The sequence below is a fragment of the Adelges cooleyi genome, unplaced genomic scaffold, assembly GCF_023614345.1.
Source record: "Adelges cooleyi isolate 19-005CV unplaced genomic scaffold, UGA_ACOO_1.1 ACOO_flye_CR_arks_rails_tigmint_CR_PRNA_2, whole genome shotgun sequence".
Taxonomy (NCBI): domain Eukaryota; kingdom Metazoa; phylum Arthropoda; class Insecta; order Hemiptera; family Adelgidae; genus Adelges; species Adelges cooleyi.
The window spans coordinates 10,777,529-10,849,617 of record NW_026095860.1 but is presented as its reverse complement, the minus strand read 5'-3'; the positions used below and the strand labels follow the sequence as shown (position 1 = coordinate 10,849,617).

Below are 72,089 nucleotides of genomic sequence, written 5' to 3'. Positions count from 1 at the left end.
CGATTGACGATGGCAACGACGGTGGCGGTCGGGTTAATCAGTGTAAAGCCAAAGAGAGGGAGAGAGAGAGTATGTATGAAAAAATAAATATCTCCTCGGTTATAGTAAATCATAATCGTCTTGGACGACACGGACGCTGTTGTGCGGTGACAATAGTTTTTTGATTATTTATAAAAGAAACTGGGCACACAAACATACATCTGTTAAGGTGCACTGTGTATACATATAAGATTTTGTCACCTAGGCACCCGTAAATTAGCGTTGTTTGCTCATTGACCCTCAAGCGGCGTGTGCTGTAGCCAACAGGTAGTAGGCGTAGAGATTAAAATATATTAACCACATTATCATAATATAATAATAATAATAATATTAGTAGTACGCTGTTGTTGTTACTTGTTGTTGCTGCTGGAAAGGTGGACACCAGCAGGTCACATCGCCTGTTTGAATAAAGCTGATAACGCCTCCCTGAATGTACAAGATATACGTGTATCTGTCGTTTACTGTCGTCGCAACCGCATCAACGTTTTATTAGTATAGGCATCTTTCTTTTTTCTTGACTGTTGATTTTTCCATTACCTTTTTAATATTCCACAACGGTCGCGTTAGCCGCCGACACTTCCACAGGTAAAACAACCGCGTCCGCACCAAGAAGCAATAGTATATAGCCACGTGCTGTATGTTTTTTATTATATCTTTTATATGCAGTATTATTATATATATATATTTTTATTATTAGATGATGGGTACGTGTATAAGGTGTCAATGTACGTTGTATCCATGCAAATCTATCTGCAGATAGCAGGTTGTGTTTACTACTTGACATATAGCTTAGAGGCTTAACTGGATATAGGTAGTATTGTTTTATAAGGAGAGAACCTTTGTAAAATACATTTTAAAACAAGATATTTGAATTTATAAAACAAATAAATGCAATTATAGTACATATAATATATGTACCAGAATCAATTGCATGTGAAATATATTTGAATTATTAAAACTTATATATTTTGGTTAAAATATTGTGGTCAGTATCTTGAAAATGATAAGATAGGCATTATATTTCACAATCACCAAAGGTTTAGAATTCAAAAAACTATTTATGGATATTTATATTTAAAAAAAAGTAGCTCTTTTAAACAATTTTACTTTTAAGTACCATTTTTCTTAGCTACGTTACTTTTCACACAAACAAATATTATTATCAATATATTATAATAATAACACCGTTGCTAAAAAATGGTAGAGGGCGGCCTTAATGTAATATTTTTAAATGTCTTGACGATGAAATTTCCAAGCTGTTGTCGTCGCCTTTTTGATTCATTTTTTTTCAAAAAAAACGTCCGGAGATTCGAGACGGAAACGATTAGCGAAGGCGCTGACGTACACATACGCGTGCTGGGGACGTTTTGTATGTGATGTACATGCACGTCCTATCCATTCTGGATCCGAAAAAATAAATTAAATACAATATTAAAAACCGACGTTACCTAATACGGTAAACTGCAAAAAACGTTATTATTAGTTCTAGAAACTCTTCGGTATAACGATCACAGTACCTATATTGTTGTTGTACAAATGGCCAACTTATCCTAAACTACCCGGTCCACATTATCTGGTATATTAAAACACTTATATCATTATATTGTGCAGATATCAACAACCCCGCCGGGACATGTGCCGTTCACATGTGCATCGAACCAACCCGGAGGAACACTTAGTGATTTTATAGCAGTGGCGGTTTAGGTAGTTAAAACCTGTAGAATACTTGCTTGCTCTCTCTCTCTCTCTCTCTCTGTCTCTCGTCGTCGAAGAATAAGAAGAAGAAAAGCGGTTATTTTTAAAATCAAAATATGCGCCCTTTAACTGTTTTTAATGTCGCGTTGTAAAAATCTTCCTGTCGTGTACCGCCGCCGTTTTAATATTAAAATAGTACGAAATGCGTGATCTGGTCATCGTAATTCACAAGCTATCCGATTACGAGAATCGGACATAATAATATTCCTTTTTTTGGAATATTCACCATGGTGACGATTGTATACAAATGGCAAGAAGATGGTAAACTAATTATTAGTATTTAGTCGGGTGCGTTAAATGATTAATTTTTAATAGTACAAAGTACTGTCAACACGGAGTCTGTTTGTGGATCAATAATATCAGTAGGACAATTTTCACAATGGCTGGTGACCCGTTATTGTCCACTCTTGTTTATTCTTACCATATTCATTGCACGCTATTTTTTAATATTGTAATAATAACACATACCTAATATAAATACCATAATATATTATAACTCTTGGCGGTAGTCTACAATTTTAACAAGTGTTGTTAAGAAGGGGACGGAGAGACAGTTCCGAATTAAGATTGCGACATATCTATATAAAATATTATATTAAATAATATTACAAAATATTGAAAATGTTACAAATTTTAAATGAAAATGAAGCTAGTTGGCTCTTCAAGTCTTATCAATTATCCACCAAAATTATTTGGACGTAGATTCTGCCACACAACTTAGTTTGCCAAGCGAATAAAACCAATTTATTTGCTCGACAAACTCGGTCGTCTCTGTTCTTTGAGAAAATAACGAAAAAAGGATTTCTGGTTTTGACCATTAGCGTGCTGGGTCAAGGAATGGTATTAATATAATAGTGGCCGATGTTCTGGTATGCGTTCTGTATGATCATATTAGGTACCCTAACATCTGGCCTAAGAAAACTTGTACATTCGACACGTGTGAGAGTGTTTGAGTAAATTTCCAAACGCATTCGGTACCCAAAAGAATCATCGGATAGATTTTCAATAATTATTTTTTTCCTTTGACTAAAAAACTGCGCGGCGAACGTCTTCTGAGCCGTCTCGGCTAGCGGTTAAAATATGTATTTTGTATCTCCAATACAACATAGTATAATAATGGACCATAAAAAGTTTATTGCGTGACAACATAGCGGAAATAAGGTGACGAACAAATGTCACAGTTAAATATTGTTATGGGTTAAGGCGTAACTAAATCGGTAATAAAAATAAAAATATTTTGCATTACATATTGTATCTACAGTATACAGCCAATAATGAATAATTATAGATTTAACAGTAAAACGTATTCGGACACCGCCGTAATAATTATTAATCAATCAAATATAATAAATAATAATATACTATAATAGTACAACGTTTATTATTCCAAGGAATGTTGTTTAAATCATGTTGTTATTGATAATTATAACAAATTATACAATTATTCTAAAAACAAAAGTAATATTATTATCGTTATGTTCGCTTTAGGTTTTCATGATAATCGATAACTTTTGAAAACAAGCAATTAACCTTTCAATTACACTACGATTTTTTAATTCGTCTGCAGTCTGGCCATCGCAATAAGCTGTTGGTTTAATGTATAATTTATAAAATATACAAACTATTGTTAATGACTATACATGACCAATGTTTTTACTTTTCAAAATTTTAAAATATGGTAATATTATAATAGACATACCTACTACACAGACACGCATCTCAGATGTCTCATGTCACATCTCTACCAATAATTAAGTCCCTACGCAGTTAAACAATTTTCGCAATTTATTTGCTTTGGCGTGCATACACTTTGCACTCTGCGGCTATTTTGAATAAGTAATCATAGCAAATATTATGAAATAAAAAAAATATAAATTTCTATTACCTTAATCAGTACGCACAGGTCAACTAGGTTTTAAATTATGCCAATTCACGTGATGAAGGCACATGGGCCTTGTGGCGCAACGGATAACGCGTCTGACTACGGATCAGAAGATTCCAGGTTCGAATCCTGGCAAGGTCGACGAAGCTTTTTGCGCTATTTTTCAATCGTTTATAATTTTCCACCCTTATTGGCCGGCGTCATTTTTCAAAATTTAAATTGTCATACAGTTGCGTATTACCAATGAAGTTCTTACGATACAATGAACCTCTTCATTTTTATTATTTTTTTTTATCTAACCCCTATTTATTCACTACCGCCTTATACATATAATATGGTTTCATATTATAACGGGTTTTATTATTTTTTCGGGCACGTCAATACCGAGGAATAAGTTAGTAAACAAACCAAATTTTCTATGTACGTTGTACCTCGCCGGAGATTAGATAAGAAGCGGACTCGACGGTTTTCGTGCACGTTTTGGTAGTTTACAAATATATAATATTTTTTTGTAAATACTAAATTAGATAAATATCGTCTTCAAACAACAACACTTAAACGACGGTAGGTACTATAGTACTCCCGCTCCAGTGGTCTAATCAAACCGAGTGTACCTATCTACCTACCTAGTAACATTATAGTTTAGGCACAGCTGTGTATTATTTAAGCGATGATAGCATGTCTGGTTGGAGACGTCAATGGTTTTTTTTCTGTTTGAAAACGGATATAGATAAACCTCCCCGGACCACTGAAAATTCAAAAAATATACTTTAGCCCGTTGACCACGGCAAAACGATGAAGCCTATGACAGCCTATGTTTACCTATGACCGAACACCTATTTTACATTAATGGAAAATTAAAAGAGTAAGACATGGGCCTGGGCATTTTGTGTTTACAAGAGCACAAGGAGCGGCTGCTGTAGCCAGAGACGGTTCTTATCAACGCAACCCCTTTTTAACACACCTGTTTGCCAGCCCACCACCCTGTACATTAGTTCTGTGTACATGCGAGCAGTGAACGTTAGTTGCACTTTGACTGAAACGTTTTAAAATATAATAATATATTTTCCACTCGTGGACTTCACTTGTTAAAATACAAAAGTAGTAAACCTCGCATTACACAAGTTAAACTCAAAGATATATTAGTAATTGCTCCGCTTTAATAATAAAATATACTATTACCATTTAATTACCCTTATCGTGTCGTTAAAAATAATTTATCGAATTTCTGTTTTAACTCTTCGTGTATTCGAGTTTAAGATATATCTAATTATTTTGATTTTCCAAATTAAGTCATATAAGTTGGGTTATATAGTGAGCAGAAATTATAGAAAATTACTATCTTAGAAAAGACTAAATATGAATCGATAAAAATCACAGTATGATCATTAGATTACAATGTTCACAATGAAAGTCATCGCTATACGTTTATCTACTATATATAATAATATGTCCTCATTTCGTATATCTATCAGATAGTTGCAGCTAAAACGTACCCAATATCTGTAAAGACCGGCACGGAACGAGGGGTTGAGGTTAACGCTTATATTATAGTGTTGTTCACATAATGGTGTATTATATAATATTATATTGAGTTACAAAAGACGAATGGATTTTTAACTGTTATCTAGTAAATTAATTTTAAATCGTTTGATAGACCCTTTTTTAATTCCCAATCCTGGCACAAATAAACATTTATTGACGTTGATTATAAACACATATGTGCATGCGTAAATCCTATACTTGGACTCATAATCCTTGTGGTGTACAAAATATAAATACCATGTGGAATAGCTGATTAAACGGAGGCTAATGGTTTTCTCGACATTTTTGATAATACAATTAATATAATTTGTTTTAAAAAAATTCCAAACGATACGGATGAACCGTAAGCTATTAAGCAAATTATATAATATTTACACATTTTATTGCCACGCTCGAACCAATAATTAAGTCTATCTAAATTACAATACAAACGACGTTAAGGGCGTTTAGAAAAAAATGTAATATTTTTTAAATACATGTATGTAGTATACAGATTAATTTGTTTTAAAAAAGAAGACAATTTTTGTCGATTCTTTCTTTATTAGAGACAAACGACGGTCGAATTGTCTAATAGAAAAAAAAAATAATAATGTGAAACCCAACCGAATGCGTTGAAATCTTTACGGGTTTAAGACCACTTTAAGGGCTTGTCAACACCGCTCTTCTTATATTAAGTCGAACGCGCGACTTCTTTGTTTTCCCTATATGTGAAGATATACATATTGTTACACAGCTTAATTATAAGTCGATTATTAGCATCATGTGAACAGCGACGGTCGTAATTATTTCTACAGGGTAATAATTTTTAATTTCGGAACTCGTACGGCTGTCGTCGGCACTGCAACTCGTAAAATCTCAAGACGGATTCCCATATTATTAAATAGTCGAAATTTATTGTCTGACACAAGACAACGTTGTTGTGTACATGCCGTTGTAAACAGTCGCGAGGGGAAGGCAAAAAAAAACAGCAACAACAAGACAATATTATTATAATTAGATACTATACTTGGAGTAGGTACTATACGTGATGTCCGTCTGTGGAAATGGATTTTCGGATAAGGTGTCGCCGGATATGGCTGCACAGGGCAGCCTTGGTTCTGTGGTCGCGAAAAAAAACGCCATTAAGATTTGGAAATATCACACGGCCCGGGACACGTCCGTGAACCGTTAACGAGCAACGGCCAATATGTAATCCGAGACGACGATTTTTGGGGACTTACTATAGCTGCTGTTGATCTCGATTATTTATCTATGGGACGACCCGAATGACTTACACACATGGGAAATCGTTTACCGTGCTTGTACGTTGCACAACTTTATTGTGCTGCTGACCGTCTAAGTAGTACACGTGTGGTACACTGCATGTACATAATATACGAGTAGCTTATATATTCATTCATTCGGTTTCACCGCCGCTACTTTTTATTCTTTATGTGCACCGTGTCGCCACCTATAAAGGGCCTCAACCCTTTTCTTATTGCCGCCAATGTCCGGTCTAATGAACAGCAGTGATATTGGTAGTTTTCTTGAAGTTCTGACGACCGCTTCAGTTGATAATAAAAAGGACACAAGTGATTTGTACACAATTTTACAGGAAAGCGAAATAGAAATATTCATTTTCAACGTGTTCTTATGGACGATGTCGTTGGTCTTTTTTCGAAAATCTGTGTCACCCGTTAGCGCGTATGGTTGTAATATAAAAATAAAATTCAACGCGTTGGGGCTGCTGTGACGACCGACTGCAGGATATTATAATAGTGGGCATGCCACACAATTTATGACGGTTACACATTAGACGGTAGCCGAATGAAACTACCAACGCTAATGAAGTATTATGAGATTTTTTATAATTACACGAGACGAGGTATATCGTCAGGGTTCCAGGGTCTAATTAAACTGCAGATTTATACCTAATAATATTCCTTTGGTATACAGCACGTACGATAATAATTATACTCGGGCGCCATGAATTTTTATTTATTTTTACTTTTTTTTTTTGCAACGACGACAGTATAATGACCGCCCGAGAAGCAGCTATTATGGACATTTTCATTTTTAATGACCTCCTCCAATTCAAATGGGTCGTCCCCGGGGAAAATGATTTCAAAACAAACGGGTCGGTAAAAATCGTATATTTACTAAATTAAAATTGAATGTAGTACGTTATTGCGTACACGCCGTTTTGATCTCAATATTAAAATAGGTATAATATTGTATTAAATCACGTTTTACACATAAAAAAACATAAACATGCGGTTTGATCCAAGAAGCGTACACAAAGCAGAAGTGCTAAATTCATACAATTTTCGTGGTACAGTTGTGAAGTTATACTCCACATATATATATATTTTGTCTTCAAAACCCTTTAAAATAGTTGTATGCGACGTCTATAGTCTATATCTCTATAATATTATGGTCTATATAGATGTATACCTACAATTGGGATTCGAGCCGTATTTTTTTCCCATCAGGGTTGATACGGTCCTCACTTTGTACACATTGAACTCTGTGCACTGTTGGAAAACAGATGGTATAGAACCCAACGTCTACCCCAATGTGTTTTTCAAATCTTATATTCTACGGTAGTCGGTACGCATTATGCAAACCATATATTATATTATTTTATCTTGTTTTAACTAATACTGTTTAATATAAAAAAAAAAAACGTAATCAAAGTCTTAAAAACTTACATGGCGTAGACTTCAAAAACAATCAATCGCAGCTGCAAGTGGCATCCATCGGGTAAAATCCAACAAGCTGTTTTCGTAATTATTATTAAAAAAAAATAATCGCACTGCTAGATTTGCCCAAGTCAATAAAAAAAAAATGTTTTCAATTGTTCAATGTGGAAAAAAAAATCACAAAAAAACGCACTCGACTCCGCGTACTTAAATAATACTGTATTCGAACGGTCGACGTTCAAACTGAGTCTGTTCACATTCACTACTGCTGTAGTACTATTCTTGTTCATGGCTATATTGCTCCTTGCGTTCCATTTGAAATCCTTGGTTTCCATTGGTCGACGAGCCAGGGTAAACGGTCGCCCTACCACTAATGTTCTACTGCGTTTAATGTACACACTTTGCAGTAAATAAACAATTAATAAAAACGCTTTTTTGCTGTTATTATTACTGCTATGTATTGTTGTAACTTGTAGGTATATACACAAATTAAATAAAAAATTATCAAAAGTTGGTCGAGTTGTACTTAATTTTATTTGAAAAACGATAATTATATATATATATATATAATATCTTTATGTAATATATCGTTTTTCAAATAAAATTAAGTACAACTCGACCAACTTTTGATAATTTTTTATTTAATTTGTGTATATATTATATATATATATATATATGTATAATTATCGTTTTTCAAATCAAATTAAGTACAACTCTATATATATATATATATATATATATATATGTAATATTTGTATTATGATAACGGGTAGTCCTGAAATATACAATGCATTTGTGTATTATGTCAGTTGATTAGCAATTACTTATTTACTAAAACGTGGATTCAATCGACTGTGATCTTTGCTGACGGTCGACGATTTGCGGCGTACCTACATATAAATATAAGTTTATTGGAAACTTAACGACATTTCTACATGAAAGGAAGTCTGAAAGAAATTGTAAATACATGTTTAATTTGAGCAGCATTAGTAGGCGTGCGTGCCGAATTTAAAAATTAAATATAGGAGTCGAGAAAGAGAGCACAGCGCATAAGTTCAACTGGTCATATAAATAGATTGCCAGGCTGCTGTTCTCGCAACGCTATATTACTTTTAAATTCAACACAAAACATGAAAAAAATCACATAAAAAAGTATTTATTAACGCTGTAATTAATTAAAACAGGTATTATGTACCCAACAAATATTAACTATTATATTATCGTCATAAAGGAAAAATATACTAGTAAAAAAAAAAAATATAATATATTTTATCAATAAACTATTAAAATAATTTATTTCTATTAAAATTAAAATATTACACAGACTATGTGTAAAAACCCCAATCGTATTATAAATATATTAACTTTCGTTTAAGAAGTGATTCAATCGGTGAGTTTTATTTTGCAAACAATCTCACTAGCAAATCATAACACATGCACACTATACACATGTCACGGGAACAATTGATAACATAACAAAATATCTGTTGCTCCTTTTTCTAAAAAGTTATTACACTAGCAGAATTTTATTTATATTCAATTTTAAAAAAAATGTATTATTGTTTTTTTTTTAATATCTTCGATTACTATAATGTTTTGTAGTAAATATTTAATAGATGTTGAACAACAATATCATTTTTTTTTTAATTAGTATATTTATTATTATTTTTTTTTTTTTAATTAGTATATTAAATTATAAATTTTATAATTTATTAATGCAACAACATTTTAGTCTAGGTTCAATTAAAATGAAAATGGGCAGAGAGTAGGTAATAGTTATTTTAATTTTAATACAGTTTTATCTATTTCTTTTGTCATTTATCTTGTTGTTGCAAATTAATTTTTCTCTAACACGATGTCCAGAGAATTTTAATGTAATAATCTAACAAAACATTTTTTTTTAATATAACAATTATTTGTATAGCACCTATTGTTTACACACTTAGCAATTTTGCTAACTAATTATTTAATTAATATGTACTATTTTAATTTTTACTTTCAAAATACGAAAGCATAATAAGAATTTTCATCTTAAGTTAACAAAGCTCACCCATTGGCCATTTCCCCTCCACCAAAACGCGTTAACTCATATTCATATATCTCGGTTGCATATTTTTACGACTTACGGGAAATCATTATAGCACGTAGTTGTACTTTTTGAAAATTATTGACTTTTGGACATCTTTAGGATATGGAAATAAAAAATCACAATAAATAAGGTAAAATAAAATTTTAAAAATCAACTTAAAGCATAATTTCATAGAAAATATATAGTTTAATAAAACCAAAAAAATAATGAAATAAAAATAATAACAAAAACAATAAAAAATTAACGAATCGTTTTGGTAAGCAATAACAAGGAAGCCAGTAGTCGTTACAAAAAAAGTAACGAAAGTTGAGTGTCAACAAATAAAAATTGGCGGTAAGTTTAACTAATTACGAGTCGTTAACAAAAAGTCGTAACGAATATAGTTCGTCGGTCGTCGAATTAACGTTTCACATTAGCATTAATATTAGATATAGTGGCGTAGGTACCGTGGGTGCAGGGGGCAAATATTTAATTTAGGGCGTTATACACGTTAACATGTAGTATTAATTAGCCTATGGGGCGCAAAAATATGTCTTGTCCTTGGGAGTCTCTAGTTACACCATTGATTAAATAATCAGTGCATACCTTGGCTATTTCTTTTATTTAATAATAATAGGTACAACTAGGGGGGTGCTAGGGGGACTTTAGACCGCCAGACTCAAAATTAGCATCCCCAAAAATTCAAACCCCAATCCTTCATTTGAACGCATACAATTTTAATAAGTACATACACTGTTGAAATTGTTTATTTTAAAATGTTTTTGTTTTCAGTTATATTATTTTATATCTAATGGTTTTAAGATAAGAATTATGTTTAGTCAGGTATACCGTTTACATAATTTTAGCACCCTCTAAAATTTAGGTCTAGTTACGGCTATGGCCAAGATAGGTATTGATTTATTTCATAGTCCATTCTTGTGTCACTGTTCTGTTATATGATATATTATAAAATTGTTCGAAAACTGCATGGTTCTAATAATTATTAATTATGATCATTAGTCTGTGAATTCCAGGTTTCAGAAAATGCATTGTTTTGTATAGAAACTTAGTAAATATATAATGACATATTGACAACGCAAAGTGATGGAAATAAATAAAAATTAAAAATGAATGAATGTGTTCGACAGTTACATTATTTACATACAAATGTATTAAACAACATGTTCTACTTAATCGAATATAACTATTATATTTCCTTAATCCAACCGGATTTGTTGACTATTCTTTATGAAAAAAAAACCGCGTCAGTAATGAGGTGTGTCTTACACATTATTAGCTCATACTTTCCAAGTCGGTGTCGATTTTTTAGTAAAAACTGTCTATAGCACGTGTTAGGGATAGAGTATCATCATGTGTACAACATAATATTATACTAGACGACTACCGTTTTAGACTTACGAGACATGTTGTGTCACAATTCCGCCGGAATTTAAAATCAACGTGCGGTCCGGAAACGGTTGTGTGTACTAAACACAAATAATTAGCACGTGCCCACGTTTAAGCTGCAGATCCTCCTATGTTTTACCGGCCGGATGACACCGCACTGTGTATAATCCCAAAGCGTGAGCCTTATGTGTACACACACTGCTCACTGGGTATGTATGTCTATGAAATGTATGTAATAACACGGGGGACTGAGATACCGAATCAGTAGTGTAGGATTTGTTCGTTCCATCTGAACGGTATTATTCATATTAAGGTGCGCGAAGGGATGAAAAAATATGGCTTTAATTATTCGACGGTGTCCTAGTTTGTCGTATAATCTCTTTCTACCAGTGATCCAAGACACACGGGGGGTACCATCACAGCACATTACAACGACGATCCACGTGTAGCCCAAATGGGCTGACAACTGAAACAATACACGCCGGTAGACCCACAGTATACATACATATGTGTTATGATGTGTGTATATGAAATTGTATACAATTTTATGGATCCAACCGAGCCACGGTTGTATTCGTTCTTGTTCTAATGACGTTCGTTACTCTGCGGACATCTGATGACCTGCACGTGTGTATCGGTGTATATTGTATGCTATAGGTTTCTTGAAATTATTTTAAAGAAAATATTTTCTACCCATTTAGAATATACATAATTGGGGAAAATGGATACCAGAAAAATATAGCTCAGAAAAACTACATTGTTGGTAATATAATACCTTATAATAAATATATAATATGTTACTAAGGGTTTAAGTCGGTAAACTGAATTAACTACTAACGAAAAGAAAAAAATACAGTGGAGCCGAAGAAGTACTTACATATTATAGTTCAATTAAAACGCATTATGTGTTAATGATATTTTTACGATTCTTTATTGTATGACGTGTACATCATACACTTTTGTTGTCTGGTTAGTATTAGATTCGACGGGTTATTGTACAAATTAAGTATAGATGAGCGGTTTTGAGCTATATCGAGCAATAGATATCTATCAAGTAATAGCATTCTGGTTTCTAGTTCTACACATTGGGTTCAAATCTTGGAGACCTAAAATTCATATTCTTGCTGTTATAGAACATTTCAAGTTTATGGAGTACATATAGGGATGTGCTAAATGGGGAGCAAATGAGACAAGTCCCCTAGAGTGGTTAGGTAAGTAAAATTTTAGAAGAGGGGCGACTATGATTTTGAATTTGGGATATTGAATATACTTTTTTTAACTCGCAGAGAAGCTAGGGGAAGTTGTTCTCGCCTGCAAAAAGCGGTTGGTTCAAAAATCATAATAAATAATGATCTATTTTTTTAGGTAACTAAACAAATTAGGTAAGTACCTAAGAAATCCAATATTTATTGGTAGTTCATGTTTTTTATTAATACTGTAAAATAAAATAATTGGGGAAATAAATATTAAAAAAATTACAGTGTTGCGACCTTGCCAGGATTCGAACCTGGAATCTTCTGATCCGTAGTCAGACGCGTTATCCGTTGCGCCACAAGGCCACTTGATTGAACTACGCATTTTCAAGTGATTAAAACGGCATTACCTCATCCGCACCCCTAAAACATAGTACTCGACATGAGTAGATTCCATTACTCATTAGATACATCAATACACTGTACATATCACATGATGCATACCTAAAGTTTAAACCTTATCTAGATAATATTGAATATTTATTAAAATATAACCAAAGTTAAAACTGAAATTAACTGTTGCCCAAACAGGCGGCAAACACTACAGATATACCTATTTTAAAAGCTAAAAATGTTTTAAAAAAATAAGACTTTTTTCCATCAGGAACGTGTAGACTGTAGTCGGTCAAGAATATATTTCCATTTAAATAAGACATATACATTTCTTAAATCATATCTACTGATAATTATAATTTATACTTTAATTTTGAAAATAACTGATAGTATAAAATACATAAACACGATTACTGAACACCGATAATGGATTTAGGCTAAGTATAAATTATATTCCTGTTGAAACAAAACACTGTCAAATAATTTGATAATACCTACTCGGTTCTTAAAATATTATAGCCGAACGAATTATGTAAACTATATAAGGGTATTCATTAAATTGATTAATGTATTATTTTAGTCGTTTACCTTGTGTTATTGGTTTTAATTAACGGCCGACTGCCGAGCTTGAAATTAAATTTCATAAATCTACCAAATGTCTTTAATTTTTACATTTTGTTTTTATTTTTGATGAGAAGCTGAGAATGTATCCATTTTACAGTATGTGTTGAGCATATTATATTGTTAGATACTTAATTTATTTTAACCTTCAAAAGGCCTACAACAGCATGCAGTTGGCACCATTGTTACCTAAGCAAGAGCCGCCTATAGAATATGATGTCTATTATAAGACGTTATAACTGTAGCATAATTTTTTAAGACTATCTCAAATAATAATAAAACAAAAAAAATACTGTATGAAATATCTTTAATTACCATAACAAAATAGTATTGAAAAATGTGAGTATATAAGAGCATAAAGCGATTTTCATAGAATCTATAAATACATATTACACTATTTAAGTAGTTAGATTATTGTATTCAGTATTGTATTGTAAGCTGGCATTCGGAGTAATAAGTTATTTCCTTCTGACCTTTGCAGAACAATACATTTTTTTATGAGAAAATAGCGAAAACAACGTACTGTAGTCTATAGTCCTGTCTAGAGCTGGCAGCACGGCTAAGCTGTATCTATAATTAAACTAACTAACCACTAAGAACAGTTTTTTAATATTCTGTTTTTGTACATGGTTATTGAAAAAAAAAATCATAGTTGTTGAGTCGTTGCGCTGGTGTTATAGCTGCTTACCTTGGCACCTGTTACATATTTTGTTCACGTAGTCTCTATAATATAGAAAATATTGGACTAGGAAAACCAGTGAATACAGTAAGTGGGAAGAAAGTAAATGTTATAGCAACAAGTTAGGCATTAAGTTAATACATGAATACAGCTAATAAAATGCACAATTCAATGTATTATATTAAAAAATAAATCGCCTCCAAAAAATAACTAATAATAAAATTGGATGATTTAATGGACAACGACGTTGAAAGTCTGTTATTACACCCAGAAGTCCTTTTTCAAATTACTTTAAGCTTGTTAAGTTTAGATAAATATTGTGTAAAAAATGTGCGGACAAATTTAATTGTCGTTGTTACTTGTTAATAAAAAAAAATATATAATAAATAAAGTTTTCCGCCGGTTGTAACGTTAAAAAACATAATACTACATAATAATATAATAATAATAAAAATAATAATACATAATTTGATGAAATGAAACTCCCCTAAAAAAATATCGAACTAGTTATTTGTAAACACACATTACAAAAAAATGTAATATATATATTTTATATACATTTGCTGATTTTATAATAACTACAATATTCGGTGTATACTAAATAAATTAGGAAATTCGTTATGACAAGAAGACAAAATATCAAAAATGTTAACGATGCCGGTAGGATATTCTATACACCGCCGGATGCTCGAATTCCACTTCCTTTATATAGTCTGTTATAATAATAATAATAATTATTATTATTATTATCATCATTTCACCATGTGTCATTTAGTAGAAAGAGTTATGCCTAGGACACATGGTTTCTTTTATATTATTACTACTGCAGTAGTGGCAACGTGGCGATTTAAAATATTATATATGTCAGATCTGGACCGCGTTGATGATACTTTGATCGCCAAAAATAACACCTAAAGCCGATAAATTCGTCAACTAAACAAAAGACACTGTCGTCAAAAACCCGGATGTAATGTCCTGTGTTTGTCAGATACGGTTGTGACTCGTGCAGTATCCTGTGCCCAATTTCACTGTAAGTTGTATACCGTGGCTGAGGATTTCTCTCTCTACTTTGACTTAAAAGGTACTATATTTACTTCTTATTATCTTTACTTGACTTTTTTCAAGGTGTGGCGAGACCGAGAGGGCGATAGGGAAAAAACGGCGGCAGACGGCAACCGCCCAAATCTTATCCGTACTTGGTTCTTAACATTTTATTCCTTGTCGCGTCGGGACACTATAAATGTTTTCATTATTTCCTTAGTTTCATAATACTAAATAATACCTTACAAGGTAATGTGAATATTTTATTTGAACGACATCGAGTAATGAACTCGCACTGATCATTGCAGCAGTGGCCGTCCACGTATTTGACTAAGTATAAATGGGAATATTGTATTACAAGTGTATATTATATAAGTTCTTCGGGGGCGACATTTATCGTTTTATTGTAAAAAAAAAAATCACTTTTTCGGTGGGTTTTATTTTTTAATTTAATACACGGCCCGATGGAACCGAAAACGACAATAGCTGTGTTGTATTGTAACGCGACCGTTAGCCGCCTACAACCGGCAAGTATAACAGGGAGAAATAAAAAATAATAATAATCTCGTATATCGTAAACATTTTGATTATTTTACGACAAAAGAAAAAAAGGGTTTATACGGAAAACGTGATATGTAAGTTTTTTCGGTAGTGTGTAAACAATAGACGTTTTAAAGTAATACAATCGACGTTGACCGAGGAACACACGAATAGGCCTTGACAGTTATTACAGCCAGTAAAAATCGTTTCTGTCTAATTACAATATCATTGTACTACAGGCGTATACCTATCGGTATTGTCTAGATTATGGACAAACATTAATACAGCTCTGATACATAAAACTGATGTAGCTAAGCAATTAAACGAGTTTCATAAACATAACGATTCAACGACGTTGTAATCCAAACGGTTGTATTGTTAATAAATAATAATCGAACAAATAACGATTAGTGTGTATATAATAAGTTTCGTGCCTTGATATTCAATTGTAGCTACATTGTGGTTAACGTGAAACGGTATAAATTTGAATGAGTGAAAAATGAATTGTTTGCTGGAATACAATATGCTAGTTAATATACACTATGTACGTTCACGTTGATATTAAAGGCAAATGATTATTTATAACTGTGACTTTATAACTGTTAACATGTATTTACTGTACAAAACGGAGCAATACAATTAAATGCTGTTAAACTTAAAAAAATTAATAAATCAAGGCTTTTTTAAATATCGTTTTAGACGAGAAAAGAAACCGTCTGGAGACCACGGAGAGGAGGACCAAAGAGTTGTGTTGTTTTCCAATATTACCAATGCGCGTTGCGCTACGTTTCAGCTACAGCACATAATACTAATTATTTGATTTTGCCGTTTGCACATTGTGATAATATGTTCGTCACGTATGGATTTGCCAATTGGACTCGGTCCATGCCCGCCTTGGTCGTATGTTTGTAATTTCAATCGGTTTTCCGGATAATAATAACGAATAACGATAGTAATAAATAATAATACTGGCGTGTGTGTGTGTGTATATATAATATACTTTGTTAGACCGATACGGTGTGCGTTAAGACTTTAAGATGGTTTTGGTGAATTCGATTAAACTTGTACTAATATTGTCAATATTTACTATTGTATTAAAGAAAGACGAAAGTTATCACAAGACCTTATGTTATTTGTTTTATTGAAGCCAATTTCCCGATAAATTAACATCAATCTACTCAATGCGTGTGAATAACACCCAATGAGATGCGATGGCGTGTGCCACTGTAACTGCAACACCTAGAAAAACTCATCTGGTAACTGTGGGGTGGTATAAAACTAATGTTCACACTTTACTTGAGTAACATCAAACTATACTTACAAGTTACGACACTCATACTGAAGAATTGATGAGAACACTTTCGATTGATATTCAGAAATAATTGGACGTAATGAATGTCAATTCTCAGTTATAAAGTTGGGTTTTGATAAAAATTAGCAATCATTGATGAAAACTGAAACATAAAATATATATGAAGGGTACAGGGAAAAAACCAGCAAAGTCACTTTTTTATAATCTAAGAAAAACACGTTTAAGTAATGCTAAAATATGTTTTAAAACGTTAAAGAAATACTTAAAACTTTTTAAAATATTTTATATTTTTGTTTATAATCGTGCTTAAAAGTAAAGTTCCCGGTATCCTTAATATATATATTTATATAAACTTTTAAAAATGAATAGGTGTATAATGTAATTTGAAACAATTTTAATTTATAATGTGAGTCAACTAGTATGTGCATTAAATAGATTAGGTACATAGAATAATTATACTTTATTTTCTATTTTGTACGCCGAGATCGATATTTTTCCAGATGCTTGACACGCTGACAAATCAGTTGTCGAAACATTGCATTGGGGTTCTAAAAATATCTACATAGTCGCGAGGGGTGAATTAAATTACTACTGCAGTGAAAATTAAAGCGTTCGAATCAAAACTTAATGTTTGAAAATTAACAATGCATGTTTGATCGTTAATAGGGTTATTTAGGAATACAAATTGGTCATGATTTGGCCAAAAAAACAGTTAAATTTAAACTATTGGTCTTAAATCGCCCAAGATAATATTATCAGACATCAGTAATCGGCTGATGATAACTGTTTGAAAGTAAATTAATTATAATGATTAGAGAAAACATTTTTTACATGAATAAAATGTCTTAAGTCTGTCGAAAGGGTAATGGGATAGTGATAAGTGTACCGGGTGATTCTTTTAACGCCCTACACCAGTTTTCTCTTAAAATAGTTGATATTTTGTAGCTTTTCTTTTTGAAAACATTTTTGTTTATGCTATTTTACAATATTTAAATTTTATTTATTTTAGTACAAAGGTTTTTAAACTTTAAATTTAAATTTAAACTTTAGGAAAATTTGAACCTCCCGTTAAATTTATAACTTTAAAACTATTTTAAAACTGGTTGACAAAACCAATCCTTGTCAGTTATCGCATCGGAGCTAAAAAAATACTAATGCTACTATGATATTAAATTAAGCTAAGAATACATCTACTGTCTGTGAGCTCCTATAATCGTCTGCGGCTAAGTTAAAAACAATGGCCTTAAAAAAAAAGCGTTTTTCTATCTTCTGAGAGATTTGTTGTTTACCGTCGTATTGTGGCCGTGAATTTCGAATTTGACCAAGAAGCGGTAAGGCGCCGTCAGTATAGCTGAGAAGTACAATGACAGGAAATACACATAGACCCCCGGTTATCAAAATTCAAAACGTGGTTGCCGGCAAACGTTTACTATGATAAACGATATTTTTATTCCATTCGGTTTTCTCGACGAATTTAAATAATAAAAACGACAGGAGTTTATTATTACATGGTTCGATGGCGGGGGCAATGCACAGAGTCGCGTCGTTGACCAATAATAACGTGATATCCAATAGGTAGATATATATAATATATAATATTTTGTATCAATGTTTGTGTGTTATAATACTATAACACACTATAACAGGTACTTACTAGCTATACTATACTTGTGAGTTGCATGATGAAAAACAAGACAAGACGACCGGAAGTAACCGCCGCCAACGTTTGGGGTCGTTTACCCATTGGCGGGGCCGATGATGGAAAATGCAGCAGCGGCGCAATAACAAACACTGTAGATTTCCTTTTGATCTCCGCGTCGTTGACCGTTTTCGTTCGCACCATTTACCTACATACGTTTTCAAGAAAAATAAACGTGTTGTGCAAGATATTGTTTATGAAACGCGTAATTACTCGCTTTTATAATATATTATAATATAAAAGTCAGATATGTCATATGAAATTTTGTGGAAGAAAATAAAGATAAAATAAACTTTCTTTTTTTTTTTAGTTCAAAATACTCCTACAAAATATTTTTCTTTTAACTTGTTTATTCTACTTATGTGCAATGTTGCCGTTTTATTATTTTCTATTTATAAAACTATGGCCGTGAAATGATATAAACAGGCCCCGAACACTGATAAAAATTAACATGGGGAAGATACTTATCACATTAAAACGCGACGGCCATAGTCTTAGAGTGTCGCAGTGTGACCATTTTCGTAAAACTAAAAGTAGAATATAATTTTTATACGAAAGTCAAAAGAATAATTGATTTAATGACTAGAAAAATTGCTTTAAGAGATTTTAATATGTATTTATATTTTATAAAATACAAACCGTATATCAGGTACGATCGGGTAGTGTGCCCTTTCAACATGGCCGTCACGTTTTTGTTTACTTTAAAAGTGACCCTTCTGCTTTTATTTATTCTGTGATTTAAACACAAAATATGAGTAATGGCACTTTTAATTATTTAATAGTATTACATCACGTACCAGCTAACACAAAATGTACCTTATACTTAACAGGTATATATATTATTATCATATCAACACATTTTTTTAAATAACATTTAAATTGGTTGTTTGTAGTATTTGTTAAATAATTCTAAACGTTAAATTGAAACCCCCAATTTCCATTAATTTGCATCCAACATATGTAATACGTTAGCTTGGAGAAGTAATAAATATTTAGATTAAAAAAACTGGTTAAATCTGATCTAGTCGTAACTTTAAGACCGTTCCCCCACTTGGGCAACGCGATTTAAAAATTAATTTAATAATTTAAAACTCATAGGGCCTAACAATTTTGGTCAATCGTTTACAATTACATTATTATATTTTACCTTGTAAAGAAATACCAAATCCGGTCCATTACATATTATGTTAAATATATAAAGGATCTTATTATATTAAGTGCGGTAAACTATTTATAGGTACCGCAATAAAACGGAATGAAAATTTTATCGGTAGAAGTTATTTTGGATAAAGTAAAAAGTCGAAAAAATGATGTCTTTCCTTCGCTATAAAAGATTTCTTTTCGACATTAACCATGTTATGAGCCAACTATTAAAATAATATTTTATCTACCTCTGTCGTATACATGTACACTATACTTAACAATTGACCCCCCCACTCCTCCCCACGATCTTGTACATTTGAGCTAAGTTGAAACAAATAACACAATTTCACAATAATTATAGCTTCATGTTTGAGTTTCTAAATATACTTGGTTAAAATTAATACACGTAAAATCGTTTTATAATCTTGTGTGTTCAATAAAACATCCATTAATCACATTATTTTTGATGTGAGTGCACAGCAGCGGGTATACGATGATCATTAAAACGTCTTGTAGTACTCGCGTGTAGCTGTCTATTACCGACAGACATTTTTCTTTTAAAGTGAAGTGACAAACGTCAATAATAATGGTGCACTCCGCGCGGATGATAAAAACCTTTTGGCGAATTGTCAAAAATACGGTTGAATGAAAATGAACATAAATATCTTGTTTATAATTAAAAACAGGTACTGCGTAAATTAAATTAGTTAATTATAAAAAAAAATGTTTAGTTTTCTTAATATTTTAATTGTTATTAAATTATGTAAAGTTTTAAAGCTATACCTGTTTTGTTTGTGTAACGTTCATAAGATGTAACATGTAACTTAAGAGGATTAAAATCTATCTGCATTTTTGACGTTTTAGACCAAAAACCATGGCAAAATTTCGACTACTTAAGAGTGTAAAAATATATTCAGCTTGAAAAATTGCTGGATTGGTTCATCACCAAGGACGTTTTTTAATAAAAATTTAAAAAAACACTGAAATGTGAAAATGTCAATTAATACGTATTTATACATTTTTACATTTGTTTTATAAATTGTTTAGGTCTTCTCAGTAGAGTATTTTGTAGAGAAACTGAGGGGACTGCAGTCCACCCTTAAATTTCAGAAAATATAAATGGTTAATGAAAGTGTAGTATGTCACTTTTTTAATTTTGGTAAAGGTTATCCCTCCCAGGATTAAATTCCTGGCTTCACTACTTGGTATTCTACTTCTCAAAAGCTCAGATAGTATCCAAAAACGTTTAAATATTTTTCTGTTACCGATTGTTGTTATAAATGTATTAACTATTATGTAATAACTGTAATTGTTTAGTATAATATCCAAGTAGTTAATTGTAAAAAGCTATTTTTAAACTTTGTTTTGAAACGGAGACTCGAGAGGCGTAGATACAGACTAGAAAGTTAGCCGTTTAAAGGCGTAATAACTTACTTTTAAATTTTGAAACTAATATATTTGTTCTGACTCATTACTATTTAGTTTCAATTTGTATAAAGCTACAAATAGAACGGATATGACAAAAAAAAAAATGAAATAAGAACTGCGGGCGGGCCGATACAGTCGATTTACTTAGTTTCCTTCGTCTAACAAGGGTCTTCCGTTTTTGTTTATTTAACTAAAAAATAAAAAAAGATACGCCGGCGCTATGCTTACATGACTTTCTAAGTGTAAGTCGTTCCAAATATTTTTTTTTACAACCGAAAACTACGAAGTTTGTATGATAGATACGAATGAAGAAAGAAAAACATTGTGTCTATTTCTAGTCACATAATTTAATCATTGTTCTCGTAGTATTAGATCTGAATTAGGTATCAGTTATCAATCGATAAAGTACCTTTTTCAGATAAGATCCAACAAAATTGTGTTCTCTTCCGACAATGTCCAACAAACTACCAATAAATTTGTTGGATAAGTTCAATTAAAGTCTGCTAAGGCTGTGCTGCTAACTTAATAAAGGTTACAAATTAAATGTAGTCAATAAATATAAAATGTGCATAGTTGCATTAAAAACATTTCTCCGGATGTTAAATGTATGTGTCATAAAAGTATAAAGAAACATGATATGCAAGTAACATTCGGGTTGTCATTCAAAATAAAACACTTAATTGGTGAACATAATACATAGGAATTTTCGCCTTTACAAATAGCTCTTGCACTCCTAGTTGACAGAATAAACTATTTCCGTGTCTATTTATGAACTGAACGTGTTGATCAGTCATCCGATCATCGGGTATAAAGTTAGGTCTTGACAATAATGAAACTCATAATCGCATAGCACAGTAACAAATTGGTTATTATGGAATTCTAGTAATTATCCAATATAGATAATAAATATGCCTATACCCCATTAGCTGTATCTACATAATATGCAGTTTTAGGTAGAATATATTTTTTACCTGCGCGGCAAAGGTTGTTAGTTAAAATTTTAATGTACACACAAAATCACTAACAAAATAAATATCAGATTTCCGTTTTAGTTTAAATAACGCGTAACAATTTTACAACAAGAGTTGAACAAATATTTGAATGAGTTCAAGAGACATCTGTTGCTGTCCCGCCTATAGGCTTCGGAGACACGTGCTTCGACGTTAAATAATCGGATACACGCGGATTCATCCGGATGTCATGTAAAAATGCGTGCTAGGCGTTGGAAATGGAGTAGAAAAAAAATATTAATAATAAATAAATGGATGTTTTAAAAAACGAAATCTCCTCCTTGCGCGTAACACCTTATACTGGGACTGTACTGCGTATACACGTGTTTAATTAAAACCTAAGGTCTTCGCACAAATCATCGAGACGTCATAAAAATTCTGAGGGAGATGTGTGCCACCGTTGCAGCGATGACAGTCATGTACCTGTCAAATGCGATTCGTATTCTATTTATGGATATATCTTTGTAAGTATAGTCTCTTCCTTCTCTAGTTGGATACGATGCTGCGGTGTCTACAATTTGTTAAGTCAGGCGTATGTTAAATATGATTTCTTACCGTCTGCGCCCAAATAAAAGGGTTGTCGGTATTAACGGCCGGGTAAAAATATAATTACAAGGGTAGTGGATATGAAATATTTTTTCACTTAATTATTAATACAGTAAAGTAAGAGTTGTAAATATTATGAACCTAACCTAACCAGTGTAGGTATTGCCTGTTGGTAGATTTTAAAATAATAATTTTATAGTAAGTATAATACTGATGTTGGTGAAATTGACCATACTTGGAATTATGAACAAACGTCAAAGAACATACATTGGATGTTATTCCTTTGTATAGAAACGGGAAACCGCAAACAATATAGTGTTATCCTTAGGCCATTCAGAAATAAGAGTGCTTCATTTTAACAAAGAAAACTGCATACAACCGGTTACCAGAATCGAGAATATATAATAAATGCATGGAAGATGATCCGACTGACAGCATAAACATCACAAGCAAAAATGTAGGGATGGTTGTAGTGTGTAGTACCATCCCCAACGGCAAGCGGCACGTGTTGGACCTTAAAATATGTAATTCTAAAAAAAAAATAATTTTATAAATATATGTAGAAGTATTATTGTTATACTTCGACGGATGTTTCGATTGACGGAAGTATATACCCCCAAAAAAAAGACAATATTAATGTAAACATGAAAAATACAGATGGGCACACTTCAAGAATGATTTGAAAAAATAACGGTTTGTGTATATCTACCATACATCATATTAAGTGTACAAAATATGAATATTAATAACTTGAAATGATGATACTATTATCCAACGCCAGTTTATAAATGTAAAACAAAAACCTTTAATATTTTTAATTAGGTAATATTTTCTGTAGCCATTATACCTCATGTATCATTAAATATCAAATTTGATGGTTTGAATCAGTTTATGGTACTTAATATTAAATCCTATATAGTATTGAAATAAATATATCTATATATGTATATTAGTAAAACATTGGCGTGCTATTTTACCAAATGATAATGACAATTACATTTATTAATATCATAGGATCGTTAAGCAAAAACGGTTAAACTAAACTATTATTATTCTATGTACATTTGTTTTGTGAATATGGTGTAGCGTGTAGGCATACTAAAAGACGCAATCATATTTCATTACCATAATAAGCGCTTCGTTTTATTGTCTTTAGTGCAGCAATTGCACTTTAAATATTAATTTATAGTTTGTACAAATGGAATAGAACTGCAGGCATAGTAAATATTAAGTGATTGGACAATAACTCTTTTAAACAACTCGAGAGTCGTAACTAATATGCACATGCAGTCGCTACACAAACAAATAATATTGTCCATAAGCAACTACTATACATATTTATGTGCTTACCTAAATCAACTGTGTTATTTAAAACATCTAATTTTAAAAAGTACAATTTTAGCATAAACGTGCGCACGGGGTATCCATTATGTTCACTTGTTTTTTTTTTGTTTTTCAGAGGTACATGTATGATACATACGATTTTATTAGGGATTTTTTAACAAATTTTTAGGTTTAGTTTTGGATCAGAACTCAGGTACAATGTAACAACTACAGTACTTAGTGGTCGCTGTTTTATCGTTTAATTACAAATTTATATTTCAAGCAGTGACTATAGGCATCGATTAAATACAATTGTATAAATTGTATTTAATCAATGCTATAGGTGATGATAGTGTTTCGGTGATTAAAATAGTTGCTGTTGTGTACAATAATTATTAATTATCTATTATATTATACGGTATAATGTGACTAACAAACGCGATGATATTTTTAAAATTAATATCAACTATTTTATTCACGTTTGATACGCGTCACTATTTTGTGTAAATTCCATTCCTTAAAACATTCCTAGATGGAACACGTGCATTTTTAAAGAACCTACAGATAGTATTCTTCAATAGTGCATCGTCGATAAATTCATACTTTCAGTATTGTTAGAATGTTTTTATTCAGTAAGATTGCTTTGCAATTTAAAATAATATTGACTATTGTTAAATGTATTGCATCCTGACATCATAACTGATGAATGCTCGAATCAGTGTATAGCTGAGAGAAAGTATTAGATTAATTATAATGCGTTCAGTGCTTTTTTTGTTTGTTAAACCATACGATTACATTGATAAGCAATGAAAATGGTGAAAATAAAGTTTATAATAATTTACGTTGTATGTTCTATAGAAAACTTACAAATATATTGAATGTTTTTTGCAGTCAATTATAATTTTGTGAATGTAATTGCTATTTGAAAAATGTCTCATTATCAACATGATTTTTGAGACTTTGATTTCCTTTACTATTCTAACATTGGTATATATAAAAAATGGATAAAAGACGCATTTATTTCTTTTGTCTAAAAATGTTTGTACCAAACACAGTAACGTGCCTTGTTGCAACCGTGACCGGTGACGTGACTATTTTATACATTTTAAAAATACCGTTGGGTTCATGAGATATCTAAAAATGTAGCCAAGACCGCCATAACGACTAGCATTTCCTAGTAGTATTTCTATAATTAAAAAAAGTGAAATTTAATATTAGCTCTAGTATTCCAAATAAATAGAGATATTAACTAATATCCTATATATTTATAACAATTATATGTTTTAAAGAATTAATTAATTTAAAAATGAGTTTGTTTATGGTTCCTCATGAAATTTCAGTCCCAATTCTCCCGACATGTTTTACACCAACTATTTAAACATGTAACTAGTCTGCTCTGGTGCTGTATGGTGTGAATTTTGACAGTAGATGTTCTACAGTTTTTTTCCTATAATTAAAAGAAAAGTATAATATTATTATAATCTTGTACTTCTCGATTGAATAGGATAGCGGTGTTCGTATTGCTTAATGTATGAGATAACGACTGGAGATGATGCGGTGCACGGTCGTTTAATTAAGTTCAATCAGATCAGACGTGGGTTGATTAAGGACAATATTTGAAATCGTCAATCAGACTGCGTCGGTCACACATGACGACCAACCCATGCCAGCACTAAGGCGCCAAACGTCGTGGCATGTGCACATGGGCTTAGAGGACAATATAATAATACACGTATGGCTTACAAGAACATGACTTTAAAATAAATTATTATTAATTTACGTTTGCGTTTGGTGTAATTCTAAAAGGGTTTTCTCCGTTTTTAAAAACGGTCTGCACTCTGGCTGTGCGTAGATACAATATAAAAGTGTAACGGCTAGTAATATCGCAGAAGAAAGTTTCATGATGACATACATAATATTTTATTTCTATTGAAAAGTCTAGAATTTTGCTGTTTGAATAGCCAATTTAGTAGTAAGACTACACTGAGTGTTATCTTAGTATTATTTTCGACATACTCATTATTTTTAACGCCATACATCCACTACAGCTGTGTAAAGAACAAACACACCGAAAATACACCTTTTAAATTCTGTAAGGAGCAGGTGAGATCAAACGGTCGGGTTGCCTGTATACAATTTGTCAGGCGATCGATGGCAGATATCAATCGGGTTCTCGGTGGAAGATATCTTCATTATTCACCGGCATAGCCCAAAAAAAAAAAAATACATACGTCCATTGATCTAGTTATAATAAAAGAATAATAATAATTATATAAGTATAAAAAAAAACCCGACAAAAGAAATGGCGGTGGCGGGCGTTTGGCATCGTTTGTGTCAAAGGGGCCGCCACGTTTTGTTTGAGAGATTAGGCAAAAGGGTATATCCTTCACTCTTAATCCCTAAGCACAACGGTGGTTATCTTCAGCCTCCACGACATTTTGGCATTTTTCAAGAAATTTCCCGTCAAATATTTGCTTTTAAAAAATGCATGTAATCAGAAGTTGGTATACGCAAGGCACGAGCCATGGTTTATATTAAGATTATGTCTACGAGGATAAAATACAACACTGCGCTGTAGGGGTGAGTTTAGTAATAAAAGCATAAAAACCACTATCGCCACTGCTGTGCCATAACACCTGTTTCATTAAATGATGGCTAACGTGCTTAACAACCGCAAAAGGTGTTTTTTTACTTAACCCTTAGTTCAAGTTGGATTAAAATGTTATATTCTAAATACTTACAATGTTATTACGCTGATTACAACATACACAAATTACTTATAAGCAAACGCTCACAAAAACAGGTGAAAAAATAATTATAATTTTCTATTGGGCTTATGCATTTTTATTATGGGGGTTGGATGCGGGAAATTTTCAAGGAGTTTTATATAGGCAATATTTAAGAAAAAGGAGTTTTAATAAATTTCGACTATGACATTTAATTATCCGGTTAATATGGTATAAGCTTCAAAGAAATATTTTTAACGACTAAATGCCTTTTCGGTTTATTTTAGACCTATAAGCCTGACAAAATTATGCCTAATTAGAATGATCGAATTTCAATTTTGTAAAGAGATTAGAATATTTTGACTACTTTACTAGGTTATGTAGGAAACCGATTGTTATTTAAAAAATTCAGTTTGTTGATATTAAATTTGAATATTTTTCAATGTTAAAAATCAAATTTTTACCGTAAAAAAAAGAATTAAAAAATCTATTTCCCGCACACCTTATTAAAGTAGTTGAAAAATCAAAAGCAAATAGCAACGAATTATAATATATATAGTTAAATACTTGTACACAATTTTCATTATACCTCAACTCGTGCAATAGTAATATATTTCTTAAAGTTAAGATAAAATAATCAAACATTACTAGTTTAGGTCTTATTAAGAAACTATTTTTAACCTGCAGCTTAAATTTTTTTTGTTCGTACAAATGTATAAAAACCGTATATTACTTTCCGGATGAAACGTAGCTGCAGTTCCTGGCACGTTGCCTCTATAAATCGTGGTCTGCTTTCTGTAGCTTCAGAAGGAAATAAACTATTCTCTTTTACACTAGAAGGATTTTAATTAAATGAGTGAAATTATTTTCTTTCGCGATTTAAAATTGCTTATCAAAAAAGTTAATCTGGCCAAAAAAGTAAACCATCGTCATCGTTTTACAACCACTCAAAATAAACAGAAAATATGTACCACCTATTTATCATTGTGGACCTTGCACATACATATTATATTTGATTAAAGTATGCATTTTATTTTAGTATGCAAATTAGCTGAAAATGATATTGCTTTTATAAAATTGTATTTTTAGTTGTTTTACATTTTCTATAGTACTTATTATATTTATTACTTATTTTATTGTTCCTAATTAATAATTATAACTACTAGCGTATGTAATAACTCTCAGAGCTACGAAAAACACATATAATGGCTCTGAATATTATTATTGTATGTCCACTGTTCAGTAAACTATAAAAGTTTTTAAAGCTTCGCCGCGTTGTATATACTTAAAATTTGTGTCAGACGTCAGTCATAAACGGAAACTCATAATTATTCAAGGGAGGGCGAGGCTAGAAAAAAATCAGTTTGCATAATACAATTTCAATACCCTATTAGCAAAATTAAAATAGTGTAACAGACAATAGTTTCATCACGCATAAACCTACATTTTTTTTTAATAATTAAATCCACTTAAGTCTAACATATTTATATAACTGTTTTTATAAGCATTTTTGGGATTACATAATAATATTGTATTTGTTTTTGAAATTAAATTGTAACAATGTAATATTGATGTTTATACCTACATGCTTACGACAATATATCTATTATTTAACACTGGCTCACAAGAATTAGACAATGTTCTCAACTTAAAAACTAATTCATTATTTTAATTCCTTTAATTGACTTACTGCTAGATTTATTTGTAATTCAATATTAAATTAACCAATTCGGTTTTATTTGAGTATTAAACGACTTTTTTTTTTATCAAATACTAACATTATATTCGTATTTATTTAAACGACATTCTACATATGCCTCACATGTTTATTTGCTTTTAGTTTGAATGTTTTTTTTTAGCATAAGTTTAGATTTTTGTGCAGGCTAACGGTAATTGGTCTTTATTCGACGTATTGGGCGGGGATTTTTTTTTACATTTATTTCCTGTCAACATTTCCATTGTAATTGTAGGTATACTGTTAGTATTAAACATTTAAAATATCCCCTACTATAGCTACTGTTGTTGTAGATAAATGAAAAATAAAATCTAAACAAAGGACACGCGGGACCTTGACACGTCTTTTCTCACGGTGGTGGTGTTGTCCCTTACTCAACGACGAAGGCCAAACGCAAAATCTCGAGAAAAATGACAAATCGCCGACCACCAAACAGTTTTGTTCATTTAATGTGTGTGTGCTGAATTCGTATAATAATATGTACGTACCGAATTTCAGTAAAATAATAACAACTGTTAAATAATAGCAGCCCTGTCGCCACCACTATAATACCAAGTTGCCTCCGTCCAGATGTGTCCGAGGATTACATCCGCTGTACTGTACACAACAGTTCCGTCGTCGTCGTTAGGTTTGTTTGGACCGCTGAATATTAATGTACACGTGTATGTCATATTAAAATATGCTGTAAATTATTTCCGAGACATCACCGAGAAGGCCATACTATACGGGGTTAAACGAAACTAACTTGGTAAAAATCAACACTAGCAAAAATTATTGTCAATACCAAGGAAAATTTAAACAATCTTACCTAAACAACATTTTTCATAGTTAAATCATTGTCCTATCAATTGGGCGTTGCGAACAACGTAAATAGCAGGTCTAAAAATTAGTCGTCTCTAATATACTGTCACTGGAAAACGAGACAAGATTTGGCACTTAGGCATGTTGGATGTTTACAAATGAGTGACACGAGCCGACGTACATGCATATAATTGTAGATGCATGTAAATGAACCAAAGTAGAGACAAGTAGGCAGAATTAGGATTTGTGACTGAATAATGATTCGGAAAACGTTAACAGAAAAAAAATGAAGGAGGATATAAGCCCATCATCATCAACAACAACGTATCCGGACGTGTCATTCGTCGTCGGGAAGCGGATCCGCCGTCGACTTCCAAAAGTTTTCAAAAAAATGTTATTTTTACACCGAGTGCATATGCTATTATTATTATCTTTTGTTTTCGGTTACAAACTAAAACTATAATACACTCCGTATGCAACAGGAAATATGACTGACGTAGACGATTGAGTTCACCAGCCATCATCTCTCCGGTGCAATGGCAATGCAAGACGGCCGTGAAAAATCATGATCGTTCGGCCGGGTGCTAAAAACAACACGGATACTTAATGAACAAAACAGTAGTAATACAGCTAAAAGAAAGGGGTCCCCTTAACGGCACCCTTTTCTTATATTTTTTTCTACTTAAACCTGTGCACGCGTTTTTTAGCGCACGTGTTACGACTATACGGGTTTTTTTTTGCGTGACTGTGTTTTTACGATTTCGGTAACGCGCTGAGACACAAATAAAATATAATAATAATATCTTGGTTTAAACTCATTACTGCGTAATGTAAAAACACTATAAAAAAATATATATATATATATATTTATGTGTTTATAATACTTGCCAGAAAATATAAAATATACAACCCGAATAACACGACATAATACATCTTAAAAGTACAACATTAAATATTTAAATATTGTAATAGCTGTTATACATTATTAAGCCCGTGTTGTACATATACAATATAGTTGTACTTGCGAATAATAATTAAATACTAACCGGTTAATGTAAAATTGTTTTATCATAATACATATCTGTGGCTTGGAGCAAGAAGGGCCAATGTCAATTTTGTGCATAAACGAGTTAGTCCGCTAATTGCAAAAATTGAATCATTCTTTATATACTGTGAAAAAATCATACTCTGAGGCCAAAAAATGAATTACTCATGAAGAGTTTAATAAAAAAATTAACATAGAGCCTAATGGATTATAAAAACTTCAAAGCTCATTTTCCGAAAGTTGCAAAAAGTGGCATTGGCCCTTCTTGCTCCAAGCCACAGATATAGTAAAACGCAGAACGCTTTTTACTTTACTACACCATTTTTCTAAAGCCAGATGATGTGTATAGTTCACGATAGTTTATTTAAGGTTTGATTCGAAACTGAGAATGTATATTGTATTTTCAGTATAAAATTAACACCACGGCCACAATATGTTTGTGATCACTGATCTCTAGTATTATTAAGTTGATTTTTGCTTAATAGAACCACAGAAAATGTGTTTGCTACTATTAATCATCGTGGACGATCAAAGAGTAGGCGGAAATACACTGCTGAGATACGCGAGTATTTAGCGGTCGTTATCGTTTGAATCAACAGGAATCTAAACAAGATCCACGGACAAACCATCTGTCGAATTTCTAGATTCTCCCCCTTGGTTTGCCGGTTTACCTTCAATATGGGGTTTCTAACTAGACGTTTTTGATTTATCGGTAGTTCAGATATACCCCGCGGGATCATTAAAAACCATTTTGTTTCTTTTTGTATCAAGTGACAGTTTTTTTTATTAGTCACATGAAGTTATACCTAAAGTTTTTGTTGTTTTCGCATTTGAAGACTATAAAGTCAATGGGCTACTTATTTAAAAAAAAAAAACAAGCGACAGTTGATAAACATAGAACACAGTATTTATTACTGTAAAATTAATGTAAATTACATGTAATTTTACAAATGTACAAATTCTTTTATTTCTCAGTTGAACTGAACAAAAAATGCGTTACTCAAAAATTATTTTAGGACAGTATAGTACCTTTTTAGCATAATGATATAACAAATTGGACTTGGTAAACCTATATGTACATATTATACACGATACTTCATATACGTTATATCATAAATTTAATACATTTTAAAGATGGATAACTCATAAATTATTTCATAATAGATTTAACACAGAATTGAGGTTAAATTAGCAATTGAAGTTGCAAATATAAAAATTGAAGTTGTAATATACCTAAAACTGATAATGAATTATTGTAGTTGCCGTTTTGCAGTGACGTTATAGACTAACAAGACAAGTATAAAACTAACACTTAATAAACGTCGTGAAAATATATATTTGGCCATGTAGAATTTTGTAAAAAGTGTTTGTGTTATGTTTAAAATTAACTATATAGGTAGACACGACCTATAATATATAAGGTTTAATTTTTTATTACACCTATAGTATTGTACAAAAAAATAACAAATTAATCTTAAACAAAATAAATACATCAAACATTTGAAAGTTTGGAAATTTTTTATTTAAAACAATTTTTTAAATAGAAAATTTATATTAGTATGGCGGTCAAGTCCGTGTACGTATGTTGTCCATTAAGCTAACGGATTAAGTATAATTCGGACGAATTATAGCTGATGCAATAAGTATACATACTTTATGAGTTTAATAATACAATTTGTTTGGAGCCCGTTAACATAACAATACATAGTTTGGAACGGTAGCTAGATTGCCCAAAATGGATTGGTATAGCGACAGGCAGATCGGTTTGTGTTGTTGCTGACCATGCAAGTCGAGCGTGGGAAGACTTAACTGATTCCTGTGTGTAAACAATGACCGATATAAACATCCGAATTTGTTTCATTTTCTAGTTAACACTCAATAGGAGATACAATGCAAAAAAAAAAAAATTCAAATAGAATCAAAACCCAAAAAGCAGTGTAAAGTTAAAGACACAACCACAAGTCACGCAATAAATTAATATGATTAAAGATTTTTATTTTGAGTTGTTATATCATAATTCATAAATATATTTTAATACCCTAGTTATTTTATTTCAGATTGTTTGTACGTGTAGTTTTTAAAACAAGGATGATAGTTTATTATAGGATACTTACTGGAACATTAGCTTTTGAATTTATTGCAAACTTCTCGACATTATGATCATACGACATTCATTTAAATCGGCTGACGACTATCGTCGCTTGCAAACATACTTACATTGCAATACATTATATTTCTGGCATCACTTCATCGTTGAAAACAAACATTATTTTTTCATAATCTTAATAATAAATATTAATGTCCTACAATAACACAGAAGTTACTATTTTTAAAACGTCTCCAAAAATAACATTAGAATATTTTTATTTTTTTAAATCCAAAATGCTTATTATAACAAACAAATAATAAATTACTAGTGTACGAAGGAAATACGAATATATTGACAATATAAAATATATACTGATAAATACCTAAGTAATTGTTACCATATCACAGAATTCTTTGAACATTTAGTAATTAACTTCCGCATTATTAGTACATTGTTTGAAAATACCAAACAATCCCTTAAAAAATAACATATTCATTGAGAGGTAATAGTATAGAGGCTATACTAGAAAAATACTAGAACACTCTGGTGTAAAATTAAACAGCGAGTCATTTTGGTTTTGTCAAAGATAACTAAATCCTACTCGACATAATCATAACCTTGGTAATAGGTAAGCTTAAACAGAAAGTATGATTAATATTAAACAAACAGTTAAATTATTGCCGGGTGCAGCGTAGGTACGCTTAGTAGTTTTACACGTATTATGTTTATAAAATATAATAATAATAATCATGAAATGATTTTTAAAACTCTTATATTTATGTACAATAAAGGGACTCGGCAACCGTAAAAGCCAACAGTCCAGATGCCCCGGCGGTTAGGTTCGTCTTGATGGCTTGTTTATTTATCTCTGGAGGAGGCTTCTGGTGCAAATCCCATACGCCTGTTTTTAAACCATTCGTTTACTCGCAATGACGCAATGTCAGCATATTTTATCGTAGTTAACCCACGCTAGAAAATTGGAGAATTTAAGTAATGCGAAAAGTTTATTCCTAGATGTGTGGGGTGTGAATGTAACACACGCGCTAACCAAACCAATTTAATGATTATTTCAAATGTTGAGTTATACTTCAAATAGCAATTAATATTTTAACTTGAATGCTTAAACCAAAAGTTATCCGTACCATGTTCTATAATAGCGGTACCTACCTGTATTTAGTAATTATAAGAAGTAAAAATCAAACTTAATTCTGTTAATAATAAAATATGGATTTCATCGATGATCACTAATTTATAGTAAAGAAATGAATATATATATAATTTATATAAGTTACCATAAGTCGCTTAAAGTTTTTCTAGATCATTGATTGCCCAACGAACTCTCTCCGACGCATCAAAAACTAATAGTTATTACTTGTTTACAAAGTCCATGCAATTCCAAAGAGTACTAAAGTATTAACATATTCTTATCATATTTTTTTGTAGGTATCTTATCTATTTCTTAAATATTATATTTTGTCGATTATTTATTAAAATCACAATTCACAGAAATTACAGGGATACAACGAAATACCTAGGTTTTAATTATTATAATGATTTTTGAATATAATAACAACTATAAGAACAGTAACGTGTAACTTAATTAATTATCCGGTCATATAAATCAAAATGTTGGGCAGTAAGTATTAAAATAAACTATTAAATAATTTAATTTGGTATTTTGATATCAGGAGACCTAACTGCTCTAACTTTGAACTACTAATTATTGTTATAATTCTAATTTTCTATCTAAATCAAATATTATGTGTATAGAATGTGTTGCAGTTGATTATTATCAGCCGGTATAGAAAAATCGATGAGTTTTTATTGGCATGGTATAATTTACTTATAGTCGTTTGTCTGCAATTTAATTTGATTAAATGCATCTATCTTTTTACCACCCCAAACAGTATAATAACAACATTTTTGAAAAAATCCTTATATCTGCTTTGAAACTGAAAGATATATGTATTATATATAATATAATATATATATTTCGTTAAATATATACAATTACTGCTCGCTCTATATAATAGGATTATACTTTAGGATATCCATAATGTTATATATTTTATAAATTCTTGTTTCATTTAGTGTTCTTTAAAAATATACACTATCAAAATTACCTATGATTAAATTTATTAATGTTCTATAGTCAAATACCAACAATAAGTTATACTTAATTCAGCCTACATATTGCATTGACTATTATCCCAAGAATAAAATGACGAATTGCAAAGTATTTATGACTTTGCTAAATTGGGTTGTTGTTTGTCGTTTGCAGTACGTTTTAGTATTGTGAGAAGATTCTTCAGACGAATTATGAAACCAATGACTGTTCAAGAAGCAGAAGCAAAAAGACTTTTTTTCGCTAAAGGATACTTTTTTTTTAGTGCATTAGCACTTGGTACTGTGTTTTATCAAATAGGACAAGGAAAACTAGAATGGTTAGACGCTGAAGGATTAGTTCCAGAAGACGAACAAAAACTTTCTCCTGGTAAATACATAACATTTACATGTAAAATAATACTATATAATTTAATAAAACTTTTATATATTACATTACTTTTATTTTTAGGATTTCGTTATGCCCGGATGTTAGGAGTTGAACAAGCTACTGTTGTACGAGTGAAAGGCTTAGAAATATTGAATAAAAAAGAGTACCAAAAGGACACATTTGATATTAAACAACACATTGAAGAAGAAGAGGCTAATCTAAATTCAGAAGGTGTAGAAAAAACATTTTTAAAGATAAAAGGATGAAACGTTAATAAATATCTAGTCTGTATAAATTGTTTGTTTTGTTTTGTGTAAAAATAAATTATCAATTATATTGTTTAAACTTGACTTCTCTTGAAATGTTTTAATCCGTTTTGTGGTGAAATTGGTTCCTCCCAACGAGACGCCGTGTGAAGAACATAACCAGGATCATTTGGAGATTTAGGTTCCTCCATATTTGAACCAAAGTAAAAGCGACTTTTAACAGATTTTTGAAGTGAATCATTTATTCGTTCTACTGGAGACTTTAACGGTAAATCTGTTGGCCTTATCGGTTTCTTTTTTTCTGATACAGTATACGGTACACTGGCATTTTGCACTTCGTGTTCATTTTCTTCTTTTGGGCTTTCCTGTTGGTGTACTGTACTAGTAATGCTGGGAGATTGAAGTTTGCTACCATTTTTGACATGTACAAACCTGAAAAAAAAAACAAGTAATCCTAATTAGTCGACACTATCATTGTTATATTTAAATATAATTTTTACTATAACCTATGCCGGTGTTCAATTGAGTCCTCCGGTACGTTGATTTCAAGTTTTTTCATTTTAGGTAGATCCATACCCGTATCGTACCAATCCGTGTGTTTGCTAAATCCTCTGTTACCCAAATACTTTCTGCCATACTGTGATCTAGCGTCTTCTTCGGTCATTGTTTGTACAGCCTCACTTTTGGTTTCAACACCGTCAATAGCCGTTTGCAACAGACCGTTTTGTTTTTTTTCCACGGTTTCCTTTTTCATAATGCCATTTGTATGTCCATTGGAAGTGCCGTTCACACGTACAGAATCGACCACGTCGGCTGAGTTCATGGTACGTGCAATATCGCCATAACGGGTGTTTTTGGGCAGTTTCGATTTCTTATCTGAGTCTTGTTTACTCGACAGACAAATGTCCAATATGAAAACCATACCGGTTATTATGGATAAACTGCTAAGAACCAATGCGTTAACAATGAGATTTTCTGGAATGCTGTCGATGGTAGTCACCACTAAACAACCAACGGCAATGAACAAAATTGCACCAATAGCCAACAAAAATGTTTCCTAAACATAATAGTTTTTTTTTTTTAACATAAACAGTCAAATTTAGTATAAAACGTTTTGTTATAGTTTACCGTTTTCTTGCTGTTCTTAAGTTCATCCATCAAGTATGCGATAAATAACGCTATACATATTATTACATAGCCACCAAACGTGACATCTGCAAATAGTGATCCAGCGCCATTTCTTGTTATACTGTTCAGTAAAGGCCACTCTCGAGAAGTTTTTTCCAGCAAATAAAATAATCTACTGGCATTCGCATCAGCCCATCGTTTGTAAAGTAGACAACTTAAACATAAAATCTACAACAACAAAATAAAAGTATTTAGGTATCAACAATAAATTAATGACGGTAGATAAATGGTAACACTTTTTTTGAGGTGAAGTTCGATAATAAAGGTAGTAAATAGCTGCAATTTTTAAAGCAACTGATATTTAAATAAAAATAATAATAATAGGTGCTACTTTAACTAGCTAATTAATTTTGTTTTAGCACCTATTTTTTTTTTTTTTTTTAAATATAATAGCAGCTATTTTAGTATTACATATTTTTAGATCTAAGCACAGATTATTATTTTATAATCTGTGAATTGTGATCTAAGTATAATCCGTAGAGCTCTTGTATTTTTTGCCCGAGGCGCCAAATATTCAAAGTTCATCATTAACATTTATTTATTTTGTTGACAAGTGTCAAGTATTATTATACTACAAGTCTATGTAAATTATTGTTATAGTACAAGTATTAAGTTTATTGACTACAATCGATATTATTATTAAATACATTATTTAGCAAGGTTTTAAACCTTAGGTTTGTATAAATGTAATTCAACCTGTTCTGACTTCACACCCACTTGTCACTGAAACAACTAAAATTACAGTATATCAGTTTAAAGTAGGTACGGGGTACCCAATACTCTAATCAAAATAACTATTACTATAATATATATTATACAATTTAAACCCAGGCTTTTTTTTTTTTTAGTTTTTAAATGTTATATAGGAATAGAATCATCAATTATCAATTAATAGTATAAAATGTAATGTCTCACTCGTCAGGGGCAACGATTTGTTAGAAAATAAACTTAATATTCAGGCCAATGAAGAAGAATAAGTCCTTCTAAATAGATACCTATTACTTCATTATAGGTAGGTATTATATTTACTATAATTTGTACCACATCATTATGATAAGGTTACAAGCTGCTCATTATCAAGATGTACCTATAATAACTTTAGTGCTCATAATAAACGGAGTAGGTACCTATTATATTCTATATTTCTATACACTTTCACACGAGCACTGTATCATTTTTAATTAATATCATTTTTTTTTTGGACAGCATTGAACTTTAAATACATAGATAACTACATTAGCTACCTACCGTGCAAATGATTAACGAATATTGTACGCTTTGTAAATTTTTTTTCTTTACCAAAGCCTTGAATGTATATATACTACTTCTAAATAAGGATAGAAAACGATAGTTATTAAAGGTATTTGCAATTGACTTTCGTTGAAAGTTCATACTTCATTGATTCGTAGTCTTTCAGCTTTGATTACTTATATCTACAGTAATATGAATAAGATACCTATTAATGTGTATGTTCAATGTATAATATCAGGATTGTATCACTATAGTTGTCATGAAGTCTAAAACATTCTAAATACATTTTTTTATAATCCAGTCAAAAATTGAAAATGAAAAATTAATAATAATTAGATAGGCAGAAACGCTATTGATGATCTATACTTACTCGTATTATACCTGCTATTAGTTATTATTCAATATTTCAATACAAAATAGAACTTTATGTTCAATGAATTTATTATAGTTAATAAACTGAAAAATCCGAATAAGTGATTTCATATTATGTTTTTCTACACCTTTAAACTTGAAAGTATTCCATTAAAATCATATTATTTATGTTATATATTAATTCCAGCATCCTATTTATTGTTTATGGAACACATACAAGGATGGAAGTACATCTCAAAATGCTGAACGAAACGATGGATTTTTTTCTGTGGTTAATAATTCTTTTAACTACATTTTAAGTCAACACCATCCAATAACGTTTTTTTTGATAATTTCTGGCTTCTTACAACATTTTCTTAATATATTATTATTTATTAATATCAAGTAAAGGAATTTTGTTTTGCGATGGTTTTAAAGAAATGTTTGTACGATTTGCTTTTATCGACTATACCTATTTTTTTCTCACGGTAGTTTCATCACATAATATGCCATATATTATAATTTTTATACATCTATATTGAAAACGGACTATAAATGCAAAATATCTCACGCTGTTTAATCGAACAGGCTACGCAATGATTCTACCTTGAAAAAAAATCATTTTTACTCGTATTTACATTTTAATTACACAATATTCGTATAGTTGAAAATTATTCTGCGTTTTTGCTCGGATCACTTATTTTGTCAAGTACTTAGGTGAATCGTCATCAAGATTTTCTCGTCGTAATATGTGTAGGTATTATACATATTTCAAAACTACAATAACCTTGTAGTTTTCCCACGGCCCACATGAGCATTATATTATAATGTTGAAGGGCGTCCGTCATAAATTTTCGTGTAATTAAACAATTATCGTGTGACGTACAGTGCATAATATTATAGTTCTTTGTATTTTTGTCCCTTACTGCTGTCTAATAATGCATAATATGTCGTCTATTTTAATTTAAATGTACTTACTATTTGAGAGAACTTGAACGTAGCCCATAAATTGCAAACGGACATGTTATGACTTCGGACTAACCACTACAATTGCATTTCATCGCTATCTGTAATTTTTAAAAGCAAAAGTCTTAAAAAGTATTCAAGGAGTAAAACCGAAAACCCTAATTTGATTGATTTGAGCATTTATCATATTATTATGTATTGTGTTCTAGGAAACGTGAGAGTAAGAGCCGTATCACATTGTAGCTGTTATATTATGTGGCGACACTTTAACGTTAAAGTTTCGCAGTAAATCATAATTTGTTTTTATTTAGTTGTAAAATATCTATTAAGTGACGGATAGTAAATCAAAAAGAATCATTTTTTTTTCAGTTTTTAATAGTTTTAATGTGACTCGTTTTTTAAACAATATTACGTATTTTAATTTTAATTCAATTTATTCATTATTTGAAACTCAAAATAAATTGAAAAAAAAAACAATGTTAATTTTAGATAATAGTATTTAATGGTTAATGAAATAATTATAATGACTATTTATGGGTTTCACAATGAATGGATAAGAACTTATTTATAATTAAACGCCAAACGACATTTGTACAACTTATGTACCTTAAAAATGTATAATAACATAATATATTAAATTTTATATAGTTGAATGTATATTATGTCAATTCATTAATCTCCTAGAATTTAGTTATTACTTATTAGCCTTTTTTTTTTTGGCAAATAAAGACCCGCATGGCTAGCGGATATCGATGACGCCTCGTAGTGATAGGAATTAAATTTTAATAAAATAATAGAAGAATTTAAGAGAGGAACTTCCTACAGGCTTTATTGCCCTCAGATTTTGCAAAAATATACTATATTTTTAATACAGAGTAAGCTAAATATAAGTTGAAAATCTCAAAATGTATGCAAATAAATTGAATTTAAATATTACCTATACTTTGTACCTTAAAAAAAAGCTATGTGCAAACCCTAATAATGTAATGTAAGATTTAAATGGAGAGATCTGACGCCACGATTGGTAGTCTAGACTGGGTACAGTTTATCTCACAATTTTAAATTAAAAAAAATAATATTATGACTATTTCAATGTAAATAATTTTTAAGCAATTTATAACAAAACAGGTCTTATAATATTTTACACGTTTTTAAAATGTATTTATCCAAGGGCAACGAGGAAAATGTATGTTATTTTGTATTCATTGGAGTATGTAAATCAAACACTCATTATTAAAGGAAAACAAATTATTTTGGCTTTTCCCAATTAAACAAAATAAAATAATTAAGTTATTATTGTTATTATTTATTATACACACAATATATGCAATATATTATATGAATATCTAAAAATAAAATGAAATTAACAATAACCTTTACTTATAATTATATTGAGTGAAACGCTATTCAAGGATCGTTTTGGAATTATTTATCTGATAATAGGAGTCAATTAAAATTTTCCCGTACAATTAAATCATCCACCACGATATTAGTATATTTTAAACCGTAGAAAAGACTGATCGGCGGCAATCAAGAAAACAATACCACCAAATGACAGTTTGATCAATAAGATAACTGAATTTAAAAAAAAACAGGCATATTTATTATCCCCTCACGGTTCTCTTTAAAACGAGAATAATGTACCAATAATGCTGGTTGCAATACAGTATTATTAATAATTAGGTACTGCACGTTATAAATATTTAAAACTTTAGACAAGATAAAGGTGTGTGTTCGAATATCCAAAGAGTCGAAGCTTTTTAGAGATCATTCGTGTTTTTATAATAAAAGGACGAACATCATTATTGAAGGCAAAACAGCAGTTAATTTACTTTTTGCCGAGCTGAAGCAATGGCTGCAACGATTATACATATTATTGTGTTTCAAATTATGGCTGAAGTAACCGCGATTAAATATTTTAAATGCAAAATCAGTCATCTTCACAGCTCGTAATATTTAATTCGAAAACTTAAATTCCATGTTTCGGTGTTTTTTAGGTTTTCCAATAGAAAGGGAAAAATAACGTGTACTCGCCTATACCTACAGAGCGCTGGTTTTCATCCCTAGAGTAAATACTTGATGAGCTTTAAAAATCCGAAAAGCAACAAAAACAACATTTATTTAGACACTTAAAATTGTTCCTATAGAGTCTATAGTATAGACGATATGGACGGGACAAGAATTATTTTATCTCTATAATATGTTATTTTGATGGTAAAACGGAAAGCTTACATTGACTGTAATAATATAGTATAATACATCCAATTTTGATGTCGCAGAGAAACCGTTGCCGTACAAAGATGATCGTCGAGGGCTTAACAATGTAGAAATCCTTTTGGTAATTAAAATGTTAAAAAAAAAAAAGTAAAAACACTTAACTAACCGGTGAACGCGAACACACGCCTGTAAGCTGTGGATAATACTGAGGACGCGATCGCATGCGTTTGGGGTGCTCCTCCTAAGCTGGCCTTGCCCCTTCCCCGTTATAAGTCCACAGCACTTACACTTATCGGCCGCGAGAAAGCGCATCGCCGTCAGTGGGTCATTTTACTAATTATTTTTAGGTTTACCAGGTAGGTACTTAGGTACCGACCATAATATGTGTATATTATAGCAGTTTATTATCCGAGCAAACTCAATTTAAATTACAATAATGTTTGTCGGAATAGGCATAGGAGAACGCGTGCACGAATTCACTGAGGACAACATGCAAATAAACCGTTTGGGAAGTGCACCTCTACACGTTTACGTTTGATATTATAATATATTTTATAGCTCTTAATAATCAAATCAGTGCACGTTTAGTGATTACACACAGCTAACGCTATATTATAAATGTTAAGCCCGATTTCGAGCCATCCATTGATCAATATACACCAACATTATGATTTTGCGACATCGCCAAAAAAATTAAAAAAACACCCAATATTCTAATATATAAATTTAATTTATTTAAATATTATCAACACTACGTCCATATTATGCAATACGCGACTTTTCGATGAATCCAAAGCGTTAATTAAACTATCCGTCCAGAAAATTACAGAAACACATATCGTCAGCCTATGTAGCAATGGGTGTAACTCCAAAATACCAAATTTCACATAAACTTTGTATTAATAAGGAATAAGGATGTATTGTATATGCAACGCTTTAACGCTTCTCCTCTCTCAAAAAAAATATAAATTGAAGTCGAGTTTATAAGCCCTCCGTCGAAGCTAAAATATGAGGTGTGAATAATAATATTTATTAATGTCTATCAAGTCCAGCTACAATTAAAATGTACGTTTGTAAGAAAACATATTTTAAAACTGCAACACAATCTACGTGTTGGTATAAAATACATAAGTTAAACGATAAATAGTATTTATCTTTATAATTGGAAAGTGTCATAAAACATCATGATATCAATGCGATTCTTATGACCAGAGAAAGTATAGAATATGACATAATAGTGTGAACACGAATATTATACGATAATATGTTGTCCATGTCAAACGAGATAACATTTTTTAATTGAAAAGCTGATGTAACGTTTACTTTACTATAGGGTCAACATGATATTGCTAACTGTTTGTATCGGGTATTGATGCAAATACCAAACTAGGCCCAAATCGATGAGGTGCAATAACCCAATAGTTCCAATAAATAATGTATTTAAAAAACAAGTTGGGAAAAAAATGTTTAACATAGAAGATTAACCATTAATATGTTTTTTATAAATTGATAGTTTTGTGCAGAAATCGAGTTTTGTAAACAAGTTCAAGTAAACAAATTCTTATTAGTAAATCTTATTTGGTAAATGGATATATGACCAATGGATAACTCTGATCTCTGCTCATATCGATAACATAATTATAAATACTATTTCAAACATTTTAGGATTTCAACGCTGCGCTTTTCAAACAATTTCTCGCTCGGTGCACTATTTTTGTATTATATTTAACACGTCATAATATTTTTGAATTCATCTAAAGAAATAGTACCTACACAGTACACATATCAGGGAATAGGCCTTGCAGTGGCTTCGGATGCGTCACACACGATTTAGCTTTTAAACCAAGTATTCCATTACATTAACTCACCCTCGAAGCACTCTAGATCGAATTTGACCCCAACAATATATTATCGGTGCGTCCAAAAACAGGGTCTTCATTGGGACGAAAAATCAAATATTAATTTAAGCTTGAACGATAATAATATGTTCTGAACGGGCCACGATTTAGGTACCCAACAAAACCAAATACTATTTACGCACTCATATTGTCAAATAGAAAAATATTTATTTTAATATATTTTAAATAAGCGTTTTCCAATTTTTTTTTTTAAATTATAATATGATTTTGCTGTACGATACATGTATATAAATAAAGAATTATAACTTATCAAAAAACTGGTATAAAAAGCTTCAAATTTCAATACACATAATAATAGCTATATTGTATATTATAACATTTTTTTTTCTATATAATAAAATATGTTATTTAAGCATTGCTTGATAATGTAAATTGTATGATTTGACGACAGACCATTCTAAATTAGTATTTTCTAGGCCATCCCGGAACATCATTGGAACTAAGATATACCCTGAACATAACATCTGCGGTCTGCCTATCGTCGTTATTCAGATAGAAACACAAGTTAATAAATGTTTTAACTGTTTTAAAAAATTTTGTAATTATAATTTTATTTATTATTTATTTATGAAGGAAACGGCTAAGATATTTAACATAAATTGCGGTTATGCAAAATACTTAGAATTAGTATAAGCGCTTGTAATGAAAATAAATAAATAATTTTAATATTTTAATTTGTATTTCTGTTTGGCTAAATTAGTATAAAACTTAATCGCGAAATTAAATTCCCCGCTAATGTATCTAGACTAATGTAATAACTAATAAGTTAAATTACTTTTTAGCTGCCACTTTACCCGTACTAGACATTCTAGGGGTCCAGATTCATGTCACGTGCACTTTGTTTTCAATTTCACTATTTTTTTTTTAGAACATCCACGATTGACGCAAAAAAAAGGTGTAAATTTGTTGTATTTTCGTTGTTTACTTTACCACAGAAAAAAAAAGTAAGAAACTGAATTAAATGCCAAGTTTACTCTATATTTACTCAAGCAGCAAACGTCGTCAAATACAATTCAGACGCTTGTAAGAAAAGAGTGAACGTATGTTTGAATTTCCATTACTGTTATTGCAGTAAGTTCTTAATGAAAATTAAAAGTTTAAAACGAGCCAATTGAGAAAATCATAAAATTGAGAGCCCTTCGGGCTACAATTGCTGTTATTAGTAGGTATTTGTTATTTGTTGTAGAGTTAAACGTAGGTTAAACGAGATGCTTAAAGAGTGTTTTTTACTGGATACAAAAACTTGATGGTTTCTCTCGAGTGTTGAAAATACCTAATAGGTTTAAGTTAAAAATATAATTTTATGTACACATATCGTCGCTACAATTAAAAATTACGACCACTGACTCGCCCAACTCATCACTATTACATCTTGCCAGTAATTTGTTTTAATATTATAATTGTTAAACATTAATGCAAATGATTATTTACAAGTTTCAGTGTAAATATTGTCACTTGGCCCCAATACATACCATCCAAGGGTATCCGTAGTAAAAATGTAATTACTATTGTTTCGTTTTAATTTGATTTAAAAAATATGATTACACATATAAAAGACAACCGAGTTAATTATTGACATAGTAGAAGTAAATAGACAAAAACGCACAACATTTAACATATTAAATGTGTAGATCTGAACAGTGTGGATCTATAATCAATTAAGTATTTGATAAAATCATTGATAATTGTAAACGAATAGCAAATTAATTTTGACGGTACCTGAAATAACTGCACTCCTTCAGGTTAAGTAGAAGAACATATAATTGTTGAGTGTATTGTTAACTACGCATTATTATAGTAGAAACTTTATTTTTTTGTGTGTATACCTAGACAAGGTAAAATAATAGCCAATTGTTTGAAAGATTTATTTCACAATGTACTTTTTAATTCCAAAGCGTGAATCTGCTTGGGCGTTAAGGTGACCTCCAAATCCCATGAATTTTCTTACTACAACACGTACAATACATACAGCAAAGATATGCACAATTATATAATAAAGTTATGATTCGTTTTAATACCACAAATCGTGAAAGAAGCAAACTGTTCTACATAAGATCCTATGGGTTCTTATTTTGAGGTAGAAAAATAGTGCGTGAGACTGTGCTTGGCCTTGAAAGTATAATTTGATAAACGTGTACATGATGAATTACCAAATCATTCGCTTAACCAATTAAAATGTACACACTAGGCATGCCAAAATTGCATGCTGAGATTATTACACTCTATCGATTTTCAACAACATACTTGACTTCAAAGGAAATTTAATTTGCAAGCGGCCAAAGGTAAAAAATTACATTTTTTCAGTTGTTCGTGGCAAGAGATTTTGATCATTTTCCTACCTTCAATATAAAAATTCGAATATGCTTCTAGTTATTATACAAATTTTCGCTCAAACCATACTTTAAATGTGTTAGGTAAAAAACAAAAAGACGAGAAAAATTCAAAAATCAATCCGACAGCTTATGTTTTTCTTAATTTTGACATTGGTATAAATACAGTCTTCATATATTATGATTTATGATGCACCCATTCAATATAATAGTAGTTGCACAACTATTAACCAGAAGTATGAAGATTGTGCGCTTTTGTGGGAAGGTCGTCTTGTATAAATAATATCTTGTAGGTACATAAATACATTGTCTACTATGCTACTCATATTTTGCAATGCTTGTCCGGCGATGGGCAAGGGGTAAATATGATACATGCGGGAATATTGTAATATGCTTCGTGTGGTCGCAGTAGGTACCCGATAAGATTGTTTTTATTGTTAGCAAAAAAAAAACTACTTAGGAATTTCGAAATTATATCGGATTTTCACACGGTCGCGTTAATTACATTGTAGCACAAGCGCCCGCTCATAATAACATTCATTTTTTTTTACCCATTCGATAGTCGTTTAGTATTAATAGAATCTATTAATACTACTGATACTTTCACTATGTACCGTACATTAATAGTAAAATATTAAATTAATAAAAAAATATTCAGATATCCAAACAAACGGGCATACTCACATTTATCACAGCTCTGAGCTCACAAGTCCGCAAGGACGACCTATGATTAAGAACTAAATCACTAAACAAAAACAAAATTACCCCGTTAAATTAAATAACATTAATATTAAAATTGACTTTATATTCTATGATAAGAAAATCATCAATGTATATTATTTTAACCATACAAATTTATTATTTTATTTTTTTAATCATTGGCGTAAATTAAAGAAGAAAGTCAGTATACACTCAAAACCCAACAATTTGAAGTCTGGGTTCAAATTTTAATGTTTTTACTTTTTAGCGAGACATTTGTTGAATGTGAACAATTTAACAAAACGAACTTAAACTTAAGGCGTTTATATTCTATGCATAACCTCCCTTGATGTACGCCAGTGATAGAAATTCAAAATGTTTACCATTTCATTTATAAATAATCTGTATTGTAACTTACTTGGTAAGTCACCTACTTTTCGCTTCAAGAATCTGAGCACATTAGCTGTAGGTATATAACAGGACAGAATAGTTTATCAGTTCTGTATACAAATAATGGTTTTAAGATTAAATAATCCTTTCGGAAACCATTGCCTTACCCTGTATTCTCAAAACGGACATCCATCCAACTGTCTTGTATGCATAGGAGTGGCTTTAAAATAAGATAAGTACATAAAACAGGATCTTTAAAAAAAGTGGAGAACACACCATTTTTTTTTATCCGTGTAAAACATTTTTCTAAGAAAATCGAGTGTAAAGTTCATCTAATAAAATTAAAATGAAGCATTTATTTAAACTTTTCAATTGTGCAATTTTCGGGAAGAATACCGGTTGAGCAATATTATAATTTATAACCATTTAAAAATAGTAACATTTAACGTCCCATATCAGTTTATAAATTATAAACTGAAAATAATTGTTTATGTCAAAAGAGTCGATCTTTAATTATTAAATCTAACCTCACCTGACTAAACTTTAAATAGTTTCGTTGTCTTCTACAACTTTACTACGGTTATCATAAATAAGTTTTTATTAAATTTGAAAAAAAAGTAATAATTGTAGACTGTACTTATTATTATATTCTAGTTATTATTATAGGGCTATTGTTGTCTGACACTAAACATAAGTCATTATTAATTATAAAGTATAATATAGAAATATAAACCGGACGGTGTTAAAAACAAGAATAATAAAAACAAGTAAAATGTGATGACCGTGAAATTAAATATAAAATTCCATTTTCCGTACCTGTTTCGTATAGTCATTGGTATGATCTTATTCGCCTTGTTGTTAATGACGTCAAATTAACTATAAAAATTAATTATATTCGTGCATTGCCCTATGACAATATTAATGTTCTAAGCTTTGTCGATAACAATACAAAAAAAAAATTACACTGATTAAGCCGCAACAATATTTTATGCTTGTTTTTTTACAAAAATGGAATATACATGATAATAATATGTACTTACTCCTAAACTCATTCAGCCAATAACTTTTAATCCTCCTCCCCAGCCCCGAAATTAGTACCTAATTTTTTTGTTTAATTTTTACCGCACTATTCTAAAACACTCAGGTTGGCTTTCATTTTCTTGTACAGGTTTTACAGTCACACGTTATCGCCAGATAAATAACTCCAAAGCACCTTATGCGTTATTATGTTGTTTGTTTGGGATTTATAAACGTGTTTAGCGTTTACACAAAACTCCAATTGTGATTTAATTATTTATTTAATTTGTTTTTATCGTACGCGCCGGGTCATATGCAATGAGCCGGGTCATAATAACTAAATATAGTGTACTTCATTAAAGTATTCTAATGAGCAAAGCAAAAACACTCACTCTCCGAGTCTGTATAATATATGGTGTTGTTTAGCATTTATTAGTGTGTCCAATACGGCGTCCTTGACAAGGTCTGCACTACAACAAACGTGTGATCTGTGAGAACGAATGCATATTATTAGTAGCCAAAAACCTTGATTTGTTTCACACAATGTGCGCTTTACGATTGCTTTTGGTGTCGGCTGTTTTATTCTGGTCAGTATCGGTCGCCGTTGTACCGTTACCTCCATCGCGAAACTCACCGAAACAGTTGGCAGCCGATTGTAATGGAGTCTTAGCTTTCTCAGCTACAGGAAGCGGTCCGGTCCATTCTTCTGGTATCGTGGCCTACAAAAACGGTGTGGTTAATTTGGCGTCCACTTGGGATAGAGAACTGGGTGTATTTACCGTGGCTTGTTCAGGTGTATACCAGTTTTCGTTTTCCGGAGCGACCGACCGTAACGCCAGGTAACGCACGACTATAATAATATAGTGTAATAACAAAAACACTCACATTAGAATATTTGTTAATGGACATAATACTGATTTCAGGTTGGTGTTACAAAAAAGATTGACCAACGGTAAACAATGGCTGCCCATTTTAGCGACAGCAAACGGAGGAGGATCGGCTACAACACTCGTCGAAGTTAGTTACGGAGACCAAATAGCAGTTTTCATGTTTGGGACGCCAAAGAAATTCAACTCTGAACTCGAGCAATTAGCAGACGTCACGTCTTTCAACGCTTATAGAATAGCAAAAATATGAACTCATAATTTGACCAATTCACAAGTGTTTATAAAGTTGTATAATAAACTAAATTAATGATATTAAAGATTGTTGTTTAAATGTTGATCAAATTGTATATAATGCATAATATTTAAACAATAACTTTAATATGGTATGAGACATTAAAGAATAAGCGTGAAATTTGCATTTAATTTTTCTTTTTGTCACTAAAATAAACATTTTATAAGGGTAAAAACTGTAAGTTTTAAAGTCTGAATAAATTTTCTTAATTCTAATTGAAATAATACATTAGTTATTAACACGTTGAAAATTCAATTAAGTTGAATTATTTTATCGAATAAATAATTAAGAAAAGTAGGATTTTTATTAAAATTCTTTTAATAGTAAGCTTTTAACATTTCATATATGTACAATAAAAAAATAGCAATAAATAAAACATTTTACAGCACATAAAAATACATGAAAATAAATTTCAATAAGTAACTTGTATTACAATTAATTTTTTCAGAGATAACAACAGATCTCAACATTATTATTACTATTTTTTTTTTTTTAAGGAATTATAACCAAATACAAACTGAGCGACAATAAATTCAAACTATAACATTAAGCCTAAAAATATTATTTTATCTATTATAAAAATATGTTGATTATAAAAATTGATTTATTAATATGATAGAACATAAAATTAGACAAGTAATAAAATAAGTTAATAAATAATATGCATTCACAGCTATTTGAAAGATTTGTTTAGGATATTATAAATATTAAATAAATGGCACCGTGCTTTGGGACCACGACATGATAAAGATATTTAAAGTACAATGCATTATAATATAATTCAATAAATTTATATATTATATTAGTATGTGTATATTTTACTTAATTTAAAGCTGTAGACGTTAGCAAAGCAACTCCTCTTTCATAAAACGTATGATGATCTTGACCAGGCGCTACATCTAACTCCACGGTAAATAACAATTCTGAACGAGTTGAATTCAAATAGACCGGCAAAGACAATTTATTGGGTCTCAAGCACTCTTCAGTTGAAACACTAAAAAATAAAACTGAATTAAAACAGAACTTTTTTTTTACATATTTAAAAAACTTACTGTGTCCACCGTAGAAGTGTTACAGGTAGATCTGTCATTATCGACGAAGTTAACAATAATTGGTTGTTACGACACTGAGCACCCTGTAGCTTAAGACCTAATAACCATGTAAGCGTGGTTAAAAACAAGTTAAACTAAACAATTGTTTTAATTAAATTTACCAATAACTCCAAAGCTGCACTCATCTTGTTTATCTGCATCATACTCAAATGTATCCGTAATAGTAACGTCCAAAATTAACTCTTCCAAAGACCACGAGTTTGCCTGAGCAATACATTGTCTAGTGGCTGTAATGTAAGCTTCTGGATTTAAAAGACCACCAAGCCAAACGGGGAAAGACTGTAAAAAACGAATAGTTAATAAAAATAAATAAACGTAAGTAGTGTACACTACAAGATGTCAGTTTTTTCCTATTTCTGAGCAAAAAAATGAACTGTGACCTTACACCTTAATAATATTATCATAGATTAAATAAAGTATGAATAACGCTGGTATGTGGATGTGTTGTTGTGTTGCCAAACTCATATATGTAAATCTAAATAAACAAACAACAAAACTTACTTTTATTTGACTTGCTCCACGCTGTGAAACTAGTTGCGATACTTGTTGCAATTGTTTAACGCGCTGGCTAAAATCAGATATCCACTGTATAACTGTACACCCGTTGGGTACTGTGTACCGACGCCACCCAGTCGGTAGTTTTCCTTTAACTAAATCACTCAATAAACTTCTGTGATAATTAGTTTGTTTCTTGTCGCCCTGAAAGAATAAAAATTCAATAAAAAAACTAGAACCAACTAAACAATTATTAATTGGAATTTACTTGGCATATAGCGGCTACTTCGTTCAAGTCGTGTATGACTTCCTGCAATAACTTTGAACCAAAGTTCACTTCTCGTTCAAAGTAACGGTACAAGGGATCTTTAATATTTTCTACTGTACGTTTCAATGTCTGTAGTGATTGGGGCAATAATTGAAGCCATGTAGTGGCCGAATTGTTCAATGTCCTCATCCAAGCCGGCCTTCCATCTGGTGTTGGCAAACCAATGCTGGACTCAGGTCCACCATCCTTATTTACTTGATCAGTAACATAAGCGAGTTCGTCTTCATCTTCAAGCTGCTGCATTTTCAACAATTTACTTACCAAGTCAGTACCTATATAAATACATATTGTTATTTTTTTTTATCTTATATGCTTTTTAAATGTGTTGCTGACACATACCTCTAGTAGTCAGGAGTACTTTTTCAGCATTGTTCGGCAATCCTAACCATGATGGTGATTGTCTGTCTGATAAGTTTTCAATCCAATGCAAAAAATGGTCTCTTCTCGATCCATTAGGCATTGTTATTTGTCTAAATAATATTTGTGTTTTTATTAAAAATAATAATTATAGCAAATACATAAATTCAAATTTTCATGTTAAAATAAAACATTTATTTATATACTTTCTATTTAATTACCTATTATCGTCTCCACCAACACCATCCACATTAGCGACCAATGCAAAACCAGTTTCAAAACTGCGAGGGGTGAACAATTTACCTAAAAATGACGCTAGCAGTCTTTGATCGTAGTCGTTATCAATTTTACCACCATAAATACACTGGGACAACAATGTGACCAATGCATCCCAAGGAATTTTTTCAGGAGGTAAATTTGTGCGGTTCTAAAAATTATACATATTATTTTATTTAAATTCAATTAGAACAAAAATAGTATATGTATTTTTAAGTACTTTAGCCGTTGTTTCTATCCAAGTATCTAGTGTGTCACAAGCTACTCTAAGATCAGATTCGTTGAATTCATAATGTTTAGCCCAACCGAGTGGAGTGTAGCGTAAACGCTCTTGTACAATAGCGTGGAACCATGCAAGTAAAAAGTACAGTCTGGCTCTTTCGTTGGGTACTTTCATCATTCGAGATGCTGGAATCTAATATAGAAAATTGTTTTATTAAATATATAATAATTCAAATGAATTTCCGGCATACTTACAGTATTAAATGTACGGATCAAATTGGCTTTCACACCGGGGGGTGGTTCAAAGACAAATATACGACCAGCTCTTAACAAATTCACAGGCACACCAGGGTTGATTTCCATAGTTAGGAACAGTCTAAAGTTGGTATGCGGTTGAAGACTGTGTAACTTTTTCTCCAATTGTACTAGCCATTGAGGAGCTAAATGTACATTTTTCAACAGTACCCATCTATATTAAGAAATTAAAATGTCATGTTAGATGTTAAATTGATGGTTAAAATAAATTATTTATAATTTTATAATACCGTCCAAGACGAACAGCTGAATTTATAGCGTCAGTGGCTTGACGGAATCCTTCAGCCGATCCAATGGCTACGGATGACAACGGCTGACTATTTTGAGCAGCGAGGTCATCCACACGACCAGAAGCATCATATCCCGAGACTGAACACAATAATGCTGGTACACTACAATCTAATTCGTTCAAAACTATTGTTGACAAATCCGGTTCACGTTCAGCTGAGGAAAGTAAATAAGCTCCAAATGTCGCTTCGACGAATAGATATGCTGAAGCCACGACTCTATCTGGTCTAAATGCCTGTAATAAAAATAAATTCCCGAGTTATTAATAACATTTTGGTAACTTTTATGATCTTCATGTATAGTAAGATTTACTTGAATAGCAAGAAGTTGGTACATTGCTGTCGCTACAGGACTAAACGGAGTTTGTTCGTCCCAAAGTTTAGGTACGCATTGTTCTGGTGTGTTTTGTGCTAGCCAAGGTCCAAATTCAGGCATTTCTTCGACACGTTCTTGTAGATGTTTAAATGCTGGAATTCTATGTGACAACCTTACCATAGCTTCGATCTGATCTTGGTTTAAGCTACTCAGCGAACCTTGCCCTGACGAATTGTTAGAACTCAAAACTCCTTCTTTGCCACGAAGGAAAAATTGGAATTCAGAGTCTAACGTGTTACCAATAGAAGTACCCTTCAAACTTATTCGACACAAAAGTATTGCAAATGTTAACCGATCATTATGTAACATGCCCCGAGCTACTCTCTCGTAACACACCTATAAAATCATTCAATTATTAATAATAGCTTGTACAGATTAAATTAGAGGTAAAAAAATATCTTACTGAAAATAGGTCTTTTGTGACAATATCTAATCGCGATGTATGATCGGTAACAGATGTTAATCTTGGATTGGACAAAAGTACAGAACTAAATATTTCCAAAAAGAATTTCAACGAATACTGATAAAGGAAATGAACTTGATTCAAACTATCCATAGTGAAATACATGTTGCTACAAGCTTGAGCCAATGGTTTATACTGCTGAGAAACAGTTTCAATTTCAGCAATAACTTTATCAGTTTCTTCTACTTTTTTGCTTATATCGGCTGCTTCTTGTTTAAGTCTTTCCAATGTCGTTATTACAGAATCATTATCCAAAATTTTACCCTTAGCTTCGTTCAATGCTTGTAATAGTGATTTTTCTAGTTGTCTCAATCTCAAATGGAATTCACCTAAAATTATTTTCATTAATACATTATTGTACACGTGTTTACTAATGTTTAAGACAACAAACCTTGAAGTTTAAGAAGGTCAGACCGTTTGGTATCAATGTCAGGACGTTCAGCTTTCAAAACGCGATCTAAACATTGACTCTGTAATGATGATCTGGTAACTGTGAAATTAACAAACATAACTCTTGAACAAATGTCCGGCGAAAATTCTACAGTTGGATCACGTGTAGACAGGAATATAACAAATTTGGGTGACAAATCTATGTCTTGATCACCCAGAGTAATTAATACACGACCACCGGTGCGACGTAATTCTCGATTCAATACAGGATTTAAAATCGGATCATAATTTTCAACATCCTATAAATTAAATCAAATATAATATAAAACATCGAATGGCATTGCAAACAAAAAATCATTGATGAAATGTATTATTTAATAACTTACCTGTACTAGAAGGGGATTTCCAAAACGTAAAGCGGATTCGAGATTCTTTCTGAAGGAATCGTCAAGGAAACTAGTTTTTGTTATCTTTGCATCTGCATATTCTTTTAATATAAATTCGGTTGCTTGACCTGACGGATCAATTATTAATGGATATCTGTTGTACCTCTGAACAAATAAAAATAACCAAATTTAAGTTTCAAAATAGAACACACACAATTAAGGGTTATTTAGTATTATATAGTAACCTTTAACATGATTGCGTTCTCTGTACATAAATCATCAGTAGGTAATGAATTAGCATGCCATCGGAGCCTTTCATCTGGATTAGACAAATATTCGGTTAGTGCAATATCAGATCTATATTGGATTCCTGCTAAGTAAAGGTGTTGACACCATGTAGTGAATAAGTTTTGACGATACTAAAAAAAAAAAAAAAATGTATAACAATAAATGTTTATAATCTTTTTTAAAAAACATAAAAATAACAACTCACGTGTTGATCAAAGTATCCAGCGTAAGCCAAATATGCTGAAGATAACAGAACATCGCCAATAATTGTGGCCATCTGGGATCTAAATGTATCTCTTGTACTTTCCCACCTCTCTCTTTCGATAACCAAAGATTTTAATAAAGCAATAGATCGGTCAACCTGAGAAATAATTTTCACAAACAAATTAGTTCAATCAATTCATATTCATAATATGCATTTTATAATATTATATGTATACTTTGCTTTGGACATTCTCCAAATCGGACTTGATTGCTTGAGCTTGAGAAATGAGCTGAGCATATTCTTCTTGGTACTCTGTGATAGTCTGTTCCAGTTGAGAAATAAGTGCAGTTGTTTCCTCATTTTTAACTTTATTGTCTGACGCTTGGGTTTCAAGTGATTTTAGCTCATCGCGTAATGGCTCTACTCTCTTTAATACATCTGCATAGCTGACCTGTTAAAAATATTTAAAAATCAACACAACTCTACAACAAAACCATTACTTTTTATAGTTTTTAATCACTTATAATTCTTAACTAATAATAATAAAAACTATACCTGTGCTATTGCCCACTTAACCATAGGACCACAAGCCATACTAGCTCTATTAACTTTTTCAAATGTGTAGTCTGGATTATTTAAATAATTGATATGCATTTTCTTACGTACGTCATCACTACAAAAAACAAATTAAGATGTATTACAAATGTTAGTTAACCAATGTTAATTAAAATATAATTGTTTTTCTTACGAAATGTTTTCCGTGCTGAAATTGGTAACAATTGAATTTATAAAGTTTTCTCTCATAACAACTGCTCTGATTGATTTCCAATCCGATGCATTTTCCCCAAGCAGTAAACATATGGACTCTAAAGCTAATTTCACAACTGCAGGAGGATTAGCCATAGACCGTACTTCCACTAACTGCTGTTTCTTAATTTCCTTGACAGCTAAAAAAAAATTATATTTACTTTATTTTTTTTTTTTTATACTTCAAGAATTTGTTCTAATTTATCAATTGCCAGGTGGGTTTAACAACTCTATTTGGTAAAAAACTAGACTCATTTTACCAGTAAAGGAATTTTCAGTAGGATGGTTTCAGGGAGATAACTATTTCTTTCTACAGATGGTTGCCTGAGCACAGAGTAAAAAACAGCCAGCAACCAAATTTTTTACCGTGACTAGTGTATAGAATCTATTATATAGTTGCGTTTGGGGACATCAATGAATTTCTAGTAAACAATAAGCAATTACCTTGCTGAGCATCTAAAACAGCAGGTTCGACATGTGCGAGATCGGCCATGACATCTTTTCGCTTTTCTGCTATTAACACTTGCTGTGCTTTTATCTGCTCTTGTATTTCTTGAGATTGTACTTTTCGTTTTTCAGCTTCATGTTGTTCTTTAAACATCTGTTGCAATTTTGCATTGGCTGCTTCGTTCTTAGCATTTAGCTCGATTGACTTGACTGCCAATGATTTTTGCATCTCTTCTACTTGCTCCACAGTTTCAGCAATTTTTGACAAACCCACATTCAAATGAAGTTGCTGCTCTTCAAGTTCTGCTCGCTTTTCTTTATGCAACTTGACAAAGTGATTTATAAAATCCAAGTAATGCCTTGGTGTAATTGCCATAGTTCTTGAACCTCTTTTCACTAAGCGGCTATTGGCTTTATGTAGGGTTTGATGAACATAAACAAAAGCATTCACAACCGCACTACGATAATCAGGAATACTAGGTACTAAGGAACATGCTGATGGGAAAAAATCGGGAGCTTTCCACATAGGTGGCCCATCTAAATCAACGGCTCGAGTAAATTCTTGACCAACCTATTAAAATAGTAAAATAAGATAAAATACATAGCTTAGACGTCTGGTCTTTATATGTTATCATCAATCATAAAATGTATAATAGTACTTGGAAAAGTGCTGTGTCAGACCAGTCTCCAAACCAATTAAGTACACATCTGTTAAAAAGTGCTGGAGATGTAGCAGCTCTGTCTTTCAATCCTTCTGAACTGGGATTCATTGTGAATACAACATGTAAATTTCTCATTACTTGCCCAGTGAACCATTTATATAATTCTTCATTAGAATCTAACATCAAACCTTCTCTTTGACTTCCTTCTTTACATTGTGTCATCAAAGTAGTAAACTCGTCTCCTAAATATTTATAATGAAATGTTAATATAAAAGAATCTAAAAACTCTAATAATAATTTTTAAATACCTTCAAATAAACCAGGAACTTCTCCATTAGCCAACAAAGTATTCATACGCTCAAGGAATCCAGATTCTAATACATTTGATTCATCGAGTATAAATGTTATTTTTTCGTTTTTACAGCCAGATCTTCTTAACACTGCTCTTAAATCCTCATCAAAATCTTCACTTGTATATTTATTATGAACCTGTAAAAATAATTATTGGAAAATGTAAAACTTCAAACAAAAAATATGTAATGAAAAACTCATTAGATAATAATCCAGTGATTTAATAAAACATAACAATTAAAACCATAATCTTTATCTTTTTTTTTAATGTGTATAATACAAATTATTACTTCACGAAAGAAAATTAAAACAAGTTAATAAATTATCTCAAACAAATAAATGTTATTATTTAAATTATTAAGATGTATAAATCAAAAAAAATTAAAAATTGCCTAATTTGTACACAGGCTTTCTGTGACCTATATGTCAAGCCATAATAACAATAAAACAATTATACACTAACTCTTATTTGGAATACTGAAAGACCATTCATAAATGCTACAAAACGGGAAAGGGTAGTTTTTCCAGCTCCAGATACACCAATTAATAACAAATGGCCTTGCGGTTGTCTAAATATTCTGTCTATCCTTAGTACGTGATCCAAAACTTCATCAAACAGTACTATTTTGACATCTAACTCTTCTTCATAGAACACCTACACATAAATTCCAATAAATTTAATGAACACCTCAATGAAAGATTTAATGGAATATTCATATTATAGTTATAGTAAATATACCTTTAGCCTGGCAGCCACATAATCACGAAGTTGTTTTCTATCGACTGGTACGTAATCTTTGTGCAACCAATTGCTGTAAAGTATTGGTCGCTGCAAGGCTTCTTCTTTGTTGATTCCGGGGAAATGTTTCATGCCTACTATGTCTATATTTTCATTGGTCCATTGGCGTTCAGAATCGTCTACCAAACGATCTTGGAATAGACGTAAGGCCTCATGTGCCCAAAGTCGTACCAAACCATCAACACTTAACGTTTCTAATGGTCTAATTGCTTCACATATTCCCCTGACCCACCTAGTCATTTCTCTGGGAGAATATACATAATGTGGTTGCATGTCTTGCGTAAAGCGTTCTTGAGACGCTAAATAGAATTCGACCATAGCATTTGTGAGTGGTTCTGCATATCCGCGTAGCGTAGGAATTAATCGCAACATTGCTCTGCTGAATGTTCCATAAATCTAAAAATACCAAACAAATATTAAAAAACTAACTAATACACTTTATTTATTGTACTCGCTTGTTTCAAAGACGTTTCGCCTGGGTAATCAACATAGATTACTGGAACATGACGCAAGAATCTGTGAGACAATGGTTTTCTGCCAGGGTCTGTTGGGGGATTACAAGCACCAACAAATTGTATCCTCTCCAAGGATACCCACGCTTGATCCCCAGTTGGTCTGTTGACGTTAAAAATTAATTAATTAAATAAATAAAAAGTAAACAATACAAAATCCTTACTTATAAAATCCTCGTCGCTCTACTAGTTGTCGCAAAAATGATATTACTCTTTGAGTGCCATAGTTATCCATATCAGGCAAATTAATTTCATCACAAAACAATACAAGCCATTTACCAAGCTAAATAAGATTAGTAAATGTAATAATCATTGGTACTAAATGAAAATATAATAATTTTATACTTGAATAGGAGACAAGAAAATTCCATTTGGTGTTTTACGATATTCACAATAATGATCAAAAGTTTTCAATAGTAATTCTGGAGTAGTCGCAGATGAAAAATTTAATCCTACAACTTCCATGTCAGGTAAAGCTCTTAAAGCCGAAAACAATGTCATAGTTTTACCAGAACCAGGCGGACCACATAATACTATTTAACATTAAATTTATTCAAATAATTGTTTAAATACAGTAACAATAGTTATAACAATTAACAGGTAAATTGTTGGTTACCTAAAGGTTTATGCTCTGCAAGCCAAGTATATAACAATGTTTCGTGTCGAACTGTGTCCAATGTAGGTACAACAACATCGGGAGAGGCCACTTTATGAGTTTCAACTTCTACTTGTGGAACACGACTAGACCATGGCACCCAATCGCCATGGACATTAATCTAATAAAAAATAATAGCATACAATTTAAAGTAAATTTTATTTAAAAATAATTTTATACCATTATTATTTATATTCATTAATTTTTGCTTATATTATATTTGGATACCAAATCACAACTTTTTAGTTTTTTGGTATACAATTAGGTATTACAAAATGTTATAGGTAAAATAATTACAGTTTTAAAATTAACACTTACTTCATAATCAATAATATTTTCTGTCATTGGAGGTAAAGAAACTGTTGTCACTGATCTTATAAATTCACCTATATCAGAGCGTACTTTAAGTTTTGCATCACCTGCAAAACTCCACAAGATAGCATACACTAAACATTTTGGAATGTACTGCTCTAGTTGGTCATGAGGAAGGGGAAAATCTGAATGAGTTCTGTTATATTGAAGCACATTTCTGAAAAAAAAGTTTTTTGATAATAAATATTAATTTTATATTATGCTCATGTGAAATATTTATATTCATATTTTAAGTAAAAAATTGATATACCTAATGCTTTGATTAATCATAGAAAACAGTGATCCTAAAGCTCTTAATCGTGTAAAATCCATAATATGCTCTTGTTTCATGGCATACTCCAAACAGCGAACAACTAAACCATCAGATGATAAATGCGGTTGTAGCATAGAAACAATATCCAGTTGGAGCTAATGAAAAATTGGTAAAAAAATAAATTAACATTTTATAAAAAAATGTAAATTTTATACATTGAATTTACCTGTAATGATGGTGAAATAAATTGTTCATTGCCGGGTCCAGAGTTCACAGACAAGGGTTGTGGTATAAGAGATATTGAATCTTCATCTCCTTCATCAATTGGTATACTTTTTAACCGCATTAAATAATTTTCAAATATCATTTCAGTAGTCAATACATCTTCACTAAACCATATCATACCACACCGAGATACAGTAGCAAGAGTAGCATACTTCAAATCTTGTACCTAAAGTAATATAAATGTAAAGTTACAACATAAGAATAAACTACAAATAAATGTAAAATAAAATATTATCTATAACAGAATTAAAGAGGAAGGCAATTTTTTTTTTTTTTTACAAATTTGAATCGTTTTAAAAAATTTATTGATTTTAGTAATTAATTAAAAAACATTTATACATATCGTTGCTTATTTAGAAACTCAATCCATCACACAAACCTCAAACATTATCCTGACGTTAGGAGGAAGTGAGAGACGTTCTCCATTAGGTAAAGTTAACAGTTTATTATCATCTAAAACAGAGTTCAAGTTTTCAACCCACTCTGGATCAACATCACCATCAAAGATAATCCACTGTCTCTTATTTATTTCACCACGAACATTATCAACAATTTTTCTAATAACAGTTAAGAAAACATCTTGTTAAACATGTATACTTGAAATTAATAAATGAATAGTAAATTAGTTACCTTAATATATGAGTAAATAAACCATCAGTCCATTCCCTGGTATTAGGATCTAATGCACCGTACAATGCTTCCTTGGATATAGCTTTAGGGTCAATTACGTGGGCTTGACCTTCCATTCCATCCATTCGTTCTAAAGCTTTCAATAGCACTTTCCAAGCACTAGATTTACCTGACCCACTAGGGCCAACCATCATTAGACCGTGGTTTAATTCACATATTTGGTATAGTTGCAACACCTAAATAAGCGAAAGTTATATTACCATTAAATAATTATAATTGGTAAAAAAAAACAAAAAAAAGTTAAAATTAATTTAACTAATTAAATTAAATTAATTTAAAAATACTTAATACAGAAAAAACACATCTATCACTATTCAATGCTACAAACAAAATCACTACAAGGTTCTACCTAGAAAATACCTTTTGTATCCACGTCTCCCCCATATAAACCTTTGTGAGCATGTACAAAAATTTAAAAAAAAAGATTAAGTCATTGCACATTATTTCTTCCTTTTTAAAAATATATTGGGTATATTAGTTAAAATAATTTGTTATCAACAACTTATTTTACCTTTTCCATCCAGGGACCTCCAAGCTCATCATCTTCTCCACAAACATAATATTCTTCTGAACATACTTTTCTAATTTGTTCTTTCAATACTGAAAATTAAAATATAAATAACATGATTTGTATTACTCACAGATTCTGATAGTATGATATTTACCGGTCATTTGGGCACGTTTATACTGTACTTGTGGGAATACATCATTTAGCAATGAAAATAGAAGAGGAATATCCTCAGCTACAAGTTTTGGAACCATGGTTTCACAGACAGATTGAATCAATATCTAAAACAATTACACCTCCTGAGTAAAAATTTACTCTTTATGTTATTTACAACACTATTACCTCTTGTTCTGGCAAGTTCTCTGCAATTTCAGCTTCGTTCAAACTGTGCCTTTCTGTTGTAGCACTGATTCCTTTTATATGTTGAATTCGATCTCTTTTAACATTACCAGCTGATACTAAAACTGACTTTAATGCTCGCAATCCAAAGTCATAATGAGATTGGTTGGAAAGTTGTTCATCACATAATCTGAAAAATATAATTTAACTATAAGCATTACGATTGTTCAATCACATTTTCTGATATAAAATACTTGAAGAAGGGCACGATTTTGCACGCCAACTTCTCGGCTGTACGGAAACCTTGTGAGAACAACATCACTTCAGCTATGAGCTGACGGTCAGGCTTCGTCATCGCTAATGATCGGAATAATTTTTTTAAGTTATCTGGTAGATTTGAACGGCCAGCATAACCAGGATTCATAGTTATAAATATTGCCATGTCGGTAGAAACTCGAACTTGTTTCCCAACAAGTTCCACAGTAATATCTGTTTTAAAAAATATTAATATAATAAAAGCCAGCACAGTGGGGTTGGGCATACTGGGGACTACATATTTACTAAGGTCGCGTTCCTTATTTTAGTTTTTGTTAAAAATATTGACTACAGATTTTTTAGACAATTCTATACATTTTAGCCCTACTGTATGACTACCTTTTACCCGATTTTTAGACCTTAAGCCCTAAAACTTACACCTTAAAAAAGTGAAAATGTTTCCACCCCTTCTGAGACAAAAGGATTTATGTTTTTGTTTTGTAAATGTTTACTGATAATTCTATGTCTAGTGAATATTCCATACTTCTTATTTATGTAAGTTTTTTGGTTGTTAATCTAGATTTTGAAGGGAAAGGGGTGTAGTGTAATTAAATAATAAATCTTACTAGTTTTTTTCGAATCCATTTGAGATTTAAGTGCTTCTTGTATAGTTTGTATTTGTTGTGAAACAGCTGATAACATTCTCTCTTCCAATCTGTTAAACTCATCAAAACAACCCCAAGCTCCGACTTGACACAAACCAACAAATATTCTCCCCATAGCTTGGAAGTCGAATGTTTCATCACAATTGAATACCAAAACAAATCTTCCCAATTGGTGACCCAGAGCTTTAACAGATTCTGTTTTACCAGTTCCAGCAGGACCTAACGAAGATAAAAGTTAAGCTAATTCTTTAAACTCAACAAGCGTAAAAATAATTTATTATAAATTAGTTGACACTAACCAAAAGGAGATCCTCCTAATCTGGCTTCTAAAGCTTGAGTCATAGTCAAATAACAACGATCAGTCAAAGGAGTTTGTACTAATCTATCTTGTACACCGAGATACTCAAATCCATAGTAAAAATTGGCATTAGCCATTTGTATAGTAAGTTGTTTTAAAACATCAGTTTGATGTACATCCAAATAAAATCTCATTTCACACAACCATTCAAAAGAACGAGCGCTACAGACTTTTCTTGATATTAATCTTCTAGTAATCATACGTTTATGAACATATTCATTTATCTATAAACAAAATTAATTATTAGCATAGAAAACTTCTAACAAACTGAAATAATTAAATTACCAAGTATTCAAGTTTCTTTCTTCTCAGGGGAGGCTGTTCTTGCAAAACGGAATCTGCTAAAAAGTTTAATGATGTTTCGACTTGAGCTAAAACATTTTCTAAAGGTGCTAATTTAGGAGGAGCACCGTTTTCGCTTTCACATTGAGTATGAATTTGATGCAATGCCGTTTCAATATCTTCACTCCACAATATTTGAGCTGACAAAACCACAATCTGTGCTTGATATGTATCACACCATTTCATAAATGCATCATGATCGATGGTTTCTTGTTTAAATTGTTTACTATTAGTAACAGCTTCACTCAAACGTGACGCCAAAGTATAACGCATTTCTTTTTCAACCAAAGTAAGCCATTCATTAATTTTTGGATGGTCCACTGTAGAAATAGGGTTACTAAAGATAACTTCCTCTCCTTCACGTGATGCTATACCAAGAATATTAGTAGATGTCTCATCCAAAATGATAGAGGCTACTCCAGCAAACATTTTCTTAAAGTGTTTTTGTAGTCTAGTGATATTTTTACTATTTCCGATTATTTCTAAAAGATCTTCATCCCCGACAAAATAAAACCTTGGAAAAGACATTCTTTCTCTTTCTAAATACTCTCCGAGTGCTTTTTGTATTTTTCCTAATAAATCTGCCAATCTTTCAAGTGACCGTTGGACTCCTTGAATATTCAATACATCAATGACCATTCTTGATTTAGAAACTTTTTTCATCAGACCCAAAAAGTCCGAACTAAAGATAAATATAAGAAAAAAAATCAAGTTATTGATTATAATACATTTGAAACTGAAAAAATTAATTATCTTACCTTATATTGTGAAATCTTGATGTTTCCACAGGCAATAAAGTCTTGATATCGGCACTTCCAGAGAAAATACCTTCCAAATAAACCCATCTACGCTGAACATCGATCCAAACATCAAAAAGAGTATTGATGCGGTTTAATTTTTCTTCCCAAGTCAAGGCTTCTTCCTCAAAAACCTAATAAAAAATTTAGTATTTTATACTACAATTGTAATAACCAAGAACTATAAAGTTTACAAAAATTATCTTACAATTTTAACAATAAATTTCCTTAAAAAAAAAAAAAAAAAATCCCAATTTAATTCTCAAAATCTTAATTATATCATAAAATGTATTACACCACTAATTACCTTGTAGTAAGGAGACAACTTCATTGCTGCTACAGAGTTGATGTGTTCTTTAACAGTATTGAACAGTTCATCCCATCCTCTTATCAAACGGCACTTATTCTGATAATTTATTAAATCCAATGAATATGATTGCCATGTATCCCGAACCTAAAAAAAAAAATACTTTGTCTATTAAATTACTTAAAATGAATAATTAATCTAAAACCCAACTATTTCATGAAATATAAAGTGGTAATTACACATTTTAAATAAATGGTGCAGTTAAAATAATTCTACTATACAATTTTAATAATTTATAAATTATTATATATTGGTATTACTGTACATAGATCGTCTTTTGATATTTACTTGTTTAAGAAACTCTTCTAAGGCCATTTCTCCTTGAGCAGTCATTATGATATCTTTAACAACAGCTTCGTTGGCTTGCAAATCAACATCCCAAATTTGTCCTAAAGTTACATCTGAAAAAGACCAGTTTACTCTGAGTTTACGCATCAGCTGCTTCCAATGGCGATCTTTCAATGCTTCAGATTTTAATTCAATCACGGTCATGTTCACCTGAAGAAATTTATATTACATACAACAAATTATATGAAAAAAATTTATAATATTGACATAATCTGTAGTTTAATTAAAAAACCTAACAAATCTAAAACTAATTACACTCACCTTCACGTAACTTTGCAGCAGTTTTTTGACATATTCATAAGATGAATATTGCCTAAATCGAGCAGGTAATTCTTTCAACTGATTAGTCAAACCATCCAATTGCTGACGTAGCTTCCTTGGTTGCACTGATAACCATGGTTTTTCTCTGATCTCATCAATCTGTACCCATATTTTTGATAGTTCAGACCATACCCCTTTCAAGTCTTGCATTTCTTCAAATACTACTATCATGCGGTCTTCTGCACTAGACAATGCACTTCCTATTCACAAGATTAATGTTTGATTAAACACTTAATTCACTTCCTTGAAATAATGTATAATAAAAAATAACAAATTTACCAGCTGCGTCTTTGAGTTCCAGGGCTTCCTTGGCTTTCGTTACGTTATCTCGTTCTTCCTTAATACGAGTGAATTTATTTTCAAATACTTGTAGTTGAGACAAAGCATCATCAGGTTGGGTGCTACCGGAAACCGGTTTACCCTGCTCCCATTCTAAGAGGAAATCGTTAGTTCTTGTCTCCACCGCTTTATTTTCAGCAATTATCTTCATTTGTAAACTTTGAACCTAAAATATAAATTAAATTAAAATAAATAATACAGAAAAAATCAATATATATAATTATGTTACTTGAGTTTGTATAGACTTGTCTTTCCGCTTTATGATTTCATTAAATGCACTCCATTCACCTTCCACATTATCTAAATCAAGCCAGTTGCTAGGGAATTGGAAACGCTGTCTTTCTAAAATTTTCTGACCTTTTTTATAAAGATCTACTTGCTTTTCCCAAGCCTTCATACTACGTTTTAATGACTGAACGTAAGTAATAAATGATACAGCATCCGATGTACTTGCTGCTTCAATAGATTGTTTTTCCATATCATTTCGTGACTGTAAAAAATTTTAAATTCAAATTGTTACAAAAATTGTTAAAATTGGTTACAACCAATTTTCAAAAGTGAAACTACTCACTTTAGCAACTTGGACATGAAATTCTGTCATACTGTTACCGAGTAGACCTCCAAACTTGTTCAAAATTTCTTTATGCCAAGAATCATATTTTAAAGCTACTTTACTTTGAACTTTGCCATATTCTATGATGAACGGCCCCAAATCTTTTCGAGTCTCAGTAGTGTCAAATGTTTTACGAGATTTCCTATAATATATAAAATTAATATATGTGAGTTATAAACAAAAATAATTGTAATCTTACTGAATATCATTTAAATATGTCATCCAAATATTGATATCTTCTCCCATTTGACTATACAAATTGTCTGCTTGTAAATCCCACAATGACTGGTAAATTAACCACTCGGACATGTATTTTTCAGCCTATACAGTTATATTTAAGTATTCATTATGTTTACACTATTTTTTAATTAAAATATTTAAATAAAACCTACTTCGTTTATCTTTTTTTCCATTGCATCAAATGCCGCTGTTAAAGCAGCTTCGCCGGATGGTAAATTAGCCAAAAGGTCTTGATAGGTTTGTGACGTTGGTTGGTCTAAACCGACTTGGTATCTAGAACTTTGTAACCTAACTTGAGATGTTACTACTGCTTGCCAGGCAAAGAACTGTTGCATAAGTTGAACACGTGCTTCACATAAATTAGGATATAAATAAATAGTTTGATTTGTTATTCGGACTTCAAGTATCTGAACTTTGATTTGAGGGTCACCGCCCAGTTTGTTGGTTGGTTGAGGTGGTGCGTCTGTGTCCATACTCAAATCTTTCTTTTTTCCCTCTAAAGCTTCAGTCCATGCCTGAATACCAGCTTGCAGCCTTGCCGATAAACTTTTCTCAATCTTTAATTTATCAAATAACATAATTAAATATAAAATTAACAGTAAACTAGTTTTAATTTAAATCCTACCTGTTGGTCAAGGCGAGTAACCCAAATGTGTAAATTTGAATATTGTCGTAATGAGAGATCGTCTACAGCTCTTTGAATTTTGGATAGAATATCTGCCAAAGTACTTGCAGAATAAGCACATGTTTCTAATGATTTGACATCTAAATCAAGTTGCTCTTCAACTACTAGTAGGTCTTCAACTTTTTCTTGAAAAGCAAGAATTTGTTCAGCATACTTTTGTACATACTGGTCTAATTTGTAACTCTCCCAAACCATTTGAATACCTTCTGCAATAAGTGCTTGGGTATCTTTGTGTAAACCAGCTATCAAAGGTACAATACTGGTCTTATCTTCAGTCTGTAAAAGTAAAGGTTTTTTTTAAGATTTACAGTCAAACATGACATTCAAATCAAACACTACCTTAAGGTAAGAATTCCTATTGATAAGCTAATTTAAAAACCATATATACAAATATTTTAATAATAATATTTAAAAAAAAATAATAATAAAAACTTACTTTATCTAAAGTACATTCATAAGTGCGAACACTTTCTCTCAGAGAAATAGCAAATGGATACAGTTGGTTGGCTTGATGAGCTTTGTTTACAATAGCTAATGGCACACGGAATCCTAGATTTTTTAGGTGCCTTACTTCTTTTGAAAGTGTAATTATTTCTGGTAAAAAGTTTACCTAATATACAAAAATAAAATGACATAGATAAAAACAGTTATGCAAATAACTTTAAAGTAAAATAAAATTTTTTTTTCAATTTACCCTTAGCTTCAACACATTTCCTCTACCAGTTCTTGATCTTGTACTCTCAATAGTGAATATTCTACCAGATACACCCATGTTCCTTTGTTGAACACCCCGTGCCCAATCATCAAAAATATCTCTAGTGTTCAATTTTAACCGAAAGCTATCTCCATCGGCTTTTAATTTCTGACCTTCCAAATGATCTTCCCAACCTTTACCTAAATTTCATAGACACAAAAAAAATTAACACTATTAATTAATAGTTTTCACAATTAAATTTTAACTAAATAAAAATAAATATATTTATACTTTGTTAAATAAAAGCACATCTTTATTTATTTCACTTACATTTTTAAACTATTACGTAGTACCTACGTAATAATGATATTGATAATGGTATATGTTGACCTTTTCACAAGTACAAATCATTTTAAATTTATTTTTTTATTTTTTATCTACATACCTAAAACATCCTCAACTCGTCGCAAATATGCTGAAAGTTGGCTGTCAATGAGTTTTGCCCATAGAATAGATCCGGCTACTGGTGGTATATCTTGCTGGTGACTCAAAAAGTAGGCTTTGCTTTGTGGGTACTGGGTCTAAAATATAATTTTTTTTTAAAAACACATTACTATTAAATAGAGTGTCATTTTTTCACATGTACACAAAACATACTACAAAACCAAATGTCCGAATCGTAAGTGTACTCAAGTAGTTTGTGAATTTAATGCAAATTAGTAGTTCATAAAATTCGCACAAGTTTGTGAATATCCTTGTATACATTATTCGTACATTCTTTTTCAAAAATACATAAGAAATTTGTGTACTCATAGAAGAAATTCAATTAAGTGACCATGAGCTCTACTATTAAATATCAAAATTGAACATTTTACCTTGAATTTATCATGGAGAGCTTCAATATCTTCTTTGACTTTATTGATGAGTTGCGTTTGATATTCCCGTATTGCTCCACGAATGTGAGGGCGCACAAACAAAGCGTTGAATCGAGAAAATATACGAAACATCTCATTAGCATTACGAGCCGTTCCTAACTGATCTCTAAGATGTGCAGTAATTCTAGCTTCGACTCTGTCAATACGTTCTTCGTAACGGGCAACTGCAGCTTCCCATGCTTCAACTCCTTCACGACTAATGTCTAGACAGTCAACCACTTTAATATTTTCATAAGCGGAATTTACTTCCTATGCAAACATAAAAATATCTATACTATAAAATATTCTTCGCCAATCAGCAATATTACAATTAAATTATTAATAACATTCTTTAACTTCTAATATTTAAACAATATGTTACTCAATTATAAACTCTACATTCTTAAATATTTATTTACATACCTCAATAGCACTAGTATCTGGGGCAGGTGATAAAGAAACAGGACCTTGATCTTGATCTTCCCGTATTTGCGATTGTTGAGCAGTTGGCCGTAGTACCCTCATTATAACAGCTTGTAATTGTTCGTGTTGTTGTCTAAACTTTCTCATGTGTTCAAGTCTAGTTTGTAATCGTTTATGATCTGGTTGTATTCTCCAAACTACTTTAAATGTTTCATCGCGTTTCCGCTTGACAACATCTCTGAAATACACAATAAAATTAGTAATTTATTACAAATGTTAAACGTCAAATTTTGAAATACCTCAAAATAACTTGAAGTTTATCAAATTCATCATCGTATGCCGTGAAAACATTAAAACACTGCAACATTACTTTTTCAAATTCATCAAACGGTATATGCATTAAAAATCTTGTACCCAAAACCTAAAATTAAATATTGTTGTCATTAATTAATATATTATTATAAAAATATAAACAATCTTACTTTTAATAATTTTGACAATAAATCCCTGGAAATTGCTTCGACTAATTTTAATAATTTAGGTAATGGATATTTTGTGCTACGAATTTTACGTAAATGTATAAAAATATGTTCAATAGCAACACGGATCCTATCTAGATCAGTGGCTGCTAACAGATCATTAATAGGAAAATCTTTCATCAAAGTGTTATAATCATTAACAGTTGCTAAAGCCGTCTTCAAGCCAGTATCACTGTCGAAACTAACTGTGGCATGAAAACGCTTTCCATGTTTTAAAATCTCTAACGTGAGTCCAACTTCTAAGCTTTCACGCTTTTCTTGTATACGATGTAGTGCTCTTTCTTTGTTTAACCAAAAACTTATTTCTTGCAAAGCTGTTCCATTTAATGGATCCCTATCCAAATTGGTCACCTAAAATACATAACTGATAATATTTTTTTTCTATTTATACCTGAAAATTGTTTATATATTACTTTCTGTATTTCTTTAATCCAACGATTAACACCAGCTTGAAGTTGGTTTAAGAATTTTGAGTCTTCTACTAATGCTCCAAAATCAGAAACCTTAGGCTTACGATTTTCTTCTGCACATTTGCTAACCATTGCTAATATGGTAGGATTTATGGTCAACGTGACTTCAGGAATATCAATATTTTGTTGTAAATGAAGCAACCCCATTTCTAGCTCAACCATAGTCTTTTCAACAGAAGGAGCCATTTTATCACCATCCCTAAAAAAAAAAAATTAAAGAAAAATAAAATAAAAAAGTTTTAACCTAATTAAAATTTAAGTAAATAATTAATACCTGTCAGCTCTTCCCGATTCTTTCACATAACTTTTAAAATATGGTGTTATAGCTTTACTAACTAACGCATGTAATGTCTCATAGGGTGAACCATCATTAAACTGAACAATTCGTACTTGACTTGGAATTGGCTTATCAGCTTCTAATACAGTTCCTCTCTTCATAAAAGATAAGCTATAAAAAAAGCACAGTGCTATTGTTTAAAATCAATTTAGTAGCAAATTTACTAATACATACCTAGTCATTTTTTGATTGGTAAATATAACTTCATTAGATAAATAGAATAAGGGAGGTTCTTTATCTTCATCTCCTTCTGTGCCATTTTCTGTTTCCTCATCTAAAACATTGGAAATCAATCGTTAATACATAATTTATGTATAATATTTTAAAGTAGTACCTTTAAGGGCACTTTTCTGAACAAAAATTGTTGAGGTATTGGAATCCGATATGAACTTCTTAATACATTCAACATTGTTAGGTTCGTCAAATGCCAAATCCAACGCCTCTGCTGTAGCCGCTTTGTCACCATGTAATATAGTAGACACAGTTTTTTTCAGGTAGTCAATGAACACCGACTCATCCATCACAGATAATGAGTTGGGTGCATTTTCATCCATCGACGGCATTGTGTTGACAGTTCCACTATCTAGCGACTCCGTCATTTTTGCTAAAAATTGAACATTGTAAATAAATATCAAATACGTTTAATGTTTTTTTTGTTTTTTTTTTTTTTTTTTTACATTTTTTATAACAATAGACAAAATTACCTGTAAATAACCTGAATGGTGAGTTGCTAAATAAAAAAGGGCCGGTTTTCACATGCTGATAAGAAGGGAAAAACCAAATGTTGGAATTTTGGTTTTAGTTTTTTAGGCACTCGGGCTAGGGTTGTAAAGTTTCTGACTTTGAACGATTACGATACGAGCAACGTCATAACATGGTACACGATTTTCAAACGAAGTAAGCAAATTTGAACAACACTGAGCACAATTATTTGAATGACAAGATAGCACTTTTCTCTGACAGTCGACACTCACGTATCAACGATAATTTGTCAAATGACCGCACTGATTATTCATCAGTAAATGGCAAAGCGCGCAATAAATTCAACAGAGACCAGTGCCGCCAACAAACACCATAATCACCGAGGCCCGGTATTACTATGTACTAAGTATAGGTACCCATACAACTATACAAGACTAAAGCCAATAAATAATAATAATAATAATAATAGTATGTATCTAGCAGAACTCTGTATAATGATTGTATATAATAATTATAATTACTATGTGTATTCACTATTCAGTATTGTCGCATGAAACCTCAACACTTTTACGCACGTGGAATTTCTAATGTTATAATACAGGCTATACGGCTATAGCGAACTGGCGACAACCGTAACCATTATATGCAACATAATATAAGCAATACTCAATAGTTTAGTTTACTAATCACCGTAAGTTTAGAACGACATTAATTTAAAAACTCGTAGAATAAGAATTCAATTTTTTGGAGCGGCCAAAGAATAATGATTGTACATTGACTATTGTGTGTTGCTATTTTTACGTGTCAATATAGCATCAAAAACCAGTACAGCGGGGTAGGTACATATTGGAGCGGGAGAGGTCACAGGTCTTTAGGGATTTTATAAACTTAATGAAAAAGTCACTTTCAAAAAAACGATGCGTATCTGTAGATAATCATTGTCAATAATGTGCTTAAATTTGTATTTTTAGCATTAGGGTGGATATTTTTTGAACCGAATTTGTTGCCTTTATATCGTTGTTGCCTATAAATCGTAAATAACAATATATTGAAAATATTTTTCTGGCTGTTGATTCACTCACATAGTAACCTAGAAATTGACTACAGCCAATTTGTAATTTTTCCCTTTCTTTTTGGGTTTTCCATAAGGCATTAATAAAAAAAAAGTCCTATTTTAGAGCTACCTTCGGTCTAATTTTCAGACCTTAAGTCCTAAAACTTCACCTAAAAAAGCGAAATAAAGAATAACTCACCTACTATTTAGGAGTAAGGGTTTACGATATTTGTATAGTTTGTCAACGTTTTTCGGTAGTACTATGTCTAAAAAAAAACCAGTACAGTGGAGTCGGGGCATAGTGGGGACGGAGCATAGTTGGGACGGGGAGGTCACAGGTTTACAGGAATTTTTAAATCTGAAAGTGATAAAATCACTTTCGAAAAAACGCTTCGATGCAAATCGGTAGTTAGTATTTTCAAGCCAATACAGTCCAAACCAAGCACAGTATAAACCAGCAAAGTTAGAAAGTTTTAAA

At 31.3% G+C, this 72,089-nt stretch overlaps 5 protein-coding genes, 1 long non-coding RNA gene and 2 other non-coding genes across 12 annotated transcripts in view; 3 read left to right on the top strand and 5 right to left on the bottom strand.

The window, feature by feature from the left end:
- Nucleotides 1-8,160, bottom strand: part of LOC126833409 (fibroblast growth factor receptor homolog 1-like) — a 20,175-nt gene extending 12,015 nt beyond the window's left edge. Inside the window, exon 1 of the mRNA XM_050564733.1 lies at nucleotides 7,912-8,160. The gene's annotated coding sequence lies outside the window, so the exon portion shown is untranslated. The remainder of the gene's footprint in view (nucleotides 1-7,911) is intronic.
- Nucleotides 3,745-3,817, top strand: Trnar-acg (transfer RNA arginine (anticodon ACG)). Its single transcript has one exon. It is a non-coding gene; the product is annotated as a tRNA-Arg (tRNA).
- A 4,703-nt stretch (nucleotides 8,161-12,863) lies between the features above and the next one.
- On the bottom strand, nucleotides 12,864-12,936 carry Trnar-acg (transfer RNA arginine (anticodon ACG)). The gene has a single exon. It is a non-coding gene; the product is annotated as a tRNA-Arg (tRNA).
- Nucleotides 12,937-34,162: 21,226 nt separating this feature from the next.
- Nucleotides 34,163-35,540, top strand: LOC126833549 (uncharacterized). Its single transcript, XM_050564965.1, has 3 exons — nucleotides 34,163-34,337; nucleotides 34,983-35,195; nucleotides 35,277-35,540. Exons 1-3 carry the CDS (start codon nucleotides 34,328-34,330, stop codon nucleotides 35,459-35,461), a joined length of 408 nt encoding a protein of 135 aa, XP_050420922.1. The 5' UTR covers nucleotides 34,163-34,327; the 3' UTR covers nucleotides 35,462-35,540.
- Nucleotides 35,218-41,627, bottom strand: LOC126833547 (uncharacterized). Of its 2 annotated transcripts, none has more exons than XM_050564962.1 (5): nucleotides 41,450-41,627; nucleotides 39,230-39,318; nucleotides 36,590-36,817; nucleotides 35,968-36,518; nucleotides 35,218-35,893 (listed from the first exon to the last, which is right to left on the bottom strand). In XM_050564962.1, the coding sequence occupies exons 2-5, from the start codon at nucleotides 39,272-39,274 to the stop codon at nucleotides 35,536-35,538; spliced, it is 1,182 nt and encodes a 393-aa protein (XP_050420919.1). In that variant the 5' UTR covers nucleotides 39,275-39,318; nucleotides 41,450-41,627; the 3' UTR covers nucleotides 35,218-35,535. The 2 variants fall into 2 exon arrangements, with proteins under 2 accessions (XP_050420919.1, XP_050420920.1); XM_050564963.1 differs by having other exon boundaries at nucleotides 41,601-41,619.
- Nucleotides 41,628-46,827: 5,200 nt separating this feature from the next.
- LOC126833550 (uncharacterized) lies at nucleotides 46,828-48,164 on the bottom strand. The gene is made up of 3 exons (XR_007684956.1): nucleotides 47,813-48,164; nucleotides 47,589-47,679; nucleotides 46,828-46,992 (listed from the first exon to the last, which is right to left on the bottom strand). It is a non-coding gene; the product is annotated as an uncharacterized LOC126833550 (long non-coding RNA).
- On the top strand, nucleotides 48,052-49,099 carry LOC126833548 (uncharacterized). The gene is made up of 2 exons (XM_050564964.1): nucleotides 48,052-48,628; nucleotides 48,713-49,099. The coding sequence occupies exons 1-2, from the start codon at nucleotides 48,333-48,335 to the stop codon at nucleotides 48,924-48,926; spliced, it is 510 nt and encodes a 169-aa protein (XP_050420921.1). The 5' UTR covers nucleotides 48,052-48,332; the 3' UTR covers nucleotides 48,927-49,099.
- Nucleotides 49,100-49,357: 258 nt separating this feature from the next.
- On the bottom strand, nucleotides 49,358-70,842 carry LOC126833873 (dynein heavy chain, cytoplasmic). Of its 4 annotated transcripts, XM_050565433.1 has the most exons (64): nucleotides 70,560-70,842; nucleotides 70,190-70,459; nucleotides 70,030-70,129; nucleotides 69,793-69,966; nucleotides 69,462-69,717; nucleotides 68,992-69,399; nucleotides 68,809-68,930; nucleotides 68,510-68,747; nucleotides 68,048-68,356; nucleotides 67,618-67,753; nucleotides 67,173-67,372; nucleotides 66,915-67,088; nucleotides 66,818-66,844; nucleotides 66,419-66,754; nucleotides 65,946-66,350; nucleotides 65,753-65,874; nucleotides 65,512-65,695; nucleotides 65,170-65,430; nucleotides 64,881-65,106; nucleotides 64,542-64,801; nucleotides 64,221-64,430; nucleotides 63,873-64,019; nucleotides 63,527-63,699; nucleotides 62,712-63,450; nucleotides 62,368-62,650; nucleotides 62,030-62,287; nucleotides 61,403-61,637; nucleotides 61,152-61,338; nucleotides 60,967-61,090; nucleotides 60,813-60,901; nucleotides 60,662-60,691; nucleotides 60,242-60,477; nucleotides 59,991-60,168; nucleotides 59,553-59,777; nucleotides 59,324-59,481; nucleotides 59,020-59,230; nucleotides 58,663-58,822; nucleotides 58,392-58,579; nucleotides 58,211-58,329; nucleotides 57,990-58,149; nucleotides 57,475-57,930; nucleotides 57,199-57,390; nucleotides 56,693-56,873; nucleotides 56,382-56,626; nucleotides 55,720-56,293; nucleotides 55,217-55,415; nucleotides 55,024-55,141; nucleotides 54,704-54,919; nucleotides 54,469-54,624; nucleotides 54,221-54,394; nucleotides 53,976-54,140; nucleotides 53,591-53,888; nucleotides 53,140-53,528; nucleotides 52,674-53,072; nucleotides 52,304-52,596; nucleotides 52,014-52,227; nucleotides 51,757-51,951; nucleotides 51,482-51,687; nucleotides 51,243-51,373; nucleotides 50,844-51,175; nucleotides 50,582-50,779; nucleotides 50,182-50,359; nucleotides 50,021-50,117; nucleotides 49,358-49,962 (listed from the first exon to the last, which is right to left on the bottom strand). In XM_050565433.1, the coding sequence occupies exons 2-64, from the start codon at nucleotides 70,452-70,454 to the stop codon at nucleotides 49,791-49,793; spliced, it is 14,091 nt and encodes a 4,696-aa protein (XP_050421390.1). In that variant the 5' UTR covers nucleotides 70,455-70,459; nucleotides 70,560-70,842; the 3' UTR covers nucleotides 49,358-49,790. The 4 variants fall into 4 exon arrangements, with proteins under 4 accessions (XP_050421390.1, XP_050421392.1, XP_050421391.1 ...); XM_050565435.1 differs by lacking the exon at nucleotides 60,662-60,691; XM_050565434.1 differs by lacking the exon at nucleotides 66,818-66,844.
- Nucleotides 70,843-72,089: the final 1,247 nt, after the last annotated feature.

Coding starts and splice junctions, on each gene's coding strand:
- LOC126833549 (XM_050564965.1), top strand. Junction 35,196..35,276: donor CGAACAAAAACTTTCTCCTG/GTAAATACATAA, acceptor TTTTATTTTTAG/GATTTCGTTATGCCCGGATG.
- LOC126833547 (XM_050564962.1), bottom strand. CDS start 39,274: ATGTCCGTTTGCAATTTATGGGCTACGTTCAAGTTCTCTCAAATA. Junction 36,519..36,589: donor TTAAGAACAGCAAGAAAACG/GTAAACTATAAC, acceptor TATTATGTTTAG/GAAACATTTTTGTTGGCTAT. Junction 35,894..35,967: donor TCAATTGAACACCGGCATAG/GTTATAGTAAAA, acceptor TTTTTTTTTCAG/GTTTGTACATGTCAAAAATG.
- LOC126833548 (XM_050564964.1), top strand. CDS start 48,333: ATGTGCGCTTTACGATTGCTTTTGGTGTCGGCTGTTTTATTCTGGTCA. Junction 48,629..48,712: donor GCGACCGACCGTAACGCCAG/GTAACGCACGAC, acceptor TACTGATTTCAG/GTTGGTGTTACAAAAAAGAT.
- LOC126833873 (XM_050565433.1), bottom strand. CDS start 70,454: ATGACGGAGTCGCTAGATAGTGGAACTGTCAACACAATGCCGTCGATG. Junction 65,696..65,752: donor ACATATTTAAATGATATTCA/GTAAGATTACAA, acceptor TATATATTATAG/GAAATCTCGTAAAACATTTG. Junction 57,391..57,474: donor ATGTGGCTGCCAGGCTAAAG/GTATATTTACTA, acceptor ATTTATGTGTAG/GTGTTCTATGAAGAAGAGTT.